This window comes from Cynocephalus volans, chromosome 12, assembly GCF_027409185.1.
Source record: "Cynocephalus volans isolate mCynVol1 chromosome 12, mCynVol1.pri, whole genome shotgun sequence".
NCBI classification, from domain to species: domain Eukaryota; kingdom Metazoa; phylum Chordata; class Mammalia; order Dermoptera; family Cynocephalidae; genus Cynocephalus; species Cynocephalus volans.
This window is the reverse complement of record NC_084471.1, coordinates 63,047,084-63,115,591: the sequence shown is the minus strand read 5'-3', so window position 1 is coordinate 63,115,591 and position 68,508 is coordinate 63,047,084. Positions and strand designations below refer to the sequence as shown.

Here is a 68,508-nt window from a genome sequence, read left to right as displayed (position 1 = left end):
ACTCACTTACCCCAGACAACTGCTGGTCTTACTATCCTTTGGCCCACTGGAGCTAGCATTGTTCATTTAGGGCTAGCCAGTGCAATCAATTTGCAGCTATAATCCCTTAATCCTAAATGATGAAAGCTAATTGCAGCACCCTTATGGTTCTAGGAGATTTCCTGAAACATACTCCCTCCCATCCCTTACACCAAATGATCGAATCCCAATTGGTGAGCTTTTCTTCTGAGATTTAATATCTTGGATCTGGAAGAGACCTGGATTTGAGAGAATAAATGACTTTATTTTCAAGGTAGCAGGTGCTTCTTTCTAATTATTTGAAGTCAAAGTGCTGGCAAAGGCAAGGCTGAATTGATCTTTCTAATCTCTGTCAATATCACTTATTTACCAGGCTCTTATAATAGGAACCAACTTAAAATTAAAAAATTTTAATTTGGTTCCCAGTAAGATTGATAAGGTGTTACATCACTTTATACTCTGTGCTAGAAGGAGGATAAGAAAAGCAATAAACAAGGACAACTTTAGAGGAAGGTCATATATTCAATTTAGGTGATAAGGGTGTCAAAAACTAAGCAAATAAAAAAAGACAATTATTAACTCTAGATAAAATAAACTGTTGCACAGGGAATAAAACATTTTAAATTTACTTATTAACTTTAGAGAAAATAATTATTAACTCTAAAGAAAATAAAATGTTGTGCAGGGAATAAAAATAATCACTTACATAGTCATCATAATGTAATGCTGAATATCTCTCTGGTCAAATTTCAACATAACTAAGTTGGAAGGATGTGGGGTGGAGTGGTAGTGCGACAAGCTGAAGTCTCATCCTCCAGAGTGAGAATCAATGAAAATATTCAAATCAAAACCAAGCAACATAAGCATGTTATTTAGACATGACAGTAAATACCAAAAGAATCAGCTAGAAGGATCCAAAGTGGTGTCCTCCGTGGAGTTAGAAATGGCGGGATAAAAGAGAAGGGGTCTTGTGTGTTTTCTCTGCAGTCCTTACAGAACGACTTGGCTGTCTGTATGCCCATATAATGTTTGTGAAAATAAAAACCACAATTTAAAAAGGAATGAGACAGAAAGAAGAGTTGCCTTATTTCTATAAGCAGTCTTCTGTTACAAACACCTAAAGTTGTGGTTTGGGGGAAATAACAAAAGTAGAAAGAAGAAAATAAAAACCACAAGCATCTCACTACCGAAAGATAATTGCTGTTAAGACTTCAGCTAAGATTCAGTTTATTTCCTCCCAGTTGAATATTTAACCCAGCACATCTCTGTTGCATCTCAAGATTCAATTGAATGGAATAAGCACAGGTTGGACATCTACTATGTGCCAGGTACTGTGTTAGGTGCTAAGAACTTAAAGACAAGACACAGCCCCTGTCCTTGAAATATGTTGTGGGTTAGACTTACTCTAACAGAAGCAAAAGCAACATGGGGTTTTGATTGTCTCAAGAAGTCTCCCACCTTCATTTCTTTCTTATTAACAAACCAGCACTATAGTTAATGAACTTAATCCTTGCAGCCCCAGAAGTTCTAGAAAGAGAAGAAACTTTGCCAAGGCCAGTAATATGCCTTCAAAATGAAACACACTACAGGCTAATCAGGAATTTACCAAATTTAATTCTTATTGTATACTTACTGCAAGAGCTTACAGGCCTTGACTTTGGCTAACATAACTGGGAATGACCTAGTTAGTTGATTTCTACTAGCTTTATAATCCCAATAAGAAAAGTTAAACTCTATATACCTTATGCCCAATTTGGATCAAGAAAACCATAATTTCTTCTCTTATACCAATCTTACGAAGGAAAAAAATTAAACAAGGCAAACAGGTGAAAAAATGTTTTGCACCAGAGTGGTTTGGTGGGCTTGAGTCTGGAATCCACTTAGCTCTGCAGTTGCAATCCTGTGTGAAGGTGGGAGAACAGCAGTACCACACAGTGGTTCAGCACATGTTTCTGGAACCTGACTGCCCAGGTTAGAGCCTCAGCTCTCCTCTCACTTGGTTCCTAATCCATAAAATGGGCATGTTAGTAACAGCAAAGGAATGTTAAGGAGGATCCAGTGTCCAGCACCTAATAGGTGCTATATAAGCATTTCTTGAATAACAAAAATAAATCCTGCCTGAACGGACTCACGTTACTACTCACAAAAGATTACAGACTTAAGAGTTAGCTAACAATTCCTTACATTCTTCAGGTTGGTTAGTTTTCTCTTTCTTATGCAATTCATGAGATATAAATTACTCCACAATTATTATTAGATAGATATTCCATCACATAATAATAATATAATAGCAAACACTTATGTAGCACTTACTATAAATCAGACACAGTATTAATCTAGGTGCATCATCTCATTTAATCTTTATAACAACCCATTTTGCAATTAAGGAAACCAAGGCATGGAGAAATTAAGTTGGTAAGTGGTGAGCAGGGTTCAGTCCTAGGCAAGCTGGCTCCAGATCTGTGTGTTTCTGCATGACCCTGGGCTGCCCCTCAGAGAGTACGCTCTGTCAGAATAACATGCAACTTCCATTGCTACTGGTTTTTATGTCTTTGCTCTGGATAGAAACCGGTTATTCCCCAAGCCTCATCGAGACTCATCACTTCCCTATTTGTTGGCATTTCTGTTGGCCACACAATCACCAACTTCTTCCCTGTCTGAACTTTTCTTTACACTTCTGTCAAAATTTGATTTATTCCACAGAAAGGTCAGAACCTGCCAATTCTGAAATCTATATCTTCCAGAACCATAGTAAAAGTTTATCTAAAGAAAAGTCAGCAGCGAGGTCAGTCGACCAGTTTGGACCTCACTAGTGGGCTCTGCTTGGTGAAGGAGCTCTAAGCCAATGTCAGTATTTCAGCTTTGCAGGTCCTCATATCCAGTTCCAGCTATTACCCCAGAAGATCAAGCTCTGAGAGGAATCTGCTTTACAAACTGAGGACCCAATTTACAGGGAAGCGACTTTTGGGTGTAAAACCTACCTAGAGCATTTTCATAGAACACTAACTTATTCTGAGTGAGACCAAGAACTCCAAGAGTCCTTATCATAGATTAGAAGGTTGTTTGGTGAGGACAGGTTTAGAGCCGAGGAATTACATGTCATAAAAGAACATTTCTGTCTAGTTCCCTGAGTGAACAGTCCTCTCTTCACTCTAGCAGTCCAAGGTTCTGAGGGCCAGAACAGCCTCTCCCCTTGGCAGGGCAGCAGAACACCTGACATGGCCCTTCTCTTTGACTACCTTCTCCTAGGCTCCAGGTAACACATCACCCCTCTGCCAGACTCCACCCTACTCACATTTGCTGCAGTGTCTCAGGCGCATGCATGTAATATGCACACATTACATTCCAGGCCTGCTTTCTTGGGGACCTGCTTTGCCCTGATGAAACTTTGGAGAGTTTTACAACACTTCTGTGTGACACTTGCAAACCACCTCTTTTTTTTTTTTTTTTTTTTTTTGTCGTTTTTTCGTGACCGGCACTCAGCCAGTGAGTGCACGGGTCAGTCCTATATAGGATCCGAACCCGCGGCGGGAGCGTCGCTGCGCTCCCAGCGCAGCACTCTACCAAGTGCGCCACGGGCTCGGCCCGCAAACCACCTCTTAAGGTCACTTCCAAGGTGGACTCACTTCACGTTTGATTGACATTATTTTTAACCTTATTCCCAAATTCTGAGCTCATCTCTCAACTTAGAGGCAACAGCTGCCTTATGTATCAACTAAGGATTAAACATTTGTGAGTGAAGTGATAATATATGATTGTGGTGGTTTGCAGATGAGGGGAGAGAGGAAGGACGGAAGGGAATACCCTATGGTTGTGTTAAACTTAGTTGCCAGTGATTATTTATTCAAGTAACGTTAAAACTTTGCACTTATCTTGCTTTATTTGCCTTGCCCCCCCCGCCCCAAATTTTAAAAATCTGTTGTTGCTAGAATGACCTTAGAATTGTGACCCTAGAATCAGACATAGACTTGACAGAGTCCAAACAGATGCCGTTTGAATATCTATAAGAATTGTGGTACTACAGATAGAAAGAATAGGAAAAGAATTCAGCTTAGAATATGACTGGAAAGGAACTGTTGGATCCAATCAGTTGGTGAAACAACCTGGATAAGTTTCAGGCTTGGATCAGACATGAGAATTATGGGGCTACACACTCGGATGCAGGAGTAGTGGGTTGGGTGAGACCTCCTGTTGGGAAAATAGAATAATCAGAACCCTTCGCCTTAGGCTCAGTTGGGGGTGGTGTGGTGCATTCTTTGTAAATTGTGTGTGTGTGTGTGTGCGTGGGTGGGTGGAGTTAGTGCACATGCATGGTGCCACATCTGGCTTGGGCATCCCCACTCCCCCCACATGGCTATGCTCTCAAACCTATGGATCCAAGGACCTTTTTGCCGGTTACCTATCTCACAGACCTGTGTGTGAAGGGTCTGGTGACCCAGCCTGGCATGTGAGGGGTCTGGTGACCCAGCCTGGTTTGTGAGGGGTTTGTGACCCAGTCTGGACAATGGGCTTGAGGGATCTGTGAGCTCCCGACCCCGCCCTAGCTCAACAATTGGCCCAGTTGGCAGGATTACAGGCAGGTAAAAGAGCTTGACAATTGGCTGTGTCGGCAGGATTCCGACATTAGCCCAGCTCGACACACCCTTATCTAGCATAGAGACATTCAAAGAGGATTCTGGAAGTACTTGTCCCCCCAACATTGTGAGAAAACTTGAAACCAAGGGAGAGACCCCAGATCTCCCCTGGCTGTTGCCCTGACCCTTGTCAGTGTGGGCCTTGGCTTGGGGGGACGGGGAAGATGGCTAAAGAAAAACTGTTTGACTAGGCTGGATGGGCTGGATTCCTAGGAGAAATAAATTTAGTTAATAAGGTTGATTAAAAACACACTTCCTTAGGCTAAGACTTGATCTGGAGTTCAGGATGTTTGTTCTTTAAATAAATGCCTTATGGCATAGGATAACATCTATAATGTCAATCTCGAGTCGTCTTTGTGGAAAACCTGCTTTGAACTGTGTATCCCACAAGACTAGAAGGAGCCCAACAGGACCTTAGCCAGGATGCCAGAAATAATTATGTTGACCTTACCACTACCTATCAGACACTCATATGCTTCCTGAGATCCCTACCTCAATTCTTGCCCTGTTAGTATCTGCGATTTTAAGCTCTCAGGGATTCTGGGGTCTTAAAGCTCCTTTAGCTACCATGGGCTCCTTTGAATGGCCATCCAAATGAGACAGGATAGGGTTAAGCCTGTGAACCAAACTTACTTCATTTTCCTCACAGAGGACACTTTGTTACTTTTCCACACCTCAGTCACAAGACCCCCAGGGTGTATGTTTACACTATGGCCCACCCTGATAAAATAAATTGAAATAAGAGGGGAAAATGATATTCAATGAGTTGCAAAACTCATTCTCCAAGACTTGTTTCCTGTAATTGTAAAAACTAAGTTACATATTAACCTTAAGACCCCTTTAAGAGTTCCCACATGTGCACAAGGCTATGTGACGACTACAGCGATCCTCCTTGGGTGATGATAATGAACACCACAACCACCTTGGACCTACTGAGCAGTTGCAAGGACTAAAGCCCTGACTGAACATGCACCTGTGACACAACCAGGAAGAACAGAATGGACCACCTCCAGAGGTGCAGAATGATGACACTGGCTTGCACCTCTTAACTCTTTTCCCTATAAAATACCCCACACAGCTCCCCTCAGAGGGCTAGTTTTCCTGTAACTACCCACCTTATGCATAAGTCTATCTCCTATATAAGTGTTGCTTGCTTTACTGCTGCGTGCATTGTTCATTTCTGACTTTAGGACCCAAGAGCCTAATTTGGTAACACAAATAAATGCTAATCTTTAACACTGCAAACTTTGGTATAGAGAGAGATTTTGTATAGAGAGATTTTTTTGGTATAGAGAGAGATTTTGGTATAGAGAGATTTTTTTGTCATTTGGGCGGTGGATGATGAACCCTTCTTGGTTTGGTAACAAACTCATCCAAGGTGTCTGCAGCTATAAATATTCTTATCCCAACCAAAATCTCAGGTCTGTACGCTACCACAGCTACTCTAGAGGGCAATGTCAAATTACTTGGAATTGAAGTAATTTCGCCTTAGTGTTAAATGTCTGCGGAGATTTAGAATATAGAGATGGTAAAGTATAGAGATAGTCAAGTAAACCAAATCCAGAATAATTGTTATTTTGAATTAAATTTGGGAATAACTTATAGCTACATAATATTTTATGTACTTAAAACATATAGGGGAAATTTAGCATATTAATAGCAATTTTGCATGATGGACATCTAACAGATTTGCCTTCTGATTCCAAGTTTTAAATGTATAATGAATATTTAATTAGATTTTTAATTTTAAGATAAAAGAAAATTGCGCTATATTTATAAAGTTTAAGATAACTTGGCTTTGCCATATTTATATTATTATTAATTATTTATAATATTTATTTTTATAATATTAATAATTATTAATCAATTTCTATCATTTGATTTATAAGGCTTATTTAAAGTTTATCAGTCATCTAATTGATGTACTTTAAAAGAAAATTAGATATTAAATTTGTGAATACAGTTTAAATTTTTCAAGGGAGTTTAATTAACAACAAAAGTGTTAAAGTCCTCCTTATTAATAAAGTGATAAAATTTCCTAAATTTTATTTTTAAAATCTATGAAATGAACAAATTATTAAAGAAAAATTATGTTTTTAATTACAACTTTAGCAAACCAAACATTAATTTTAAAAAATCAAAATAGCACCAGAAAAGACTTTTCTACTCATCAATGCCTTGCTCAAGGACAGATACATATGTGCATGCACACACACAAAACCTCATTTAACACTTATCATTACCAAATGGGCTTTCAGTCAGAGGGCTCTTGGCCTAACTCCCATTCAAAACAAGGTATTTAAATTACTCAGTAGAGGGCCGGCCTCGTGGCTCTCTCGGGAGAGTGCTGTACTGGTAGTGCCGAGGCCCAGTGTGGCCGTGTGGCCGTGTGGCCGTGTGGCCGCGGGTTCGGATCCTATATAGGGATGGCTGGCGCGCTCACTGGCTGAGCGTGGTGTAGGCAACACTGTGCCAAAGGTTGTGATCCCCTTACCGGTCAGAAAAAAAAAAAAAGATTGAAAAGAAAAAAAATAAATTACTCAACAGAAAAATAAGCAAAAGACTCCAATACTCACTTTACAAAAACATATGAGAAGAAATTTAAACTCCCCCGTGATTAAAGAAATGCCAAGAAAAACAAGAATGATTTTGCAATAACCAAGTGCCTTGTTTTCTTTGTTCTGTTTTTATACAAGTGTCCAGGGCTGGCAAGAACTCAAGGACCTGGCTGAGGGTAATTTGGCAGCTCACAAAAACTTTTAAAAGCCCCATAAAATACACACATTTATTAGACCAGCATTTTTATTTTCAAAAATTTATCCTAAGGTAATAATAAAATAACCACTTAAATATTTAACTACCTTGTGGTGCTGCAGATAATTGCTAAAAATTAGAAACAATTCAGCCAGTGAAGAATAAACAAACTGTGGTACATTTATACAATAAAACAATGTGATCTAATATGACATAAAAGACATTTAGTACTGTGGGACTGTGAGCATAACTGACTTCATCTTAGGCCCTTACTATTTGTTATGTCTTTGTGAGAGTTTTGCTCATAAAGTTATACAGAAACTAAGGGAAAGTTAATTAGAACAATAGATAGCCACAACCTGCTGACTGTAAAGAAGGAATGGTTAAGGACCTGTATGGTGATAAGCCAGCCTGGCCACCTGCATCAACTAGTTACGTTAAGTTTGTTCATGAACTGCATATATAAACCTGAGCTCAGCCTTGAGATAGTGTGGAGAGAAGCTTGGCATATGCCTTTGGGCCACTGTCCGCCCAACCCATTCATTACTCTGTAAGTAAATTACCCTGTAATAAAGTTCTTTGCTTTATCTCATGGAATAGCCTATTTCATTATTGAGCCTTGAGATACCTTTTCATTTAGGTGGACAATCTCCCCTTGGTCCACCTTCAGACAAGAACTTAAATATATATTAAAAGAAAAATGTATCATGTAAACACTATGACCCTTTTAAAAAGCATATACATGTGGAAACACAGAGACCTGTTTAGTGTAGGGAGTGCACAGAAGGCAAAAGCCTTCACAGAGGGCAGCAGCCTTGAGTGCATAGGATCAGAACATTACGTGCTGAAAACAGCACACGCTGAAAACAGCACACGCTGAAAACAGCAAAGATGTTCTGATCTCTTACTAGGGACACTGAGATCACTTTCTGTCCTGTTCACACACTCCTTTCTGTACTTCTTTTGATACTGTACTCAGCTCGTTACATGGCCAAGGTCTTGATGCTGCAATGAAAGACGAGACAAACCTGAGCTCCGGGCTGCACTGACTTTCTCCTTTCTTTTGGGACTTAGCCTGGTGCAGTCCCTCTGGGCCTCTCATTGCTTTGAGTATTTGGGCTTTGAGTAATCCTTGCGTCTCTGTCACTGAGAGGATAGTGACATATACATGCATAAAATCTGCATATACGGTCACAAAAATATTAATAGTGGTTATCTCTGAGTAATAGAGTTATTATACTCATTATTATTTCCTCCTTTTTTGTTATTCAAGTGTTCCAATGTCTTATTATGAGCATGTATTACTTATATAACAAGAGATAACCAAAAGAATCTACTTTGACCAGGTCAGCAAAATATAGTGCCTTGGGAGATCTGGTATAAGTCAGTAATCATGTCCACCTGTTCTGAAAGATGTTGTCATAAGACCATTTTACTTAAAAGCAGCCATAATGGTACCAAAAAAACCATAAAATAGCCTACAGTGCTTATTACCTTTACTTTACATCCCTGCTTGTAGGATGTGACCTAGTAACAATCCCAAATCTATATGTCATGTATAACCAATAGAAAACCTGATCAAGTAATTAGGTGGGGCTGTCTTTCGCTCTTTCTCTTTGATCCTTCCCCCTTCCTGCGATTATAAAATGTTGAGCTCTGATGGCCCTCTTCAGAACACATTTCTCAGGAGGACCTGATCTATGTGTCTCCCTCGTTGCAATTGTCATATTGGCTTAATAAATCCTTGTTATATGTATTTGTCCTCAGTTTCTTTTTAGGTCAGCATAAAGAAAAACAATAAAAAGTCGTGTGTGTGTATGTGTGTGTGTGTGTTTTGCTTGCTTGTTCATTTGTTTTAAGGTAAATGGTAATATGGGAAAAACAGATGGGACTCTAGGATTTGTAACACAGGTCAGGTTTACTAAATGTATAATCAAACACTCCCTTTGATATCTGCTGAGGAACAATACTAACAACATTGCTCCAAGGGGGAAATATGCCTGACAAATACACCTTTCCTTCAGGAAGCAAATAACTATGTGACATTCATTCATCCCACAAACATTATTGGGTACCTAATATGAGAAGAGCATCGCGCTATGGGCTGGAGATACAGAAGTGAAAAACAATGTCCCTGCCCTCAAGGAGCAGAGTCTACCAAGGAAGACTATCAAGCACAATTACAATAAAGGATAATAAGTTCACAGGCCATGGGACCTGAGAGGACAGTCACCTAACATGGGAGGAGTGCAGCTAAGGCTTCCTGGAGAAGATGATGCTTAAAGGAAGCCTTGAAGAACTAGTGGGAATTGCTCGGTGGAGAGGGAGGGGACATTCCAGGACATGCTTTCCCCTTCTAGAAATGTTACCTAGGATAGAGATGGAAAGGTGAGGTTGATTCTAATCCAAGTTGCAGATCCAGCTTATGGAAGTGGTACTCTCTGGTCTCCACATGTTCCCATCTACACTCTTAAAACAAATGGATAGTAGGGCCGAGCCCGTGGTGCACTAGGGAGAGTGTGGCGCTGGGAGCGCAGCGACGCTCCCGCTGTGGGTTCGGATCCTATATAGGACTGGCCGGTGCACTTCACTGGCTGTGTGCCGGTCATGAAAAAGACAAAAAAAAAATTTAAAAAAATAAAAATAAAAATAAAACAAATGGATAGTGATGATCATATCATATCATGTTTGTGGATTTGCAAACTATTTTGGTTTAGCTGGAATGAGAGGAATGCAGTGGTTTGACAATGTACACATGTGATTATACTTGGATTTTTAAAAACCTACTCCAAAGGAAAATTTTAAAAATTATGGGATTATAACTTTGTTGGGGAATTGGCTTAGAGAGAAGAAGTAGAGATAGAAATGTAAACAGTGGAGGATACAAGGAATCAGTAACAGAACTGGTCATGTTTTTCCCAAGTTTATCATGATAGCCTGCTCTGAGGTAAACACTTTTTGGACATTATTTCACTTAACCCCTAAAACAACCCTGAGACGCAAGGTGTAATTATCCCCATTTTACCACCAAGCCCTGCGACATCTGGGAAATGGCAATCTGAGAGGAGGAGGTGCCATGAGCCCTCATGAAAAGGCACAAATGGCTGCTTAGTTGCAGCATGAGTAGCAGGATGTTGCATTGTAGAGGAACTGACCCCTAGGACTGAGAGGGCAGCGACCCCTGAGTATTTGCTCATGATGAAGGCCCGGAATGTCATCCAGAGACAAGTTGGGTTCAGATCAAGGTTATTGGCCGAGCGACCTTGGACAAGTTACGTAACCTCTCTGAGTCTGTTTCCTCTTTTACAAAATAGGGGAAGAAATACTTCATAAATTTAAAGGTGATAATGTATGTAAATGTATGTATGCAAACGCTTAGCCCAGGGCTTAGTGCACAGAAAGGGCTCAAATAAACTGTTGGCTGTTAGTATTATTTTATTTTTTCTCCTATCTTGTTGAAGAAAGCTTATCTTTCAAACCTAGGACAGAGGGAAACTGCCATTGTGAGAGACCTAGTGACCTGACACCTACTTTATAGTATCCTTCTCTTCTACTGTAGAGTGAAAAAGATACCATATTCATAGATTAGAATGGGTCTGTGGTAAACATTCCCCTTGTGCCTGTGTCAGTTATAAAAAGCTCAATCATTCACATTTAATTTTCCCCAAATGAGATGAAAAACAACCTGATATCCCCTGCTCTCCCTTACCATCTCCACCACGCGCACACACAACACACATACACACACACCACACATGCCATAACACCACACACACACACACCACACATACTACAAACACACACACACACCACACACACACCACATACGCCACACACACACACCACACACACGCAAGCCACATACACCATACATGCACACACAGAGACCACACCACACACACTGTATTGGCTGTGTGGATGACTCAGACCCTTGGGCCACCCCTCCCCTGCTCCCTAGATCACATGAGAATCCTGGGCTTGCACTGAATGAAAGGGTTGTCCACCACCTTCTGCTCCCAGCAGGAGTGTTAGAAAAGTCATTTATTCTAAAGCATGGAAATTGGAAACCAGAAACTTTGGGTTGGCTCTTCAAGCATACTCAGGACCTTTGTATTCAGCCAAGACTTCTGAGTCATATTGTGGGATTTGTCAGAATAGGATTTGGCATTAAATTGGAGTTAGTGGCGACCGTGTGTTTGGCTTAAAATTGCATGTAGTGTCTGGACACCTGGAGTGGGCCCTGGAGTGGGTCAACTTCACTTATTGCAGGCTTTTGCCTAGTCCCAGTTAGAAGCAGGTGTTCTTCCAGGAAAGCTAGTTAGTAAGAAAGAGGAATATAACGTAACTTGGCAGAGTAGCAAGTGTTGGGATAGCAAGAATCAGTGCGTGTCCCTTGCTGTCTGTCTCTAGAGACAGATCTAATTTGTTTCAATCAGTAACATTTATAAATAGGTGCAATCTAGAGGGGCACAATGGGAGCCTTCTTCAACCACGTGTAGGAAAGAGACCTATGAGAGAAGAGCAGTGTAAGGCTGGGATTGCTGCTGGGGTGGACCACAAGTCCTGGAGCTCTGTTCCTAAACTCTATCCTGGCACTGTAGGTAGACTCTCTCTCATTTTAGTGAGAACTTCAGCTTGCTTTGTATGGCACTGCCCATTCAAGAATCATTTCTGTTTAGCTTTGTGAAGAAATGTGATTCACTTCATACTAGAGGTGGAAGGTAACTGGGGACTGACTTACCCCTTATTTTTACTAATAAAAAGGGCAACGAGAGAGCCTAAACAGGTTGAGAAACTTGCCCAACATCACACAGTTACTCAATGGTCAACCCAGGACTAGATTTTCAGGGTTATCCTGTCCAACCCTCATCAGGTGCAGGAATCTCTTTTAGAGAAGCCCTGTCAACTGGTTTTACATATTATGCTCCGAAGCTGCCAGGAATTTGGGGGGGGGGGTTGTTTCTCAATCACTGGGTCAAGGATTGTTTTTATTGTGCATATTAGCCTTTCTAAATCTATCTGGCTCAAATAAATGTAAAAGTGAGCTGCTATTCCTGGAAGATCTCATACCAAATTACGTAGGTAGGGTGAGGCAGGGAGTGACCTAGAAGTAAGGCAAGTGGGTGAGAGGTTGAGTTAAACTTGCCTGGGTTTGAGCATTTGTAAATAATGCCCAGCTAGCTGCCTGCCTAGTTCTGACGCATTCCTTAATCTCAGTTGAGACATTACATCTTCCAAGAAGCCTTCTCTGATCCCATGAGTCAAGACTAATTGCCCCTGCCTTATGTGAGTTCCTATAACAGCCTCTTCCTCTCTTGCCATTATGCCTATCATACTTTATTACAAGAACTTATTTTTTTGTGTCTACTCCTTGGCACTCAAAGTTCCTCTAGGGTGAGAACTGTGTCATGTTCACCACCATATCCTCAGCCCCTAGCATAGTACTGGCTCACAGTAGGTACTTCAACACAAATCAGTTGAATCAATGAATAACGTGTGACTCCCAGCTTTTGGCACTTGGAGAATATCTTCAGCAGCTCCATCCAGGGCCTTCACCGGGGCACCACAGATATAGGTTACTGGTCTCACTAAAGCCAGAGTTGGATTGCTGTAGAAAGCAAATTGCCAGTATATCTGTGTGCAGATGCAAGTGTGTAAGATGCAGTGAGGAAGATGGGAGAATGGGAAGCCTAACATGTTAGGGAGAAGCAGCTATCCAAGCATAAGACATTAGGATGCTAGCTCTGTGGGGATAAAATCAGCCAGCTTTGGGGGACTTGTCCACATGGGGCAGAGCCTTGTTAGGCTCAGAATCAATTATTCTGACCTAAAGGTCAAAAATACTTGCTTAGCAGGAGAGGGCCTATGGTTTTTAAAAAACTTCAACATTTGGTTTTCTATGTTTTCCAGATGCTTCCTCAAGGATACTGTTTACCCATTTGGGAATGAGAGTGGCTGTCTTGAAGTTGCCAGGTTTTACGATGAAAACTTTAACTCAGAAGTAGCGGGGGAATTTCCAACTGTTGAGTGAAGAAATTAGCAAATTCTTTTCTTCAAAATCAACTATGAAATTGGACAAAACTCTCAAAAACAGTGGTTTAGGGGCTCTGGAAATCAACCGAAGGCAAACAACAAATCAAGAATCATTCATTCATGAAAAACTGCTAGATCTTCAGGTAAAATCTGCAGGAATATGTGGCCTCCTGGATGGGGGCTGTTCTCCTGTCCCCGCTCCAGCTCACTAGGCAAGAATCCCAGCACTGTTGGTGCAGAGCTGGCTGGAAATCAGCAGCTTAGCTGTCAGAAGGGGCAGGCTCAATTTCAGGCAGAAGGTAAAAACACACCACAGCATTATCATTAAAAGAAGCAAAGTTTGTAGAAAATGAATGGGGGAAACCCACAGCTCCTCTAGCCTGAGCTTACTGCCCTGGTTGGGGCAAGCAGCAGAGCAGTCAGAAATTCAGCAGTGAGATTCTGGAAATGAGAGAGCCATATAGGGCTGGGATAAGCTCTCCACACACAGCCAGCTGCCTGGAAAACTGTTCCCACTCATGGCGGTACCTGTGAGAACTGAGCTGAAAGCAAAAGCCAGGGCTGATCTGAGCACTGGATGTACACTGAATGCCCTCCCAGGCTGTGGCCACCAAAAATGTCTCCAGACATTTCCAAATGTCTTCTGGCAGGAGTGGAGGAAACAATATTGCCCCCCAGTTGAGAAACAATGTTCTAAAGCAGCCATTTAGAAAATAACATTTTTTTTAAAAAGTTTTAAAAAATCAACAGAGGAATTATAATGATGTACTAAAATATTTTTAAACACAAAAGATGGCAGTAAATGAGGAACAGAAGAACAAAAATGACATAAGACCTATAGAAAACAAATAGCAAACTGGAAGATATAGGCAGGGCTGGTGTGGTTAGCTCAGTTGGTTAGAGTGCAGTGTTATAATATCAAGGTAAAAGGTTTGGATCCCCATACCGGCCAGCCACCAAAAAAAAAAAAAAAAAAAAAAGGAAGATATAAAGCCAACCACATAAATAATTGCTGTAAATGGACTAAACATATTAATCAAAAGGTAGAGATTGTGGGAGTGGATACAAAGGCAAGACCAAACTCTATGCAGTCTATAAGAGACATGCTTTAGATCCAAAGACACAAACAGATTGCAAGTAGAAGGATCAAAAAAGGTCTACCATGCAAACAGGAATTGTAAGAGAGCTTCAATGTCTACATTAACTTTAAGAAAAGAAATGTTAATAGACACAAATAGGACATTGTGTAATGATAAAGGTGTCAGTACATCAGGAAGGTATAAAATTATAAGGTATATGCACCTAACAACAGAACCCCAAAATACATGAAGCAAAATGAACAGAATTGCAAGGAAATATAGGTAACTCCAAGATTTCAGTTGGATATTTCAATATTCCTCTCTTTATTAATGATAAAATAATTAGACAGAAAATTAGTAAGAATATAGGAGACTTGAACAATATTTCAACCAATTGACCTAACTGATAGTTATAGAATATTCGATCTAACAACAGCAGAAGACACTTTTTTTCTAGCACACATAGAATATTCTCTAGATTAGATGATATACTAGGCCATAAAAGAAGTCTCAATTAATTTTAGAAGATTGAAATCATAAAAAGATTGTTCTACAACCACAGAGGAATTAAATTAGAATTTAACAACAAGAAGAAATTTTGAAAACTCCCCAAATGTCTGGAAATTAAACAACACATGTCTAAATAATCCTTGGATCAAAGAAAAATCACATGGGAAATTAGAAAATATCTTGAATGAAAATAAAAATATATATCAAAATTTATGGGATGCAGCTAAGGCAGCACTTGGAGGGAATTTTATAGCTTTTCATGTGCTCAATATCATTAGTAATGAGGGAAATACAAATTAAAACCATAATGCGCTATCATTACACATATATTGGCATAGCTATAATCCAGAAGATTGACAGTGCCATGTGTTGGTGAAGATATGGAGAAACTAGAACTTTCATACATTGCTTGTGGGAATGTAAAATGATACAGTCTCTTTGGAAAACAGTTTGGCAGTTTCTTAAAAAGTTAATCAAACCATATGACCCAGTAAATTCCACTCCTGGGTAGCTACCCAAGGTAAATAAAAACTGTGTTCACATGAAGGCTGGTATTTGAATGTTCACAGTAGCATTATTTATAATAGTCAATGCTTAGAAGCAATCCAAATGTTCATCACTGGTGAGTGGGTAAAACAAATGTAGTATATCCATATTATAGACTACAGCTTGGCAATAAAAAACCAAAACAAAACTATTGAGATATGCAATAACATGGACAAACCCCAAAACATTATCCTAAGTAAAAGAAGCCAAACACAAAGGACTACATATTTTTCTATAAAATTTCTATAAAGGTAAATCTATAGAAACAGAAAGCAGGCCAGTGGTTGCCTAGCAGAGTCAAGGGTGTAAGTGGGAATTGACTTCAGACAGGCACAAGAGAACATTTTGGATGAAGGAAATATTTTTTTACTGAATTATGTGATAATTGCACAATTGTATAATGCTGCAGATTGAATGTCCCCCCAAAACTCATTGAAGCTTGATCCCCATTGTAACAGTGTGAAGTGGGTCAGAAATCCAATCACGACATTTGAAAGGGGGCGCATTTAAAAAGTGATCAGATGGTGAGGATTGTGCCCTTGTGAATGGATTGACCCATTCATGGAGTAATGAGCATGGTTCTGATGGCTTTAAAAGGAGAGCGAGTGACAAGGTTAGCTCTCTCTTGTTCAGTCCATTCTCACCATGTGACACCCTGCATTGCCGTGGAGAGCCACGAAGAAATAAACCTTTCTTTTTACATTACCCGGTTTCAGGTATTCTGTTATAAGCAACAGAAATGGACATATACATATAAATTTAGTAAAATTGTCAACCTTACATAAAATTCAGTGAATAAGTTTGAATGGTATGTAAATTACACCTCAACAAAACCATTTTAAAAAACTCAAAACAAGCAGACAGCAAGGATCTCTAGCCTACAAAGGAAGCAACCCAAAGGCCAAAACTGATCATAAGAAATGTCTCCACACTCTCAATTCTCTGCTAAGAGGGGCCCAAGTACATTTAGAAGAATGAAAATCCAATCTACCCCTCCTAGAGGGATTCCAACCATTTGACCCAAAGATTTAGAAATGCAGTTATTAAACCTGTCTAACACCAATGACTATACAGGAAGAAGCTTTTGCTGAAGATCCCCTGAAGAATCAACTTATTCTGTGTGACAGAGACTGCCAGCTGTCCCACAATCTAAAATTCTCCCTTTCTGCTATAAAAATGGAATTTTTAGTTGAATGCATGGCTGCCCAGAATGAGAGCCACAGTTTCAGCCTTTCTTGCAGCTAGGTGTGACAATGTGACTGAGTTCTGGCCACCGTATGTGAGCACAGTGAGGTGTGCCAAATGTCCATGTTATTACGCTCTTCAGTGGTAGAGGCTGGTCCTCCCTTTCTCCATTCCTGCTTGGAGGTTATCTTGGAGCCATCTTGGATGATAGGATGGCAGAGCAAAAAGACAGAAGGAGTCTGGGCCCCTGACAAATTAGTAGAGACGAGATATCATATTATTCTAGGTTTTTCCATGAGGAAAGAAAAACAAAAATTCTGTCATGTATAATCCACTGTTATTTTGTTGACTGTGACACGCAGCCGGAACTATACACTACAATGAGAGTACAATTTGCTGAGACTACTTTATCAATCCAGAGGCTATTGAGTGGGGGCAATTACTTCCACTAACTTGTTCAGAAAGGAAGGAAGAATGGGAGGGAGGCAGGAAGGAAGGGAATGAGGGAGAGAGGAAAGGTGGAAGGAAGGAAGGAACGCAGGAACAATGGAGATAGAGATGGAGAGGCTGACATTTCTATCCAGCCCTGATATCTGGAGCATTCTTCTGCTGAGCAAGAAGGAGTTTAGTATGAACCTAGAAAAAGATGGCTGTGATTGGCAAACCTTTCTTTCTTCATGTTAAGAGCAGAAACCAATGTGAGAAACACCAGGAACTGCTGCAGCTACTCCGCCAGTGGGAAGGGATGCTCTCTTGAGCTGCTGGCTCCGGGTTTGAGCCCACAGCTCATGAAAAGTTCCTGTGAAGAGGCTGTGGGTAATTACAGGACAGGCTACTGGGCAGTCAAAGGATGACCCTAAGAGACTGGCTGGACAAGAGAGGAAGAAAGTTTCTTAGTGAAAGAAAACTGTGAAAGGCCGGAAATTCTTCTGAAATTAGTTTGCTCCGAACTGTGCCCGTGTTGGAGAAGGAAGGGCATAAGCATAGATGGGCAAAACTGAATCAACGGGAGAGCGTGCTTAGTGGCCCCTGGGACTCAGACAAACTGCTTCCCTGTGAAAACCCAGTGGAGGGCTAAAGAAGGGTTTGGAAATTGGAAGATAGGGAGCAGCCATTCCCACAGGTTTATAAGTGAGGGGTACACTAGGACAAACCTCACAATTAGTGGTGGTGCCAATGCATCGCTTGGGGAGAATTTTTCTCCTATAACCCCCATCAGTGCCTTCTAAGCCAGCACAAAAATCATAATAACATAAAATTATTGTATAGCATTTACTGTGGGTTATACACTGTTTTGTGTGCTTTACTTATATTAACTCACTCAATCTTTACAACAGCTCTTTGAAATAGATACTATTATCCTCATTTTGCATATGAGGAAAATGAGGCACAAAGAGGTTAAGTACTTTGCCCAAAGTCACACAGTAAGTGGCACAGGGGGATTTAAACCCAGGAAGTCTGATTCCAGATTTATTTTTAACTACTCTTTGAAAGGAAACTATGGCTTGATATGCATAAGCAACTCTAAGACAAGTGTTTAGCCACCCCACCCCACCCCAATTTCCTCTCATGGGTTCTTCCTATGAAGAAAGTCTGGAGCTACCACCATTGGGGTGTCTGTGACCACCCAATTCAAGAAAAACTGTCACCCTGGAATATGCAGGTGGTTCTTATAAGCTGACATCAAGTGGTTCTCTTCTTTATATTAAAAATTGTTTTCCACCTATTCCCTCCCACTCTGTCCTGCTTTCCTGGATATTTGCTGCTGTAGCTACTTGCCAACAATTTCCTTCCTCTTCGAGCTCTCAGTCAGAATCTGTTGGATGCTGTCAGTGGACAGAGGTCTGAAGTCCCAGAAATTAGGTGGATTCAGGACGGGTAAAAGAAATTTGGGGGAGGTCAGGAAAACAACCCCCTCCCTACCAAAACTGCTATGACTCCCCATTGCACAGAAGACAGAGCACTAAGTCTCTAGCTTGGCCAGTGAGTCCCCAGCTCCAACATCTGGCTCCATCTCTCCATTACAAAGTTTTTTTATATGTGTTAGCTTATGTGTGCTTTACCATAGCCCTTTGGGGGAGGTATTATTATTCCCAGTTTATTGGGAAAGACGCTAAATCACGAGGGATTAGATGACTTGCCCTAGGTCACACAGAGAGGAGACAGAATTTCATCACAGATGTCCGGACTCCAACTCCCATGCCCCATTGCACCAGCACGCATGAAAGTGGTGAGAAAAGACCCTGAATGCGGACGAGCAAGACCCATTCAAAAATGTTCAAATGATATGGATGAAGTCAAATTTCTTCAACAAGACATGGCATAATGTATATAAAATAACTTTGTGAAATAGTGAAGTGTTACACAAAGATTACTTATTATTAAATAGTTTGTACTTATATAAAGAATACACCCATGTCTACGTACCATAGAGTATGACTAGGTAGAATTACCTGCTGTCTTAGATCCAGAGCACTGCTCCTTTCTATCAAAGTATATAAATGAGAGCAAATTTTGTAACTTAGAGTCTTTCACTTATTTGGAAAGCTGGTGTCATCTTGAGGGGCCAGTACTTGGAATAAGAGGAAATCCAGATTAAAAGATATAAATCTAAGTCATACTTCTGTCCCCCACACGCTCCTTCACCCACTAGGAGGCAGCAGCAATGCTCTCTGTCCTGGTGACGTATAGGGTCACCATCTCCAGCCTGTCTGACATCTGGGGCCTCAGCTGCTCAGCCCCCTTCTCCGTCAGACATGCAGCCAGCACTCTCAAGCCTTGCATGTCTGGCTGTCTGGCCAGCAGCTTCCCGAAGCCCAAGTCACAGCCCGTAACTAAGATGAACTTGTCTCAGAAGTGGCTCACCACATGCTCTCACAGCAGAGAAGGTAGCAGAGCTACATGCAGGAGTTTCTCCTTCCTCTTCAGTGGAAGAGAAATTCAGATCTTTCCTTTCTTGGAGAAATTAGACAGGAAAACTGGCATTTCTCTATTTATATACAAAGCCCTTTGAGATGTCTCCTAAATGGAGTCTCAATTCTGCCTTCCAAAATTGTTTATTTGCAGTTCATTTTCATCTCCTGGTTGAAATCTGTCCTTGACTATTAAATAAATATTCACAATTTTTTTTTTCGGTCTTCACCCCTCCTGCTCCATATCAGAAATTCCAAATGGAACATTTTGTTTGTTGTTCCAAGTTTGGCATTAAAATTCTCTGTATCTGTTTGTTTTGGTGCAGAGGCAGCATTTACACTGTTCTTGTATAAGAACGCTTCAAATGGGCTAGCCTGGCAATAGTTCAACGATCCCCGTATTACTCTGGACTCCTCTCTCTCCTTCTACCACCCCTCATTTTTTGGATGAGGTTCACTGGAGATCAGGGAACTTGCTGAGACACATGGCAAAGGCAAGCATGTCTCACAGAAGAGGCAACCACTGGAGGACAGAGGCCCCCTTGTCTTTGGGGGGAAAGACCTGGAAGAAAGGCCCAAGTGAGGCTGACTAGGAGAGATTTCAGAAGGTTCATGGAAACAGAAGCAAGCCATATCACAATTGCTGGCCGTAAAATCCTGTTGTAAATGAGTGTGTACAGAAATGCTCCCCAGGATGAAATCAGCAAATAAAGAATGACATAGTCAGGGAATAGGATCTTAGAACTTGATGGACCTGCTCTGCCATTTGCTTATAGATTATGTAATTACCCTCTCTGGGTCTCAGTTTCCTCCTCGTTAAAACTGAAATAATAATACCTACCTTTCAGAATTAGTGTGAAGATTAAGGTGCTTAGAACAGTGCCTGGCATGTAGTGAGCGCTGTGGAAGTGTGTGCTGTTGTAGTGTGTGGTGAACTACAAGGGTGGAGGCCTGACTCTGCCACTTATTAGCTGTGTAATATTGTACAAATTACTGAGCCTCTCTGAGCCTCAGTTTCCTCTTCTATAAAATAGGAGCAACCTCACAAGACTTTTTGCAGAGATTAAAATTAAACAGATAATGTATGGAAAACACTAAGTACAGTGCTTAGAACTGAGTAAATGTCCAATAAATGCTAATTGTTATTATTTCTATTGTTTTAGTGTTACATTTTCTCTCATCGTGTCGAGACTTACTCCTCTTGTTCCCCTCCAATCCAGTTTATCCCAATTTATTTCCCAATGGCAGCAAAAAAGTAAATAGCCTCAAAATGAACCTATAGTGACAGCAAGCACATCAGTGGTTTTCTGGAGCCAGGGCAGAGGGGAGGGGAAATTAACGACAACTGGGCACAGGGGAACTTCCTAGGATGGGAAAAATGGTCTACATTTTGACTGGTGATGGTGGCACAGGTGTATTCATATGTCAAGACTCATCACACTGTACACTTAAATAAATGTATTTATTTTTATGTAAACTTTACCTCAAAGATGTTAATCAATGTTATAAAAAAAAAGGTAAGCAGCTTCCCCTGTCATCTTCTACATTACTACATTTTCTCTTCTCCATGGCATTTATCAGTATATAAAATTATTTCATTCTTTCTTTATCTATTGCTCAACCCCTCCCTCCAATAGAACATAAACTCTTTGAGGGCAAGGACTCTGTCTTATCCCTGACTGTAACTCCAGAATCTAGAACTATGCCTGACACATAGTAGGAGCATGAATAAATTCTTCTTGACACTCTAACTGATTAAAATCCATCAGTAGTTCTACCTCCAAATTATATACTGATTTGTCCATTTTCATAATTCCTGCTACCACCACTTTAACCTAGGGTACCATCATCTCTTGCCTGGATTATGCATTGGCCTCCTTGTGGGTCTCCTTGCTTCTACCATTGCAGAGATTGACTCATTTAAGTCTCCACAGAGCCCCTATAGTAATCTTTTAAAAATATAAATCAGATTACATTACTCTCCTGCTTTTTTTTAAAAATGTGGTTATATAATGATTAAGAAGCTGAAAAAGTGAACAAGAAAAGGAAAGGCAATTTAAAACTCTAGGAAAATGCAAAAGCTATATAAGAAAGGTCATGATCCTAATATGAGATGAACTAAAATATAATATTGGAACAGATATGAATCTTAGTCCACAAATTCAAAAAATACCTCAACTATTAATGGTGAGGTGGAGGAGTGGCCTTCAGACCAAAAAATAAGTCTTGTATCTGCACAGGTTACCACTTAAATGTCTGCTATCCCAGTCTACACGCCCTTTTTGTGTGGCAAATCTCTACTGCATTCTTGCCATAGTGGGACACATGAGTCTTTTGTGAAGTCATCCAAGGTCTCTTCTACTTAAACACACAATGTGGCTGTGACTCTCTTGAGTCTTGCCACTTCCCGAAGGTGCTTCCAAAAAGTGAGCCCTAGTCCCTCCTGCTTTGGGAACTCCAAACCTCACCCCCTTCTCTCATCAGCCAGAGTAAATCTCCTCATCATAGGGGAAGGGCCCTGCTTCTCTAAGACACTGTGTACAACACAAGTCACATTGCCTTTTGCTTCTTTCCCCAAACTCTGCAATTCTTCTAACGATATTAGGGTTGGGGAAAACTACAGCTGGAGAAAGTGCAGGAAATTTATGTGTTCTGTCCTGCCAAGCATCTCACTCCAGGTAAAGAAGTACCAAATTGGCTACCTACTTGAATGGGGAAAAGGGAAATAGGAAAACAATGAGTGACAAAAAAGTGTAATATCTAATATCTCAAAGTGTAATTTTAATATCTCAAAATATCATCTAGCCATAGCTTCTCCCTAGTAAATCTTTGTGTTTTCAACAAAGAAAATTTATATTTGGCCTTTGTTTAACCCTTTCAATAGCACAGAAGTCTGAGTTTTGAATTTTCTAGGGCAGTAGGTATTGTGACTGACTCCTCAACATCTCCATTCTGTTCCCTGATTAAGCAATTCATGGCACCTTACCCCCTTGTCAGTGATTGCTTCATGGATAGACAAGCTTAAGTCAATTTGGGTCAATGGGATTCTAGGAGAGCCTTGATGAGGGCTATGGGAAAGAAACTTTCTCAGTCTTAAACAACATGGAAAGACAGGCTCTTTCTTCTATAAGTTGTGAATGAGGAAGCATAGAGGTTCCATTGCTGCTGTCAGTCATACCATAATGATAAAGGATAAAGCTAAAACTGTGGTGGCAGAGCAAAGAAGTTGAAAGACCCTACATCCTTGATCCTGTCATTCTGCCACTGGGTCCTGCCCTCATTCATTATTATTTAAGCCCATGTGATTGGGCTTTTCTGTTACTTGTTGCTCAGCGCATTCTACCTGATTCAGAATGTGGTGCCAGGAATGGAAGTGCCACAAATAACAGATTGTAGTGGGTTCATAGCGGCGCCCAAAAAGGTATGTCTATGTGCTAATCCCTGGAACCTGTGTTAACTTATTTGGAAAAAGACTTTTTGTGGATGTAACTGTTACATTGTCTTATTTTTATGTTCAGCCAGATGCTGAAGAGACACAAGTTAAAGACATTTTAATTAAAAAAAAAATTCACATTTGACCTTTATTACATGACCATTCATCAAGATCAAAAGAGTCTTTTCAACAGAACTTCATATGACCTAGAAATTTAAAGCTTTAAAAAAAAAAAAAAAAAGTTCCGTGGCTTATTTCACAATGTTACTAATTTAAGAAAGTGATTGTCCTGTAACTAAAAAAAGAACTCTGGTCTGAGAGTTGGAACATCTGAGTTTTGTCCCTATGGCCACTGAGCTGGGGGGTCTTGGGTTGGTCAATTCCTCCTCTGAGCATTGGTTACCTCTTCTCTGGAACTATCAGTGGCTCCCAAGGGCCCATGTGCATCAGAATCGTCTAGGTCTTTGTTACAAAAACAGATGTCTGGGCCCTATCCCAGGGCTACAGAATCAGATTTTCTAATGTTGGGGCCCATGAATCTATATTTTTAATTAACTGGGTGATAATGGTATGCAGACAAGTTTGGGAACTATTAGATGATGACCTCCAGGGTCCCTCACAGCTCTAAAAATTTGTTTTCTGATTTCTGTTCCTTCTATCACTGTTCGTTCTACCTCTGTTACTAGATATTGTGCTAAAACAAAACACAACACAAAATAAACAATAAAAAACCAAGACCGAGGTTTAATTATCTTTATATCTCCCCAGCACCTACATGGTGCCTGGTGGGTAGTAGTCACTCAATAAATATTTGAAGAATTAATTCAGTGGTGATTAAATAAATGAATATTATTTAATGTGGATCCCAATCCCTGTGGACAGAGAAATCTAAAAAGAGAGAAAATATTTTAAACTTTTATGTGATATAATCTTGCATATCTACTATGTACTTCAATAATGGGTTATGTGAATGAGGTTAGTGCATATTTAAAGACCCAGTAGGAAGGTGGTTGAGAGTCTTCCATGGGTTTGATTATCCTACAGTGTTTCCCAGTGGAAGTGACAACCGAGAGGGGCTCATGATTCAGCATCAGCTGGTTTTCCTCTCCTTGACTTTTCCAGGTCCAGAAAAAGGCATATCCTGCCTGGGTGGCAGATGTCCCTGAGGCCATGCCACAGGTCTCTGGACCTGCAAAGGCCACCTCAGATTTCTGTGGGGCCCTGGTGGGTGGAAAGAGGCACTCATCTTCTGTTAGAGGTTACTGGTAAATTCACCAGCAGTGGAGGTCAGCTGAGCAAAGTGTTCTTTGCAGCCAGAACATCTCTCAGGACGTCTGACACTACCTCTTGTGGCCCCACAGTCCTTTCTCCCTCCCCAGCCCTTCACACTCTACCCAACACCCCTTGAGCTTCCCCAGCTCAGACACTGTCTGCTGGCCTTGGAAGGTACCGGCTCAGGATGAAATCTGTCACAGGGGTGGGCAACTTAGCCAGGGGGATGTAGAGGAGTTTGGCATCCAGGCCAGGGCTGTAGCGGATGCGGGGGCTCCGGGAGACAACAGCGTGTTCCATGCTGTTGATGACATCTCTGATTCTCGGCTCTGCCAGCTGCATCATGTGTTCTAACTTGTCAGTGTCTGTTTGACGGTAGAGAGGGGAAAAAAATGAAAAGCCCTGTTATTTTTCATAAAAGATGGTTTCTTCTGAATTCCATCCAGGCTCCATTTCCATAAGTTCCCTGATCTAACATTTCAGGCAGGTCTACCAGACCCTCCAGGTTGTCCCTTACACAAACACCATTTATAACATTATTATAGATAAAATTATTTCTCTTCCTGAATACAGCAATTGTGCATTGAGTTCCTACCATTGCATTAAACTAGCAATGAGAACAACTGTGCCCAGTTCTTCTTATAACTGTGCTACTTGTTAGTTGTATGGCTTTGAGCTTAAACTTCCATTATCTATAAGACGAGGATATTAATACCTTCCCTGGAAAATAACAAAGATGATTAATAGCAGGGTAGGTGGTGGGGAAGAACAGGATAGGAAATATGTGTATAGAAAAATCGGAAGGAAGGGAGTAAAAATATTGTCTGGCTGGTAATATTCCTAGCTACTGGAGGCTTTTTTTCTTTTGATTGGTAAGGGGATCGCAACCCTCGGCACGGTGTTGTCTGCACCGCGCTCAGCCAGTGAGCGCACTGGCCATCCCTATATAGGATCCGAACCCGCGGCCTCGGCGCTACCAGCCCCGCACTTTCCCGAGTGAGCCACGGGGCCAGCCCTGGAAGCTTTTTTTCTATGTACTTCCTAGTGTTCCCACATTTCTGACAAAAGCATTTAGGAAAAAATGTTATTAAAAATAGTAATATTGTCCCTGCCTTGGTCACAAGGCCATTTTGGACTCAAATGATTTAAGGCACAGACAGGTAGAGCCTTGTAAGGCTCTGACAAATGCATTGTACACACAGGTGTGCAGATGGGTACAGGGCACCCAAGTGACACAAGTCTGCAAAAACTCACAACGTAAATAGGAGACAGGCCACATGGTGCACTCAGCAGGCCCTGATCTGCACTCTCATCCTGGGACTCTGAAACAGGGGCAGGTTGGAGGGATTCATACTTCACTGAGAGCCACGAGAACTGAAGAGAAATAGTGCCTGAGAGTCAGACTTCCCTGATAAGGGATTAAACCTTGAAAACAGAGTGGGAGCAAAAGCTGCCCCAACTTTGGGAATGGTCCAGAAAGGCAGAGAATTCACTCCTCAGGGTCAGCACCCTTGTGGGTGTTTGGTGAGGACAGAGCAGTGTTGCTCCAGTACCCTTCACCCCAGACTCTGAGGAATTCCCATTCTGTGTCCGGGAGAAAAAACTGCTGCAAACTACATTCTGGGGTTCCAGAAAGAGCCACATTGCTATGGTTTAAATGTTTATCCTCTCTGGAACTCATGTTGAAACTTAATCCCCAATGTGGCAATATTGAGAGGTAAGGCCTTTAGGAGGTGAATGGGTCATCAGGGCAGAATAATTAAATCCATTTGTGGATTAATGGATTATCACAGAAGTGGAACTCGTAGCCTTATGAGAAGAGGAAGAGACCTGAGAGAGCATGCCCAGCCGCCTTGCCATGTGGTGCCCTGCCCTGCCTCAGGACTCTGGAGAGAGTCCTCACCAGCAAGAAGGCCCTCACCAGATGCACTCTCTCAACCTTGCACTTCCCAGCTTCTGGAACTGTAAGAAATAAATTTAATTTCTTTCTAAATTACCCAGTTTTAGGTATTCTGTTATAAGCAACAGAAAATGGACTAAGGTACACACTAACTTTAAGCCAGAATGTCTATAGAGCAATAATGTCTCAAGAAGCCAACATCTTGTCCTCCAACCCCAGGCCTGGCATGGAGTCCACCACCAGCAGAGCCAAGGTGGGGAGGTGAGTGTTGAAAGAATTCTTCAGGATGTTCAGAGCTACACTCAGTACCTAAGAGCCACAGAAGCTGGGCAGAGCAGTGGAGGCAAGCTGACATGATGAAGATGGTTTGGGGACTAGGCTCTGAAAGGCAGGGTGGAGGAAGGTACCCAGTCATGAGAAGTGCTGTGAGGCACGTTCTTTCATTGTTCTCTTGAATGTTTATTACCTCCTACCTTGTGCTGGGCACTCTACTAGGCATGGAGAGGGAAGGGAGACAAATGTGCCCAGCTCGCCCCTATTACCGTCCTAGACAGTGAGGAAGGACACGGGCTTTGGATTTGGGCACCACGGAAAATGTTTTTGTTATTGTGAGGATTAAGCAAGATAAAGTCTGTAAAGTACCAGGGACCAGGCTTTGATACTTTATATGGCCCCAATAGCTGAGTTTCTGTTCCCTTCTCCTTTGCCAGAGACAGGTCCTGGGATTCTGCCATAGACCCTCCCCAAGAAGAAAGAGGGACTAGAAGGGGAGTTTTTGATAGCCTCTGCAGCAGAGTTGAGATGAAAAAAGAAGCTTGGCCAGATGGCTGTGCTCTCCTCGGCAACGTTACCCAAGCTGGGCTGTGGTTCATCTTCAGATCTGTTAGGACACGAATACCATTCTCTGTTCGCCTGCCTGTTCTAGTGAGTCTATGTGCCACTTCTGTGGGAATGTGCCCATGTCAATTGCTATTAACTAGCCATTTCCAATATGATTCTATTTTGGGTGTAGTTAAAGATGACTCCAAGAAATCTGGGGCCTGGTCCTGGGGCTCACGAGCTGTTTGGCTGGCCACAGCAACTTGCTGGTTTGTGTCCAGTGGTGCTGTGTGACCACTCCTAAATATTTCTTCAAACTGTCCCACAGTCAGCCCCCTGTCCCCTCGTCTCCCCCCACCACTTCCCATAACCACCATGGTTTTAACTTCATGTCCTTACCATTCCTCCCCTGGGTTTCTGCAGCAGCCTCCCAGCTGGCCTCTATCCTGCCCATAGCAACACAAATCTGACCAGTCATTCAGACCCATTTTAAAGGGTTCCCTTTCCTTCTGGATAAGATCCACACTCTTTAATGCAGCCATCAAAGCCTTTCATGATCTGATCTCTAACTCTCCTGCCTCCATCACCACCACAACCAATTCATGCTTCACTCTTGACAGACTAGTAATAACAACAATAGCTAAGGTTTGTTGAGCTCTTACTACAGCTGAGCCGAGTACTTTACATTCTCCTCACGATCTGTGAGAGAGGAATTATTATACTTTATAAATGGATACACTGAAATTTAGAGAGTTGAGGGACTGGAATCTAAACCCTGAATCCACTGCCTCCAAAAGCACAGGTCTCTAAAACGGTGCTCACGTTCTTCCTTCTGTGGCAAACTCTGCCATCTCTTTCCCTGTGGTGAGCTCCTATTCATCCTTCAAAACTCACTAACGCATTAATTGTCACCTCGGTGAGGCTTTTTTGACAGCAGAGTTATATCTCTGTACTGTGAGTTTGTGTCGTACTCATGTTCACTACTGCCCAGTGCTCCGTGTGGTATAGGATTTGCTTCTAGATCTCCCCTGCTAGATTCCCGGAGACTTCGTCTCATCTCTGTATTCCAATAAACACTCAGTAAATTTTTCTGAAAATTTTTCTCTAAAAGCATGGTGTAGACTACAGATGAATAGGCCCATGGTATTTTACAAACTCAATTTTAGAATAACAATACCAGATTTTTGACAAGTGGTTTTCAGAAGTAGTTTACCTTTATACACATTCTTTCATGAACCACACTGAAGACTTTACAACCTCTGCTGCACTGAGTACTTAGAAAATGGCTTTGTGAAGTTTTCAGACACTGGCTAAATCTGTGTTTCATTCCAGCCTCATAGCAGCCCCGTAAATAATTTGGATCATTCTTTGCTAAGGGAGTTTTAGGATATTATTCCCTCCCATTAACATCTACTTCCCTTGCTCCCAACAGCTGCAGATTTCCCTTTGGGAGTCCGTGCCTCCATGTCCTTTGGTCTGGGCAGAGCACGTGATCCAGCCTGAACCAGTCAGACCATCACATTCCCCAGGGCTTAGTGATTGGCTCAGGGCTGGGCATATCCCACAGTTCTCTCTAATCCAGCCACCACAGGCCTTCCAAGTCAGAGTGAACATTAGGACTTTTAGCAGAGCTACTGGAAAGACGCCCCATTTTCCTCAGTAGACCTCGCCCTGGCAGGAGGTGAGGAGATGCTGCAACCATGTGGCCCCCACAGGGGGAGAGCTTGTGAGACTGGAGTCAATATAAAAGAAGCAGAGCCAATAGATAGGGTGAAATCAGGTCATAACAACATCATTCGTGGGCTGGATCAGGCTGTACTTAAAGCCCATCTTGCTCAACTTTTTAATCACGTGAGTCAAAAAAATTCCTTTTCTGCTCAAATTATTTGGGCTGGATTTTCTGTCACTTGTAACTGAGAAAGTTCCAACTGATGTAAGTCTTTAGGACATTTTTCTCCTCACAGAATTCTAACATGTCCAGAACTAAAAGATTACTTTCTCAGAGGAATACTTCTCCACATATTTTTCCCTGGGTCTTCCCTAAATCAATGAATGACTGATACCTCTATCTGCCACTCATCCTTGATGGTTCCTTCTCCCCCGCCCCCAGTAGTGGCAAGTGTAATCCTCACCTGGCATCCGCCAACTCCTGTCCAACTCCTCTACCTTCTCTCTACTCCAAACCACCGTCATGTCTAGCCTGGAATACTGCAGCAACCAGAGCGGTCTTTTCTTTTCTTTTTTTTTTTTTTTGTCCTTTTCGTGACCAGCACTCAGCCAGTGAGTGCACTGGCCAGTTCTATATAGGATCCGAACCCGCGGTGGGAGCGTCGCAGCGCTCCCAGCGCCGCACTCTACCAAGTGCGCCACGGGCTTGGCCCCCAGAGCGGTCTTTTCTAATCGCAAATCACATCCTTAAGCCCTGGTGTGCTTCGATGCTCTAACTTATCCTGTTCCCCCTCAGCTACCCCTAACCCCCGACTGCTACCCACCTGCTGGTTTCTTTAAAGTTCCTCAAAAGGAGTTTCCTGCCTCAGAGCCTTCCATCAAAAAATGTCCCTGCCCATCCTTCCCTTTCCACTTTCCAGCAACGCCTAACTCTTAATCTTCCTCAAAGACAGCTGAGAGAAACCCTTCCCTATGCCATAATCTGAATTGGTGCTCCAACTCCCAGCCCTGTTCTTCTTTCATAGCCTTGTGATTCTCCTCCGTGGCACTTGTCCACATTTGTCATCAAACGTGTGTGTTTTTATTAACGTCTGTCTCCCCTACTGAACCTTAAGTTTCAGGCCCTGAGCATGCTGCTTTGTCTACTCTGACTCCCCAGCCCCACATGGTGCCGGGCACATAGCAGGATTGTAGCAAAGCAGGTATTAAATGAAGAAATATCCTTCTTAGTTTTGGTGTCTTGGATTTTTACTCAACCTACTATGTCCAGGAGAGCATGTCACTAAAATAACCCCCTCTGGATAGTTAAAGACCTGTCACAGATTTGATTGATCAATTACATTTAGTCCATCCAGAGTTTCTGGATATATTTCAAAAACTTATCACTTTAAATTTTGGATAATTACTATTTAAGGAACTCTCTGCAATACAAGGACTTCTAGCTTGTAGGTACTAGTGTAGTGGAGAAAAGGAGGCCACATGCAGTGTAAGAAAAGATAATAACAACCACCACAAATGTTTAAGTCAAATTGTTCTTAACAGGGACCAAGTGCTATTCTATGCACTTTATATATACTAATCCATTTAATTTTCATCCCTCATGGCAGATGAGAAAACCGAGAGGTTAAGTAACTTTCCCAAGGCAAGCAGGCAAGCTGCAATTTGCACCCAGGCAGCCTTGAGACTCTAAGAGCTTAACCAAAGCAGAACATTGCCTCTCTGGAAGTCAAGGAACCCAAGTAAAAGAGGAAAAAAGAATCTGGGTTAGGGAAATGTGGGACTAGGTAGCTGAGGCCCAGAGTGGGCAGGAACAGCGCTGGGAGCGTGGCTGCTCCTCTCTGGCTTGAGGGAACCCTCCTGAGACAGCAAAGTGCCGGCCTCGCCTTCCAGGCTGATGGCCCTGGCACAGAGATGCAATTGGAGAAGGGAGACAACCATCAAGGGTGCCAGCTGATTGTGCCAAAGGCAGTTTCTCTTGACAGAAGTTGCCCCTTATAAGGGTGGCTACAGGGGAGCTCTTAGGGGCTGCTCTCCCTCCAGGCCCTTGGATCCATGAAATGGAGAGAGCTAGGAAGTCTTGTGGAACATCCCTTCCTGAAACCAACTGGCTCAGCTTTGAGATTAGATGGTCTGAGTGAATGTGGGGCCTTCTAGTCCTCAGAGTGGCCTTCTGTCTTCTACCAGGAGATTCTGCAACAGGACTTTTGACCAATTCCTCCTCCGCTGCACCTCAGGCCATGTCCTATCATGTTCCCCAATGGCTGGGTTCCATTCACCCCCAAACTGGAAGTTACAAGCAGTGAGGGGCGAGCACACTGCTTTGTTTCTTCCAAGTCCCCAGCCCCACACAGTGCCTGGCACATTGCAGCCTCACAATAAAACATGTAGTAAGTGAAGAAATGGTTGTCCTGGTTTTGGTGTCTTGACTTTTTGAGTTGATGTATGAGTTCCGACAGACAACTTTTGCTGCACAAAGTTTTGGGGCAGCACAGCAAACAGCTGTGATGTCCCTCCTCCACCCTTCAAAAATACTTAAGGTTCATAGGAGACCCTTAGCTCAGGGACAGAAAAGGAACTGCCTAAAGATCTTCCCTTTTAAATACCCACGTGCTCATTTTCCTCTATTTAACAAGCACTTAGAGTGCCTAAGATACTTTATACATACTAATCCTGTGAGGTAGGCACTGTCATTATCTGCATTTTATAGATGAGAAAACTGAGGTATAGGGAAACTAGGTAATATGTCCAAAGTCTACTAGCTGGTAAGTGGTGGAGCCAGGATTTGGACCCAGGCAGTCTGGCTATAGCAGCCATTCTCTTAATCACTTCTCTATACTTACCTCAGTGCATTTTCACCTGACCCACCTGCATAATGATGTTCTGGGGGCAGGTGCCAGGAGTGAATGTATCTCTCTTAACTCCCCCATCTCCCTGGCAGCTATGGTTCTGCCACAAGTTCTCTGTTCTCAATCCCCAGCTCTGCCACTAGCTGTGTAGCTTTGGGTCCTGGACCCTTCTCAGTCTCTGTCTTACCATCTGTAAACCGAAAGCTGTGACCCCCAAGACCTCCCTGCCCCTCTCAGAAACCCCTCTCCCGCCCCAAGAACTTGCAGATGTGGAAGTACTCCTCTCCGTAGCTGTCCCGGGTCTCCTGAGGCAGCCGCTCCCACAGCTTTCGCATGCGCGACCCCATGCTTTCCTTGCCCAGAATGGATGTGCGGTAGTTCCCCGGCTCAATGATGCAGACCTTCACCCCGAAGTAGTGGAGCTCGCGCCTGGGAAAGAAGAGTTGCACTCTGTCTGGGCCCCAAGATGACAGTCATCAGGGCATGTCACCTCTGGAGGGGCCTGTCTCCGCAGGAACCTGGAGGCACTTCCTCCACCCCCGCACCTGGCCCAGGCATTACGTTCATGCAAATAAGCCCTTCTTAAGGGCCTTAGCTCTTTCCCAAGCTGGTCTAGGAGTATCTGGGCAATTCTCAGTAGGGAGGAAGTCAATAAGAATCTAGGCCAGGGCCTTGCCTCCCACCAAATCCCTCCCACTCTCAGCCCCATATCCAACACACACAGTAAAGGAGGGAGGGGTCTATGCAAGGCCTGCGTCCTCCTCTGAGTGTCTCCCAGGGGCACCCTTTCCCCCACTCCTCTCCACTTATTGGGGGGCCCTCCCTCCTTCTCCCACAAGCCCAAACAAGGTCTCAGTCATTCTGGGACTGTTCAAAAGGAGGCCCACCTAATGCCTCCTGCCTCCAGCCCACCTCTTCTCATCCCTTCTTCTCTTGTTCCCTGGGGAGGGCGCCTTGACGTATAGTCTTCCTCCTACCACTGATTTGACTTCCTCCTTTCAGATTTCCCTGCCCACCTACTGTCACTCCCAGCCCTTCCTTCCTGAGGTGAAACTGCCAGTATTCCCATCCAGAATGGTTTGGTACCAAGGCTCAGTCACCTGATGCTGTCAGAGAAGGCTTCAACACCAAACTTGGAGACGCAGTAGCCACCGCCAATAACAGCCACACGACCACCAGAGCTGGACATGTTGACGACCCTGCCTCGGGCTTTCTTGACCATGGGCAGCATGTGGAGGGTCACTTCAATCAGTCCAACCAGGTTCACACTGATCACCTTCACGAAGTCCTCCTTGGTCAGCCATTCATTGGGACCACTGGGCAGGCCCACACCAGCATTGTTCACCAGGGCCCAGAGGCCTGGGGGCAAGATGGAGGGAGAAAGAACCAGTGTCTCTGGGAAAGCAGCAGTGTCCACCACCCACCAGCTCAGGGCTGCCAAGGATGGCTGAGCAGGTAGGTGCACAAGGCACAAGACGGCCAGGCTTGGGGCATGGGGTGGGGAGCTATTACAGCCTGAGGAAAGATGTGCCTTTTACTCATTAGTTTTCCCTGAAGGGGCACCTGTTTCTTATTCACATTAAGTCTGCCAGCTAGCTGGGTCTCTGTACCAGCTACAATCCAGGCTTTAGCTAAGAGCACCTAAGCTATTAGCTCTGGGATAAGAAATATGATTATCATATCAATGTATTCATATTTGAATCCCTTTCCCCATCATGCTTCCCCGCTCTATTCACCTAAGTATAACCAACTTCATTTCACATACTACCCAAATCCATTCATTCATCCATTCACACATGCATCATTCATTCATTTATGAATTTACTTTGTGCCAATTAAAGAGTGAAGGAGACGTAAAATGAACAAGACAGGGTCTTATCCCTCAAGGAGCTCAGAAACCAGAGAGGAAATAATAATATTTGTATATAAATATATAAAACATTTAAATAAAACAATTATACAAAAATGTGAAAGGGCTCTTATATTTAAATTGTGTTGGTATAAATGGAGAGAAATAATGCTAAACGTTGTCATTCAACTCTGCAGGGGCCCAGGGTTGAAGAGCCTCAAGTTCTAGTTCTGGTTCTACCTCCTGCCTTGTATAAATCACTCTCTGTGCCTTAGGTTCTTCATGAGATTGGACAAAAACAGTTTTGTCCAGTGTTTTGCAAACCTGCCAGGGGAGAAAGATGCAGGAGAAGCACTCCTTTTGTTTTACATATTGAGCTTCCATATAAAATTCCACTCGGGGGAGGGTGATACTCAAAACACACTGGAAAAGCCTCTAAATCATCCTTAAGGACCCCTTTTAGCTCTTTCATTCAAGGATTCCATGAGCCCCACTGCACTGGCTCCTTCCCTTCCTCTCCCCCCATCCCATCCTGCACCCCCACCTTGGCCTCCGCAGCCTCACGATACTCTGCCAGGCATGTTCCACTCTCCCTTGAGGGCACGTCTAGAGGCAAACATCAATCTTGGTCCACCCCTCCCTCTAGATCTGAGGTCTCCATCCAAGCCATGCCCCTTCCTTATCTTCCTACCTTCCTCTAATTACAGAGACTCCAGTAGACCAACTGGCTGGCAGGACTCAGAACCTTCCCAGCTGGAGGGGACTATCTTGTCTTACAGAAGAGAAAATAAGCCTCCTGAGACCCAAAGTCTAAAAAACGCAAGTTGTCTCTGACTGTGGAGAAGGGACACACACTCACCACTACCTCTGGTCATCCAGCAGGGGATGCACTATTCTGCTGGGGAATCAGGACAACCTTATTATTGTTATTATTTTTATCTGCAAAGAACAACCAGAGAACAGTCAGAGCACTGCTAACAGCTTTAGGGCTGTGCCAACCTCTCATGTCCAGGAGCTCTCAGGGGCAACAAGAAAGCATGCAAGAACTGCCCATTTCCCAGTGCTTCTTAGACCAAGGATGTTGCCCAGTGGCATAGCTAGAATAATGGGCCCCCAAAGATGTCCCCATCCTAATCCCTGGAACCTGTGAATATGTTGGGTTACATGGGAAAGGGGAATTGAGGTTGCTAACCAAATGATTTAAAAGTTGGAAGATTATCCTGGTGAGCCCCATATAATCACAAGGGTGGTACTCCTAAGTGGAAGAAGGAGGCAGAAGCCAGAGAACCAGAGGGACAGTAAAAGATGTGTTCTATATGTCCAGGCCTGAAAAGGACTCTGCCCAACCTTGCTAGCCTTGAAGGTGAAGGAAGTGGGCCATGAGCCAAAGAATGCAGGTGGCCTCTAGAAACTGGAAAAGACAACGAAATGGATTCTCCCCTAGAGCCTCCAGAAGGAACACAGCTCTCTCGCCACCTTGATTTTAGCCCAGTGAGATCCACTTTAGACTTCTCTCCTCCAGAATTACGAGATATGGATTTGTGTTGCCTTAAGCCACCACGTTTGTGTTCATTTGTTAGAGCAGCAATAGGAAACTAACATACCCCATGAGCTTAACAGCCACAAGTGGCTCCAGGCTGGGCGTAGGGAGCTGGCTGAGGCAGGCTGTTGAAGAAAGAGGCTCACCCTTGCTGAATTATTCATTAATAAGTTCATTCAACAAATATACCTTGAGCCTCTTATAAGGTGCCAGACACTATCCTAAGTACTAAGGATAGTAAATAAAAGAGACCAAAAGCTCTGCCCCCAGGAAGCTTTATTCTATCAGAGGAAACAGACAGTAAATAAGAAAGATACATTGTGTATTGAATAGTGATAAATGCTAAGGAGAAAAATGAAGCAGGGCTTCATTTACTATCTGGCTCCTCCCAGGCCCCAGGGCTCTGTTGTCACCACCTGTGCATGTACCCCAGACTAGTTCCTTCAGGACTGAGGACTTCCCCCAGGCTGCTGCTTCTGCATTGAGCCACCCTGTTCATCCTGTTCCTGCGCTCATGGCCTGCATGCTGGAAGTTCTCTGGGCAGATTCCCACGCAGTCCTGGTTCTGTCCCAGTCCACAGCCTCGTTTCCCAATAGGAGCAGCCAGTCTGACGTAGGCACTTGCCCTGAAGTCAAACCATCGTGACATGAGGAGAGATCTGTCTCCCCTGCCTGACACAGTCAAGGAGAGCAAACGCCCCCACTCCTGGAATGCAACCCTCTAGCCCCTTCCCCCTCTCCCTAGCCTGATGCCAACAATAGGTGTGCTTGTATTTATAGGATCTGACGGTTAGGACTGCTGAAGTCTCAGAGAAGCACCTCCATCTTTAGAGGTTTGGACATAAGAAATACATCTTCCCTCTCTCACCTCCTATTGCAACCTCCCTCTGTCCCTCTGAGTTGCTGGGAGAGAAAACTCCCTCAGAAAATCACCCCTTCATGTGAACAGGCCAAACCATGCAGTGGGTTCCAAACAGACTTAGCCAGAGTCCCAGCCCCTTTCCCTACATCACTTCTTCCATCCCATTTTGACATTAGGGTCCCTGATACTGTGACATGCTGTGGGAGAGAGGGAAAGAAGGGTAAACCGAGAAAACTAAAGAACTTCACCCCACCTTGTTCGCCCACTTGATCCCTCACCCACTGGGCCGCCGCCTGGATGCTCTCAGTCTTGGTGACATCCAGTAGGATGGTCTGTAGCCGGAAGGAGGTATCCTGCTGAAGTTTCTGGGCCCCCTCCTCAGTGAAGCAAGCAGCCAGCACCCTCATGCCCCGATCGACCAGCTGTCTGGCCAGCTTGTTGCCAAATCCCGAGTCACAGCCGGTGATGAAGACGTACTTTTCCGAGAGGTTGCGGACCAGATTGCAGTTCTTGAACCAGCGGTACATGAAGGAGAGGTCCGTGATAGCCGCCATAGGGCAGAAGGGAGGTGATAGCCACGAAGGACCGAAGGATCGGGCTCAGGAGACAGCCAGAGAGGCTGGTGCTCCTTGGCTCAGCAGGCAGCCTGCTGGAACCCGCTGGGAAGAAGAGCTCTCCTCCCTTCACTGCTTGCAACAGATGCAGGGCCCCTGGGTGAGCCACTGTATAATTTTATAGGTGGATGCATCACCACACCAATTAGTCCAGATGCAAGAAATTCAAGTCCAACCTGCAGCCTTGTCACCTCTGACAGCCCTGGTGGCTGCCTCCCTCTCTCCCTCTGCTTTGATGGGTGAAGGTACCAAGGATGCAAAAGACCCCAACAACAATGCTGGTGCTGAGTGGTGGCTAACCCGGTGGGTTAGGGGGCAAGTGAAAAAGGAGGACTCAGCCCAGAGAACTCCCCCTGGGAATCCCCCACCCCAGCCCTACTCCCAGCCCAGGGATCAAAATCATTTGTCACAAATGCAGGCATATAAATAAATTTAATTTTTATTTTCAGGGGAAAAATTTAGGACAAATTCATGAATGCAAACAAACAAAAATTGGTTCTGTGCCCTCCAAACCCCAAGAGAAATGAATTCCAGGTCATCAGCTCTGTGAGATTCTCAGGTGAGTCTTCCTCATGAAAGGTTATGAAAAACAAGGGTTTTCCCTAGCGGGGTTGTGCCTCCATTGTCTTGAGGCCCCAGGCAGCAGGGCCCCCCTATAGGGAGGCTGGTGATTGAGGCCCCAACTCCCAGAAAGGGAAAGACTGGAGGGACTCAGGCCTGACTCCTCATGGGGTGATGTACAGGTCACCAGTGAGGAGCCCCTGCAGTACTCCAAGCAGGCTCAGCAGCCCATCCATGCCTAGCCTCAGTGACCAAGCTAATGGGGGAAGCCAAGGACTGAGGACACACCACCTTCCCAACAGGGGCCCCCAGGGGCATCTTCCTTCCACTCCCAGGACCAAGCACATTTTAGATGGTCTGATGAGCTGAGAAGCCTGAAGAGGGGTGGTGATGGTGGGAGGAAGGGATTAAGAAGCCAGTGGCTAATTGGATGTGCAGAGGGAAGGGAGGCCAGGATTCAAAGTGATTCAAAGGTATGGGGCCAAAGATAAGTAGAACCACAGGTGGCAAGAGAAGTCAGGGGGCAAGACACTTTGCATGTCGGGAGGGAAAGCAGGAGAGTAGAAGTTCTGACCTGAGCTCATTGAGACTGAGGTAGAGCTGGATGATGCGGATGGATCATGAGTTCACTGGCAGCTGAGGGAGGACCTGGCAGAGTCCTTGGCACTGAGAGGGGATGAGAAATAGGAGGAGCAGAGGACTGGGTCAGAGACATGGAAAATTCTCAGGGTCAGGAATTGGAGGGGAAGGAGATTCCAGGCCATGGGGCAATGAACTCATAGAAAGGTAGGAGGGAAGCTGGTAAAGGAAAGGAAATGAGGAAACCATACAGAGGTGTGAGTATGAGTGGTCACACCCAGGATTGCACAAGAGGCAGGAACAGAATGTGGCTGGAGACCAGGGTGGTTCATTGGATCACCCTCCAGGGTCACCATTCTTTAGAATGAGCTTGGTCATCAGCTCATACCTTCCTGTTCAGAGGATGACATAGAAATGGGGCCACAAAGTTACCTCGAGTGATAGGACAAAGGATGCATCTTTATACTCCACTATTTACCAAGTCTGGCAGCCCCAGAATTAGACAAAGCAGGTCTCCTTGGGAAAGCACAGCAGGGCTTGGCCATTGTGTACCAAGGGTGGTGGTGAGGGGGTGAGACCATGGACCCATCCCTAAAGAGCAGATCCAAAGCCAATGGGGGGTGGGGGTGGCGAGTCATGGAAGGCAAACCTCACAAACTTCGCACCAGCCCGAGGCTGAGCCCTTCCTATAATAGATCTGGGAAGCATCTCCCAGTATTGTCTGCCTCCTGTGTGAGTGAATGGGGACTCTTGGCTGTTAGAAGTCAGATGATGTCACTCAAGGGCTGAGCAGGCCCAGGACATGGGTGAGATACAGGGGTTGGCTCTGTGCCTGGAGAAGGATGACTCAGAACTGCCCCAGTGCAGGCCTGTGCCTGACTCAGCTACTTCCTAGGCTTCTCCACTGACTGCTGTCTAAGGTGTTCCCCTGGGCTTAAACTGAAAATTCAGGATGGGGGGTGCATGAGGGTTATGGTGCCTTGTAGAAGGCTCCTCCTCCCAGGTTTGGGAGTGCCTCCCACTCTCAGATAACAGGTCTCTCTGCTGAGCTGGCAACCAAGGCCTGAGGTGTCAGGGCTGGTGGTCACCCTCCCACCCCCAATCTCCAACCCCATGGGCACGGGTACCTTTGGAGGGTGCCCTCACCTCCTCCAGTCCATTTCCATCCTGTGGAAGGGTGTGGACTGGCCAGACCAAGGCACACCATAAGGAGGTGGGCAGGAGTCAGAGCAGGTGTGGGCTGAGCCTCCTTCCACTCACACCCTCCCCAGTTGTGTGCAGTCCTTGAGCCATGAAGCTCATAGCCCTGAGTGGCTGCCCAAGAGACCAGAGGCCCAATATATGCAATTGGGTCTCTGGTCCTCAGCTGTAAAATGTGGTTCTTTCCTCCTAATATCCCCAGAGTCCTGACTAATATTCCAGGAAAAACCTGAGGTAGAGGTGAGGAGGGGATGAGCTACATGACCCTGGAGACTTGAGAGCTCCCCTGCCTCTCACCACTCTATTTCCTACGCACTGATACATCACCCAATACAGCACCCCAAACAGACCCTACCATGCACCACAGTCTTGGCTTCATAAGGCCTTGGCTGGCCTTGGGGAGCCCAGTACAGCAAGGTGTCCACCAGGAAAGTAGGCATGTAGTTCATGGGAAGGCAGATAAGTCTGGCATCTGTTAGAGGGTGCACAAAATCCATGTCATTTTGTGCCTTGTTTGCCATGTTGACTCCTGCTTATTTAACCTCGCTGACCAATTACACTTTAACCTTAAGGCAAAAGGAAAGGAAACATAGGTTTCAGGGAGTGAGTTATTATAGCAGGTGGCATCAGTGGCCTAAGCACAGACATCACAAGACACCCCCAGCCCCTGCACCCCCATCTCCCACCCTCCCCCATGCATCACAAGGTATCTGGTGAGTGATATTATTACCTTATTTTTCTTAAGCTGTTTCCTTGAAGTTATTCTTAGTAACAGGAACTTTCGCTGTATAATCATGGTCTAACCTGAAGAGAGAGAAGGCTCTCATCTGCTGATATTCCTATCTGTAAGTCACCCTGATTAATAAATATCTCTGATTACCAAATGGACCTGCCCACTTCCTTCTTCAGTCTTAAAGGACCTTCTCAGTTTGGAGGGCATTATAATTTAACCCTCTCCTTGAACAGCATCCCATCCAGATGAGTAGCTGGTGCAGGGATTGCAGGCAGTTAGTACATGCTTCATGCAGTCCATCACCAAGGGCAGATTCAACTCACATTTTGTCAAAATGCTTTCAATGTTTTGAATCTGTTCAGGATGAGAAAAAAAAAATCCTTTTTTAAAAATTTTATTTTGTCGATATACATTGTGGTTGATTATTGTTGCCCCTTACCAAAACCTCCCTCCCTCCTCCCTCTCCTCCCTCCCCCCCAACAATGTCCTTTCTGTTTGCTTGTCGTATCAACTTCAAGTAATTGTGGTTGTTATATCTTCTTCCCTTCCCCCCCTGGTTTTTTTTTTGTGTATGTGTGTGTGTATGAATTTATATATTAATTTTTAGCTCCCACCAATAAGTGAGAACATGTGGTATTTCTCTTTCTGTGCCTGACTTGTTTCACTTAATATAATTCTCTCAAGGTCCATCCATGCTGTTGCAAATGGCAGTATTTCATTCGTTTTTATAGCTGAGTAGTATTCCATTGTGTAGATGTACCACATTTTCCATATCCACTCATCCGATGATGGACATTTGGGCTGGTTCCAACTCTTGGCTATTGTAAAGAGTGCTGCAATGAACATTGGGGAACAGGTATACCTTCGACTTGATGATTTCCATTCCTCTGGGTATATTCCCAGCAGTGGGATAGCTGGGTCATATGGTAGATCTATCTGCAATTGTTTGAGGAACCTCCATACCATTTTCCATAGAGGCTGCACCATTTTGCAGTCCCACCAACAATGTATGAGAGTTCCTTTTTCTCCGCCAGCATTTATCGTTTAGAGTCTTTTGGCTTTTAGCCATTCTAACTGGGGTTAGATGGTATCTCCATGTGGTTTTAATTTGCATTTCCCGGATGCTGAGTGATGTAGAGCATTTTTTCATATGTCTGTTGGCCATTTCTATATCTTCCTTAGAGAAATGCCCACTTAACTCTTTTGCCCATTTTTTAATTGGGTTGCTTCTTTTTTTCTTGTAAAGTTGTTTGAGTTCCTTATATATTCTGGATATTAATCCTTTGTCAGATGTATATTTTGCAAATATTTTCTCCCACTCTGTTGGTTGTCTTTTAACTGTTAATTGTTTCTTTTGCTGTGCAGAGCTCTTTAGTGTGATATAATCCCATTTGTTTATTTTTCCTTTGGTTGCCCGGGCTTTTTGACATGAGGACACTTTTGTAACCCACCTTCTCCTGCTACACTATCTCCTCACTCATCCCCTCCACTGCAATCCACCCCCCTCCCCACACACACACTGGAGCCCTCCCTACCTAAGTGTCATGGTTCAGAGCTGTCTTACTTCCCTTTTTCCTACTGAAGTCCTGGACCCTGGTCTCCCTGACCAGCAGGAGATTCTTACCAGAAGATACACTTTGAGTCAAGACGCACGTGGGTTCAACGCCAGCTCGGCTTCCACCCAGCTGAGTGACTTGGGCAGCTCTGACCTCTCTGAGCCTGAGTTTCCTCATCCTGCTCAGCTCCCAGCATCACTCCTCAGAAAACTAAGTCACTGTCAGTCTCTCCAGGAGTAGAGGGAGAAGGCAAAAGAGTATAAAGGAAAGGATATAGTAGCCTCTGGAAAGAAGGAGTACAGGATCCCAAAGCGGGAGTCTCACCTCCCTCTGAGAAAGGGGAAGAGGGCATGGGTCTGGGAACCCTCACAAATGAAAGCCCCGGGGTTGCCAGGAGGCAGGAATGGAATGACTTACATGAAGCAGATGTAACAGTTTTTCCTTTCTCCTCCTGCTGTGCCCTTTCCCCAGCCCTCGTGGCCAGTGACACTGCCCTCTGCCCTCCAGATCTGGGCCCTCCTCTGCCTGGTCACACATCCAGAATCTGGACCCCTCAGACACTCAGAGTCTAAAAGCAGAAGAGACTCAGTCCAACAAGGACATGGGGGGTGGTGGTGGGGTCCTAAACCATACTCCAGCGTGGAAGGCTTGAACCCCAATACCTGGAAATGATTATGGAATGTGATGCACGTGTTCAGCATGGACCAGGGTGCTGATGGACAGGAGGGAGAAGCAGCTCCATGCAGGGCCTTTCAGGGTGAGGTGGAGACAGCATTTCCTAACAGAGGTGAAGGAAGATGGGCAGGAGCTGGGGATGGGGGAGGGACAGAAGAAGCCTGGGCTTCACTGCTCTGGGTGGCCCCCACTGTCCACACTTCCCAAAGGTCTGTCCTTTAACTAAGGGAAGGCAAGGAAATTGAATGGGAAGGGATGGAGAGATTTCCCTAAGAAACCAGAGGGTCAAATGCAATCCTGACCCACCCGAGAAGACAGGAAGAATGGACAGGTGCACACCTTCCAGCTCTGCCTAAAGGAGTAGATGTTATCAGCAGGCAGCTGATGCAGTCCTGGAACCGTTTGTCTCTCAGAATGGAGCCTCTCTCTGCTTCTGGGGTGGCTGCCAGGACCCACTTTATGGGCAGTGATGGGCGACGAAGAAGGCTGAGGAGGAAGAAAGGAGTGCAAGAAATTCTCAGCAGCAGAGGGAACATGCGAATCCTAGTCCTGGCACCAAACCCGGTTAAGGGAGGGAAACTCCCTTGTCTGGAGCTGCACAGCAGAAGGACAAGGCCTTCAGAGGCGACTCCCCCGTGAAGACTCGCTCTCCCCCCCAGTTCCTCCACTGTGACTGCTGCACAGGACAACCAGACGTGTTGACCCCATGTGCGTCCTGGGGGGGGCAGACATTGGCCAGGCTGGAGGGCGGTGCGTCTCAGCTCCTGCACTCTCCAGCATACATGTGTCCCCTGGTGGTGCTTTGCAGAGTCTCAGCAGGCCCAGTCCAGCTTAGCCCCGTGGTGACCACTCTCTCCAGCTCAGGTTGATGCCACCTATAGCCCCTTCTCTAGCCAGCTTGGGTCTTGCGAAGATGAGGAGGTGTAGGAAATGAAAAGCAGAGCTGGAAATGGCAGGAACTGGAGGTTCATTGTGCAAAGCGGTTTCCAGTCCCACAGACAGGCAGCCTCTACTAAGCCTGGGGTAGGGACCCAGAAATGATGAGACACCCATGTCCTTCAGGTGCCCAAGATCTGTGATTGGAGGGGATGAGAGGTGTAGGTGTGACTCAAGGATGCTGTGTTCTTCTAAGAGGGCCAGGACAGCCAAGGGAAGGAGTGAGAGCAGCTTCTTGTGGCACCACAGGGACTGTGGTGGGATTGGGCTCCAGAGCATCCGACTGGACGTGACTCTATTTTAGGAAAGAATCCTGGAAGGAGGAGGAAGGGATCCAGAGTAAGGACTTGGACTGGTTTACACTGGAGTACTGTTTGTGGGGGTTTTTTGGCGACTGGCCAGTAAGTACATTGCACTTCTTTATGCGGCCATTGTTGCTCTGGCATGACTACACAGACTTTTTAATTCACAGTTTATGCTTTTGGCCAAAGATCTGGCCTTGGAACAGCTCCACCCTCCAGTGGATCCAGCACGGGGGGCCAGGGGTTTGTGCACTCACAGCTCTCTGACACTCTGGAGCAGACTTCTGGGTATGAGTCCACACCTCCTGAACCACCTACCCCTCAAGGCTATAAAGTGAATGAGTAAATTTTTATGTCGATTTAGTTTGGTGTGTGTGTGTGTGTGTGTGTGTGTGTGTGTGTGTGTGTGTGTGTGTGTGTGTGTGTGTGTGTGTGTGTGTGTGTGTGTGTGTGTGTGTGTGTGTGTGTGTGTGTGTGTGTGTGTGTGTGTCTGTGTCGTCTTATAAAAGTCTGGAGGCTTCAGATTGAATATGAAGCTCTTCCTGTACTTTGGGGTGGGGCAACATGATTGCTGCTGCTCAGTGGATTGACACTAGACCTTTGAAGGATCCAAGCTTCTTGAGGACACTTCCTGCAATCCTTGTATCTTCAGCACTGACATGCCCAACACCAAACACTTACCTCATCTTTTCCAATGAATCTGATCTCACTCTCTGTTACCATAACAATTGCTCATTTGTTTAACAACACAAGTTTCCTGAAAAGCTCTATATCCTCGATTTTTTTACTAAGGGGAAAAAAACTAAGATACCTAAGTATTAGTCTGTTATTGTTGCTTATAACTGAATACTTGAAACTGGGTAACTTATAAAGAAATAGAATTTATTTCTTACAGTCTTGGCAACAGGAAAGTCAATGGTCCATGGGGTGCGTCTGGTGAGGGCCTTCTTCCTGGAGGAGCAACTCTCTACAGCAACCCAGGGGGATCATGTGGCAACAATGGGCTGAGCAAGAGAAGTAATCTTGCTCACTCTCTTTATAAAGTCATCAGACCCATGTCCATGATAACTCTTTATCATAAATGAATTAATCCTTTCATGAGGGCACAGTCTTCATGATCCAATCACCTCTCAAAGACCCTACCTTTAAAATATCCTAATTGGATTTCCCTACCTCTTAACACTGTTACAATGGAAATCATTTCTCCAGTACATCTTTTGGGGGGTCACATGTGACCCATAGCACCTGGGGAGGTAGCTCCTGGCTCCAATTTGTACATAGCCTCAAAATCTATACCAATTTGTGCAAATGCTTTCTCTTGAGTCCACATTTGAGAACATCATCAGAATACTGATGACATTCATAGCTAGGTCTCAGGAAGCACTGGGCAATTCCAAGGGATTCTTCCCCAGCAAACAGTAGGTACTCAGTACAGGTTAGCAGAAAATGGAAGACTGGGGTCCAGAAGGGACTCTCACTCCATGCCACTGGAAGGTTGTTGCAGGGAGGGGATCTGGCTCTGGAGTCCTGAGGGATGGCAGGGCTTGCAAGTGCAATGACTAAAAGAGGAGACAGTGGCTGAGGGCCACAGAGAGATTGCTGGTGAGGGAAGAAAGACTTGATGTCCACCAGGGCAGGCATGTGGGACTCTATCTCTCCCTCATCAACTTCTGTTTGTCCATCCTTGTGTCTAAGCCTGTGACCCCAGGCTCCCTGATATATCCTGGAAAGGAAACAATTCCCCTCACTTCTGTGGCAGGAATGGCTGTGAGAGGGCAGGGAAAATCCAACTTCCCTTTTCAAATCCTTTCTCAAGTCATCCCTCTCATCCCGTGACCTCCATGAAAACACCTGACTCTTCCTCCATGGGCTGAATGCCGCCACTCCCCAAGGACATAGTTGAAATCACTGTGCATGCGTGAATTTTTCAACTTTTATTCCAAAACAAAAACAAGCCCCCCCTCCTACCAAAAGCATGGTTTAAAGTGAAATCACAAAGGGTTTATGTGTCCTCTGCCAGGATCCCTACTGAGGACACCACCTCCTAGCCAATGCCTGCTGAGCTGGTGCCTGGGGCCTGAGGGGTCACACCAGTGGTCTCCCTTCCCACTTCATCCCATGGGCAGAGGTACCTTCAGAGGAGGGTGCCCTCACCTCCTCCAGTCCATTTCCATTCAGACAGAGGGTGTGGACTGGCCAGGCCAAGGCACACCCTGGGGAGATGGGCAGGAGGCAGAGCAAGTGAGGGCTGAGCCTCCTTCTACTCACACCCTCCCCAACTGCGTGCATTCCTTGGGGTGAGAGGTAGGCCAGGAGGAACAGGGCCATGACTGGCCGCCCAAGTCAACAGAGCACCAAAGAGTGCTGTTGGGTTTTGTTCCTCAGCGGAGTTCCTTGGCTCTTTCCTCCTAATATCTTCAGAGTGTTTATCTCAGGAGAATCCTTTGGAGGAAAAAAGGAACAAGATAGGATAGGTGCCCCGGTGATACGAAGCTCACCCGCACTCTTCTTCCCTTCCCGGGATGATTCCCCTCCCTCACACGACACTCCAACTCCACCCACCATGCTCTCCAGTCTTGGCTTCACAGGGCCTTGGCTGGCCTTGGGGAATTCCAGTAGACTATGGCATCCATCAGGAAGGTGGGCAGGTAGCTCATGGGGAGGTAGAGAAGCTTTGCATCCCAGCCTGCTGAGTATCGGGTGCGGGGGTGGCAGGCGGTCAGTGCATGCTCCATGCAGTTCGTCACCCAGGACAGATCCTGTGAGCACTTTTGCTCCTTTAATTTAATTGATTCCATGTCTATACAGAAGGAGAAACAACCCAGGTATGCCTCCACCACACACCACTCCTGCTTTAAGATCGACGTAGGGAGAAAAGACTCACTAAGAAGGCATGTCCCCTATCCCAAAAGCCATGCCCCAAATACAATCCATCCATTTCTAGGGAGTGCCTTACCTTACCCAAGGAAAAACTGTTCTACACTAAGCCACCTCTGCCTCTCTTCCTCGGATTATCTGGGCTGCGTTAATTGGGGGTCTCTGCCAACACTAGAAATCTTAACACAGAATACCAGCTGTCTCTAATGCCAGCTTGACATGAGTCCACCAGTGTCTTCACCCTCTGGCTTCACTCTGTTCTTCAAAATATAAGGGGCTGGGATGAAACAGTGGCACATGTCCTCATAAGCCTGCACCCTTGTTGTAGGTGACCAGTTGACCACACAGCACCATGGGAATGGGGCTGAACCTCCCTACTATGTGGGGTAGGCAGAGCCTGGAGGATGGACTCTAATATTACTGGAGGCACTAAGGATACCAAACAAGTATTTGCTTCTCTCCCAAGGGTCCAAAGCTTACTCACAGGATGCCAGAAACTTCTCGCCATAGACCTGCTTGACCTCTGAGCTGGCCCGGTCCCACAGCTCCTTAAGGTTCTCTACGAATATTTCACTAGTGATCAGAGTAGTCTTGAAGAAACCAGGCTCAATCATAGCCACCTTCACCCCAAAATAGGAAAGCTCCCTCCTGCAATACAGACAGGCAGAGGGCAAAGAGTTCAGAGGTCTTGGGAGGCAAAACACAAACAATAAACCAATAACACCCCAACATGAGATTGGGGTGGGATAAGGTCAAAATTGACACTGGTAATGTGTAGCAGACAAAGGATAAAAAGTATGATAATGGCATCACCTCACTATAATGTTTCAATATTGTTCCAAATATTTTATGTACACTAGCTCACTAGCTCTAAATCTTACCTATTCTTCCGTAAGGAACCACTTAAGGGCCATCTGCTCCTATATTCCTCATATCCAGTGAAAACCAGGGTTTTCTGATTAATCTCTTACATAGTCCTCAATCCTCTCCCACCCTCTCCCACCCTAGAACCCCCCCTGGCCATCCCTCTGCTGGGCTATTGCAAGTGTCTTCTAAGGTGCAACCCCTGCCTCCAGACTCAGCTCCCCCACATTCAGAGACATCCTCCGCCCTGAAGCCAGCGGGGTCTCTAGATGCTGATTAGACCAAGCAGCTCCCTGATTAAGTCCCTGCCATGGGGTTCCACCATCAACACTGTGAAGCACCTGTGCAGGGCCCACCAGCCCTCCACCAGCCAACCCATGCCCACCCGCCCAGCCACTTTCCTGCCAGGCCTGGCCTGGTCCTCTCACGACTGCAGGACACTGCTGCATAGGCAGTTGGCTAATGCTCACCCTGGGCCTAGGCTGATGACATTCCCTAATCCAGGGGCCCTTCCTGCCCTTCCGTCCAGGCTGCCAGGTTCAGGTCTTCAGTGCTCAGCTCACACCCCAAATCCACGGCACTCCCCTAGATCTGGTGGCTGCCATGGACACCAGGGCTGACTTGGTCACAACCGCTGTAAGGGATGGCACCTACCATTCTGGCTCTTGTTTCTTACTCTCTCTCTCAGCTGTCAGAGTCCTTAGGTCAGGGACAAACCTTGCTGTTGTCCTAGGTCAATCCACTATGCATGCATGCAGGTGCCCACTAGTACCTGCTGAATGGACTCAGATGCTCTCACCCCACCACACGCCTCCCTGAAGCTAATGTCATAGCGGTGTGCAAGTGGGCGCTGAAGCCGGATTATCCCAGTTCCATTCTGCCTCTGACACTTTCTGGCTGTGGGACCTTCTCCAGGGCAGGGTAAGCTTAATTAATCTCTTAGGCCTGAGCCCTTCCCTCTACCCAGGTCACAGAAAGCTGGTTCCCAGTGAATGACACCTAAATTCAGGAAGAGGGTCACAAAGCAGCAGAGAGAGGAATCTCAAAGTTGGGGGCTCTAAATCTGTGATTAAATGAACCATCTGGAAAAGGCTCCCCCAGAACGAGAGGAGCAGGAGGACTGAGGGAGGGGCCCATCCCAGTCCAATACCTGAGGGAGTCCGAGAAGGCCTCTGTGCCATACTTGGAGATGCAGTAGCCCCCACCAAAAAGTGTCACACGGCCCATGATGCTGGAGACATTGACCACGCGACCCCTGGCCTTCCTCACTAAGGGCAGCAGGCTCAGAGTCACCTCGATCATCCCCAAGAGGTTCACATTGAGTATGTCCACAAAGTCCTGCTTGGTCAGCCACTCATTGGGCGCCGAAGGCATGGCGATGCCAGCGTTGTTCACCAGGCCCCAGAGTCCTGGGGACAGTGGGGAGAGGAGAGAGCAACACTCTTGCACCTGTGCAGCGTGGACACAGTTATGGTTCAAATTCATGTTCCAATAGAGTGAGAGCATCATGACAGGTGTTGGCTGGGGGAGCGGGTTCAACCAGTGACACCATGGCATCTGCTGGGTTTGTGGGGTGCAGATCCTGTAACTTGTTGCAGGACAGGGACCATGCCTTCCTCCTCCTTTACGCTTCATGGCCCAGCCTACTGCCTGTCACCCCACATGTGATGATGGTAGGAAGTGATGATGACAAAGTATTGTATATCCATTTGTCAGGAAACAGGGAAACTAACGTCTGGTTTTTTACACATTAATGTTTTTCTTGCACATATTATATACATTCACCTGCATTTTCAGATTTTCTGGACAGTTTATACAGTGGGTGCTCCTCAACTATCTGTTGAAGGAAAAGAAAGAGATAGGGAAGAGAGAAAAATAGGAACAAACTGAACAGAAGAAGAAAAAAAGGCAGAAGTGAAAAGAAAAAAAAAGGCAAGGCTAATATCTGGGTAGAGTTTAGTTGGGAAAGACAGACCTGAAATCTTAGTTTTGGGAGAACTTGGAGAACATTCTTATATTTGACCTCAATAGGCTACCATGAAATATCCTACATCAATATTGAACAACATTCCTCCAGGAACGGCCTAGGAATTCCACTGAGCAGGCTTTGGGAGGAGGCAAGGCTACCTCAACCTATGCCCCAGTACACCAGCTCACAAGGAGGGAGAGGACAGGGAGGAACTCTGCAGGGCAAACTCTTATCAGGGCAACCTCTCACCAGGACTAGAGAGCTCTGAGGATGGGAGGTGTTGGGACTGGAAAGACAAGGGGCTCAGGCTGGCATGAGGGCTGAGGAATATAGACAGTATTATTACTTCAAGTCCCCCAAAACACTTAGGAATCTGCCTAGGGAGCAGACAGAAGGTGTCCCCTTCACACGGAAGGAAGAAACAAACAGATATGAGGAGTCTCAGTACTACCTCTGTCCCCCACACGCTCCTTCACCCACTGGGCAGCAGCAGTGATGCTCTCGGTCTTGGTGACATCCAGGGTCACTGTCTGCAGCCTGTCCGACGTCTGGGCCCTGAGCTCCTTGGCCCCCTTCTCCGTCAGACATGCAGCCAGCACCCTCAAGCCTCGCATGTCCAGCTGTCTGGCCAGCAGGTTCCCGAAGCCCGAGTCACAGCCCGTGATGAAGACGAACTTGTCTGGGAGGTGGCTCACCACCTGCCTCTCCCGGTACCAGCGCAGAAGGTAGCACAGGCCCACCAGGGCCGCCAGGTACAGCCACATGGCTTTGCAGAGGACAGACACAGCAGGCTGGGGTGAAACAAGAGTCTGGCCCCTGTTCAGACAGGAGGACTTAAGAGCACAGAGGGCTGTGGGAGGCGGGCCAGCCTCCAGGCACCCTGGCATGCAGTCCTCACTTTCCTTCCTGATCACTCTCTTTCTGGAACATTTTCATTCTGGCCCCACCCCTTTGCTCTTTGGACTGCTTTTGCATGTGCTGATGATATATGCCTTTCATAATCCCATGTCTGGTTGGAGTAAGAAAACCACTACTTAGAAACACTTCCTTTGTGAACAAATTCCTCTCTACTCTTCTGTGCTCACACAGGTGTGCACGCACAGGGCCACACAGATGCCCACACAGCTGTCTACTCAGGTGCATGCACACACACACAACATAAGGCTACTCTGACCTACGTTCAAGGGCCAGAACTGTCTACATACCTTCTATGCCAACACTCCTGGACCATGGTTTTCCTATACACAGGAAGATCTTACTGGGAAGCTACACTTGGATTCAAGACACATTAGCGTGAACTCCCTCTCTTAGCCTAGGTTTCTCATCCTGCTCAGCACTCGGAATCACTCCTTAGGAAACAAAGTCACTGTCAGTCTCTCCAGGAGTAAAAGTAGAAGGCAAAAGAGTGGACAAAGATAGGTTCCCGCCCCCGCCCCAGTAGGTCTCCGGAATGAAGAAACAGGATTCCAAAGCGGGAGTCTGACCTCAGAGGCAAAGAAATGGCAAGGAAAGAAGATGAGGGTTAGGAACCCGCAGGAACGAAACTCAGGGGTGCTGGGAGGGAGGGAGAGAACGGGTAGAGCAGCGCAAAGCAGGCGGAACCCTTTTACCTCCTGAAGGGTCCTTTCCTCAGCTTTGGAGGCCGGTTACACTGGCCTCTGCACCTTGCTGGGTTGCCAGGAACGTCCCAGTCCCCTCCAGTCAGGAGCAATCCCAGGAAGTTCCAGAGACGGCAGGGAGAAGAGGAGCCTGGGTGAGACTCCCTCACCTGGAGCCGCGGGCCAGAACGAGGTCTCCACAGGGGCCTCCCGCGTGGAGACTCAACCCCCGCCTCCCCCACCAGCTCCCACTGCGACTGCAGCACGGGACGCCCGGTGACGACCCCACGCACGTCCTGGGGAGGGAGCCAGGCCCCAGGGCGGCGCGGCTCGGCCCCTGGGCGCTCCAGCGGACGCGCGCCCCCTGGAGGCGCCCTGCAGAGTCTCTGCGGGGCCGCCTGCTGGGATCAGTCCTGTTCCTCCCGCCCTGCCCCCGGAAGCCCAGTTCAGCCGTGGTGACCACTCCCTCCCGCTCAAGATGACACCACCCATAACCTCTTCTCCAGCTAGGTTGGGTCTTGTGAAGACGGGGAGGTGTAGGAAACGAAAAGCAGAGCTGGAAAGGGCAGGAACTGGGGGTTCATTGTGCAAAGCTGTTTCCAGCCCCACAGACAGGCAGCCCCTACTAAGCCTGGGGTGGGGAACCCAGAAATGAGGAGACACCCGTGCCCTGCAGGTGCCCAAGTTCTGCGGTTGGAGGGGATGAGAGGTGCAGGTGGGACTCAAGGACCCTGTGCTCCTCTAAGAGGGCCAGGACAGCCAAGGGAAGGAGTGAGGGCAGCTTCTTGTGGCACCACAGGGACTGTGGTGGGATTGGGCTCCAGTGCATCCGATTGGACCTGGCTCCCTTGCTGGCTGTATTTGTCCGTTTCTGTTGCTTATAACAAAATGCCTAAAAGTGGGTGATCCGAAAGAAAATAAAATTTATTGCTTACGGTTTTGAAGCCTGGGAAGTCCACAGTCCAGGAAACACAGCTGGCGAAGGTCTTGGTGGTGGCAACAATGACCCAGGGGTCTCATGTTGCAAGGTGGTGGAAGCAGAGAGAACAAAGACAGACTCTCCTCTCTCTTACCCACAGAAACACATCTCTGACCACCATTTTTAATCCATTCACTAAGGCATGGTCTTACAATCCAATCACCTCTTCAAGGCCCCACCTTTCAATTACCGTAATAGGATTTCCCACCCTCTTAACAGTCTCAGTGGGGACCAAGTTTCTAATACATAAAACTTGGAAGACAGAATTCAAGCTTCAGTGGGCTTTAGGGAGACATAATTCAATCTACTACACTGGGAATTAACACACCTGGAAGGAGGAAGGAGGCTCTGCCAAGGGTCTAGTCTGAGAACATGAAGTGGCTGACACTGGATGTCTTTATGAGGCCGTTGTTGCTGCTTCTTGGCAACATAGGCTTGTTGCCTCACAATCCATGCTTGGGGACATAGGTCCAGCCTTGGCAAAGCTCCACCCTCTAGTGCAACCAGCATGGTGGCCAGGGGTTTGTGCACTCACAGCTCTCTCACGTGCTAGAGAGGATTCTTTGGGGGAGTCCAAACCTCCTGGACACTAGGTACCCCAGAAGTTTAGAAGGTGAATGGGTAGTATGTTATTTCATTTTAGTTTGGTTTGTATGTGTTTGTGTAAATTGTGTGTGTGTGTGTGTGAGCGGTGAGCTGTGTGCATGTAGAGAGTATAATAAAACCCAGGAGGCTTTGGATTAAATAGAGCTCCCATTTTGCTTTTGAGGGCACAGCATGGAGGGACCCTCAGTGGGCTGACACTAGAGCATTAAGGGACTCACACCTCCTCAAAGACCCATCTTGATCACCTTTGTATCTGCAACATTCATATGCCTGACCCAGAACGGCCCTGCAACTTCTGACTTCACTTTGTGTTTTCACCAGGAACACTGATAATAGTTCAACATCACAGGGTTCCCTAAAGCTCCATAGTCTTGATTTTTATGCTGACAGAAGAAAACTAAGATACCTGGGGTGCTACTTCCAAACTGTAATTAGCCCAGAAATCTGTATCATTTTTGGCTAATGCTTTCTCTGTTGAGTCCACACTTAGAACATCAGAATACTGACAACGTATAAGTCAGGTCTCAGGAAACGCTAGGAAATTCCGGGGAATTCTTGCCTGGCATTCCATAGGTGCTCAACACCAGTTGGCAGAAAATGAAAGCCTGGGGTCCACAAGGGACTCTCACACCAAGGCACTGGAGGGGCGTCGCAGGGAGGGGATCTGGCCCTGGAGTCCCGAGGGATGGCAGGGCTTCCAAGTGCAATGACGAAAGGAGGGGACGGTGGCTGAAGGCCACAGGGAGGTTGCTGGTGAGGGGAGAAAGACTCCACGTCCACCAGGGAGGGCATGTGGGACTCTGTCTCTCCCTCATCAACCTCTGTTTGTCCATCCTTGTATCTAAGCCTGTGACCCCAGGCTCCCTGATAAATCCTGGAGAGGAAACACTTGCTCCTTGCCTCTAGGGCAGGAAGGGCTGAGAGACGACAGGGAAAATCCAGCTTCCCTCTTTCAATCCCTCCTCAGGTCATCCCTCACATTCCCTGTCCTCCAAGAAAGCACCTGACCCTTCCTCCCACAGGTCCACATGCCACCACTCCCCAAGCTCTCCGTTCAAATCAGTGGGCACAGGTGAATGTCTCAATTTTTATTTTAAGGAAAATAATCAAAGGACATCTATAGTCCAGACAAATCCAGAATTGGTTTCTGTCCCTACTGAGGACAGCACCTCCCAGCCAATGCCTGCTGAGCTGGTGCCTGAGGCCTGAGCGGTCACACTGGTGGTCTCCCTCCCCACCTCAACCCATGGGCACAGGTACCTTCAGAGGAGGGTGCCCTCAGCTCCTCCAGGCCATTTCCATCCTGTGGGAAGGTGTGGACTGGCCAGCGCGAGCACAATGTGAGGAGGATGGCAGCAGACAGAACAGGTGTGGACTGAGTGTCCTTTCACCTGCCACACCCTCCCCAGGTGTGTGGACTTCTCAGGGTGGCAGGTGGGCCATGAGGCTCAGGGCCTTGAGTGGAGACCAGGAAAACAGGGCACTAATGAGTGCTGTTGGGTCTCTGTTCCTCAGCAGAATTCCTTGGCTCTTTTCCCTAAATTTCCAGAGTGCTAAGTAATCTCTGAGCAGAATCCTTTGCAGGAAATGAAGAAGAAGGTGGGATAGGAGCCCTGGTGATGGGACAGCTCCCTCCCTCCACGCTACTTCCCTCTCCCTAATGATTCCCCTCCTCCTCATGCCATGCACTACAGTCTTGGCTTCACAGAGCCTTGGCTGGCCCTAAAGAGCGCCAGTACATCCAGGCATCCACCAGGAAGGTGGGCAGGTAGCTCATGGGGAGGTAGAGAAGCTTTGCATCCCAGCCTGCTGAGTATCGGGTGCGGGGGTGGCAGGCGGTCAGTGCATGCTCCATGCAGTTCGTCACCAAGGACAGATCCTGTGAGAACAGTGGCTTCCGAACTACAAGTCTTTCCATGTCTGCAAAGAACAAGAAATGACCCAGGTGTACCTCAACCTCACACTAGTCCTGCTTTGGGATCAATTGTGAGAGGAAACTTTCTCTAAGAATTGATGTTTCCCATGCCCAAAGCCACGCCCCAAATCTAATCCTTCCAAACTCCCTGGGGAATGCCTTAAACTTGCACATGGAACAACTGTTCTACACTAAGCCATCTCTGCCTCTCTTCCTGGGATTATCTGGGCTGCCTTACTTGGGGTCTCTGCCAACACTAGAAATCTTAGCACAAAAACCCAGCTGTCTCTAAAGCCATCGTGTCACGAGTCCACACCTATGTTATCTCTCTGGCTTCATTTGCTCCTTAAAATATGAGAGGTTCAGAGGAAGCAGTGGTCCATGTCCTAATAAGTCTACACTTTTCCTTTAGGTGATCGGTTGACCACATGGCAACAAGGGAATAGGCTGAACATTTCCACTTTCGGGGGTAGGCAGAACCTAGAGGATGGGCCCTCATACCGTAGAAGGCACTAATGGTAAACCAAGGATTCCACAGAAGGGTTTGCTTCTCTCCCCACTGTCCAAAGCTTACTCACAGGATGCCAGAAACTTCTCGCCATAGATCTGCTTGACTTCCAGGCTAAGCCGGTCCCATTTCTCCTGGAAGGACCGCACAAGCCTCTCACTGTTGGTTATGCTAGTGTTGAAGAAACCAGGCTCAATCACAGCCACCTTCACCCCAAAATAGGAAAGCTCCCTCCTGCAACACAGACAGGCAGAGGGCAAAGAGTTCAGAGGTCTTGGGAGGCAAAACACAAACAATAAAAAAAAACCCAGTAACACCCCAACATGAGATTGGGGTGGGATAAGGTCAAAATTGACATTGGGGGCTGACCCCGTGGCTCACTAGGGAGAGTGCGGCGCTGGGAACGCCGAGGCGGCAGGTTCGGATCCTATATAGGGATGGCCGGTGCGCTCACTGGCTGAGCACGGTGTGGACGACACCAAGCCAGGGGTGGCGATCCCCTTACTGGTCACACACACACACAAAAAATTGACATTGGTAATGTGTAACAGACAAGGGATAAAAAGTATGATAATGGCATCACCTCACTATAATGTTTCAATATTGTTTCAAATGTTTTATGTACACGAGCTCACTAGCTCTAAATCTTACCTATTCGGCAAGGAACCACTTAAGGGCTATCTGCTCCTATATTCCTCATATCCAGTGAAAACCAGGGTTTTTTGATTAATCTCCTTACATAGTCCTCAATCCTCTCCCACCCTCTCCCACCCTAGAAACCCCGCTGGCCATCCCTCTGCTGGGCTATTGCAAGTGTCTTCTAAGGTGCACCCTCTGCCTCCAGACTCAGCTCCCCCACGCTCAGAGACATCCTCCGCTCTGCAGCCAGCGGGGTCTCTAGATGCTGATTAGACCAAGCAGCTCCCTGATTAAGTCCCTTCGATGAAGTTCCACCATCAACGCTGTGAAGCACCTGTGCAGGGCCCACCAGCCCTCCACCAGCCCACCCGTGCCCACCCGCCCAGCCTTCCTCCTGCCAGGCCTGGTCTGGTCCTCTTACGACTGCAGGACCCTGCTGCACAGGCAGTTGGCTAATGCTCACCCTGGGCCTAGGCTGATGACATTCCCTAATCCAGGGGCCCTTCCTGCCCTTCCGTCCAGGCTGCCAGGTTCAGGTCTTCAATGCTCAGCTCACACCCCATCTCCACGGCATTCTCCTAGATCTGGTGGCTACCATGGCCACCATGGCTGACTTGGTCACAACCGCTGTAAAGGATGGCAACTACCATTCTTTCTCATGTTTCTTACTCTCTCTCAGCTGTCAGAGTCCTTAGGTCAGGGACAAACCTTGCTGTTGTCCTAGGTCAATCCACTATGCATGCATGCAGGTGCCCACTAGTACCTGCTGAATGGACTCAGATGCTCTCACCCCACCACAGGCCTCCCTGAAGCTAATGTCATAGTGGTGTGCACGTGGGCACTGGAGCCGGATTATCCCAGTTCCATTCTGCCTCAGACACTTTCTGGCTGTATGACCTTCTCCAGGGCAGGGTAAGCTTAATTAATCTCTTAGGCCTGGAGCCCTTCCCTCTACCCAGGACACAGAAAGCTGGTTCCCAGTGAATGACACCTAAATTCAGGAAGAGTGTCACAAAGCAGGAGAGAGAGAGAGATCTCGAAGTTGGGGGCTCTAAATCTGTGATTAAATGAGCCATCTGGAAAAGGCTCCCCCAGAATGAGAGGAGCAGGAGGACTGAGGGAGGGGACCATCCCAGTCCAATACCTGAGGGAGTCCGAGAAGGCCTCTACGCCATACTTGGAGATGCAGTAGCCCCCACCAAAAAGTGACACCCGGCCCATGACGCTGGAGACATTGACCACGCGACCCCTGGCCTTCCTCACTAAGGGCAGCAGGCTCAGAGTCACCTCGATCACCCCCAACAAGTTCACATTGAGTATGTCCACAAAGTCCTGCTTGGTCAGCCACTCATTGGGTGTCGAGGCCTGGGCGATGCCGGCGTTGTTCACCAGGCCCCAGAGTCCTGGGGACAGTGGGAAATTAGAAAGAGACAGTGTGAGGGGTTGTCCTGTGTGACACAGTTATGGTTCAAATTCACGTTCCAATAGAGTGAGAGCATCATGACAGGTGTTGGCTGGAAGAACAAGTAGAACCAGTGACAACATGGCATCTGCTGGGTTGTAGAGAGCAGATCCTGTAACCTGTTGCCGGACAGGGACCATGCCTTCCTTCTTCTTTATTCTTCATGGCCCATCCCACTGCTTGGTAGAGAACAAAAAGTCACCCCATATGTGACGATGGCAGGAATTGATAATGAAGAAATATTGTGCACCCTTTATTCTGGAAACACAGAGACTAATGTTTGGTTCTTACAAGTTAATGCTGTCCTTCCAGTCGTTAGATACATTCACCTACGTTTTTAGAATTTTGGACAGCTTCTATAGTGAGTTCTCACCAACTATCTGCTAAGGGAAAAAGAGAGACAGGAGAAATAAAGAGGCAGAGGAGAGAGAGGAAGAAAAAGAGGCAAAAATTTAAAAAATCCACTCAAAGCTGACTTCTGGGTAGAGTTTGATTGGAAAGACAGGTCTGAAATCCTAGTTTGGGGAGAACTTGGACAGCATTTGATCGAATAAGACTGGCCTTAAAACATCATGCATCAATATTGAGCAATATTTCTGCCTCAGGCACCAGGGAATTCCAGTGGGCAGGTTTTGGGAAAAAGCAAGGCTTCCTCACCCCGTGTCCTAGTACACCTACCATCTGCCTCTGGAAAATTCTCTTCCCACCAACCCAGAAGGCCACTCTCACCTCATCTCTACCTGTCCCCAGTTCACTGGGCTTTCAGGTAACCTCTCTGGAAGACCTAAAAACACAATTCTAGAAATTAAAGTAAATAGAGTTTCCAAACTATAGACTTCAGGGCAGCAGGAGCAGAGAATCCACTGAGTTAGGGCAAGGGGTGGCAGTCGTTGATCTGAAAGAGTTGCACCAGGGAGACGACTCCCTCCCATGCCGAGAAGCGTGTCCTGCCCTCATGGGAAGGCACATTCTTTCACCAAGATATTTTACTTCTAATAATCCAATCGATATCTATGTTTATAGAAATTCAGGTAAATAGAAGTTTTCCAAGACATCATTTACAACAATAAGATGTAAAAAATAATTTCAGTATCCAAGCATTAGGTATGTTTAAATAAGTAGTGCTGTTTCAAAGGACAGAATATTCTAAATCATTAAATATTATCTTTTTGAATAAATTTTCATTATATTGTAAAACTGCTCATCTTTGTTTAAGTGAAAAAAACACGATACAAGTGATGCACAAAATATAATCCCATTTACATCAAAATGTTCACAGTAAAGTCATGCACCCTATAAAGAAGTTTCTGTCGTCCACAAACCACATATACCTCAGTCATCCCAAAAGATCGTAATGGTTATACCATATGGCCTAGGTGCGTAGTAGGCTATACCTACACCTAGGTTTGTGTGAGCATATTCTATGATGTTTGCACTAGGACTAAATTGCCTAACATTTCTTAGAATGTATCTCCACCATTAGGTGATGCATGAATGTGATTATCTCTGGCTGGCAGGATTAAGAATGATTTTGATCTTATCTTTACGCATTTCAGTATTTTCCACAATGATCCTGTTCTACATTTCAGTTTAGATAAAAGAAGTCCGTGCTCTTTTCTTCTCAATCGTAACACACACGAAATAGTGCAATTAAAAAAAGAGAGAAAACACGACTCCTTCCTTCTCTTTCCTTCCTAAAACAGTCCTTAACCTCACGTCCTGCTCTGAAAATGAGGACGAACTTAACTGTCCCATGAATAGTGATAGGTCCCTGGTAAGAAGGAGTGAACATGCTGAGAACATGAGCCCAGCTCCTGGAGGGACACCAGCCACCCAGGCAAACCCGCAGCCCAGGGCCCAGTCCCTACCCACCTCCAGAAGGCTGGCCCCATCTCTAACCCAACACTCAGCATCAAGCAAACCAGAACTTCTGCTCAGAAAGGAGGGAGAGGACAGGGAGGAACTCTACAGGGCAAACTCTCTTCAGGGCAACCTCTCACCAGGACTAGAGAGCTCCGGGGACAAGAGGTGGACGGATTGGAAAGATAAGGGGCTCAGGCTAGCATGAGGGCTGAGAGGTAGAGATAATACTATTGCATCAAGCCCCCCAAAACACTCTAGGAATCTTCCCAGGGAGCAGACAGGAGGTGTCCCCTTCACAGGGAGTAAAGAAACAAACAGACATGAGGAGTTCTGGTGGTACCTCTGTCCCCCACACGCTCCTTCACCCACTCGGCGGCAGCAGTGATGCTCTCGGTCTTGGTGACATCCAGGGTCACTGTCTCCAGCCTGTCTGACGTTTGCGCCCTCAGCTCCTTGGCCTGTTCCTCTGTCAGACACGCAGCCAGCACCCTCAAGCCTCGCATGTCTAGCTGTCTGGCCAGCAGGCTCCCGAAGCCCGAGTCACAGCCCGTGATGAAGACGAACTTGTCTGGGAGGTGGCTCACCACCTGCCTCTCGCAGTACCAGCGCAGAAGGTAGCACAGGCCCACCAGGGCCACCAGGTATAGCCACATGGCTTTGCAGAGGACAGACACAGCAGGCTGGGGTGAAACAAGAGTCTGGCCCCTGTTCAGACAGGAGGACTTAAGAGCACAGAGGGCTGTGGGAGGCGGGCCAGCCTCCAGGCACCCTGGCATGCAGTCCTCAAGTGTCGTCTTCTTGTCTACTCACAGCATTTCTAATAGATGCCATTAGATTGCCAAAGAACACCTTGATATGAGGACACTTTTGTCACCCACCTTCTCCTGCTACACTATCTCCTCACTCATCCCCTCCACTGCAGTCCACCCCCCCCACACACACACTGGAGCCCTCCCTACCTAAGTGTCATGGTTCAGAGCTGTCTTACTTCCCTTTTTCCTACTGAAGTCCTGGACCCTGGTCTCCCTGACCAGCAGGAGATTCTTACCAGAAGATACACTTTGAGTCAAGACGCACGTGGGTTCAACGCCCAGCTCGGCTTCCACCCAGCTGAGTGACTTGGGCAGCTCTGACCTCTCTGAACCTGAGTTTCCTCATCCTGCTCAGCTCCCAGCATCACTCCTCAGAAAACTAAGTCACTGTCAGTCTCTCCAGGAGTAGAGGGAGAAGGCAAAAGAGTATAAAGGAAAGGATATAGTAGCCTCTGGAAAGAAGGAGTACAGGATCCCAAAGCGGGAGTCTCACCTCCCTCTGAGAAAGGGGAAGAGGGCATGGGTCTGGGAACCCTCACAAATGAAAGCCCCGGGGTTGCCAGGAGGCAGGAATGGAATGACTTACATGAAGCAGATGTAACAGTTTTTCCTTTCTCCTCCTGCTGTGCCCTTTTCTCAGCCCTGGTGCCCGGTGACACTACCCTCTGCCCTCCAGTTCTGGGCCCTCCCCTGCCTGGTCACACATCCAGAATCTGGACCCCTCAGACACTCAGAGTCTAGAAGCAGGAGATTCAGTCCAACAAGGACATAGGTGGTGGTGGTGGGGTCCTAAACCACACTCCAGCGTGGAAGGCTTGAACCCCAATACCTGGAAATGATTATGGAATGTGATGCACGTGTTCAGCATGGACCAGGGTGCTGATGGACAGGAGGGAGAAGCAGCTCCATGCAGGGCCTTTCAGGGTGAGGTGGAGACAGCATTTCCTAACAGAGGTGAAGGAAGATGGGCAGGAGCTGGGGATGGGGGAGGGACAGAAGAAGCCTGGGCTTCACTGCTCTGGGTGGCCCCCACTGTCCACACTTCCCAAAGGTCTGTCCTTTAACTAAGGGAAGGCAAGGAAATTGAATGGGAAGGGATGGAGAGATTTCCCTAAGAAACCAGAGGGTCAAATGCAATCCTGACTCACCCGAGAAGACAGGAAGAACGGACAGGTGCACACCTTCCAGCTCTGCCTAAAGGAGTAGATGTTATCAGCAGGGAGCTGATGCAGTCCTGGAACCGTTTGTCTCTCAGAATGGAGCCTCTCTCTGCTTCTGGGGTGGCTGCCAGGACCCACTTTATGGGCAGTGATGGGCGACGAAGAAGGCTGAGGAGGAAGAAAGGAGTGCAAGAAATTCTCAGCAGCAGAGGGAACATGCGAATCCTAGTCCTGGCACCAAACCCGGTTAAGGGAGGGAAACTCCCTTGTCTGGAGCTGCACAGCAGAAGGACAAGGCCTTCAGAGGCGACTCCCATGTGAAGACTCGCTCTCCCCCCCAGTTCCTCCACTGTGACTGCTGCACAGGACAACCAGACGTGTTGACCCCATGTGCGTCCTGGGGGGGGGCAGACATTGGCCAGGCTGGAGGGCGGTGCATCTCAGCTCCTGCACTCTCCAGCATACATGTGTCCCCTGGTGGTACTTTGCAGAGTCTCAGCAGGCCCAGTCCAGCTTAGCCCCATGGTGACCACTCTCTCCAGCTCAGGTTGACACCACCTATAGCCACTTCTCTAGCCAGCTTGGGTCTTGCGAAGACGAGGAGGTGTAGGAAATGAAAAGCAGAGCTGGAAATGGCAGGAACTGGAGGTTCATTGTGCAAAGCGGTTTCCAGCCCCACCGACAGGCAGTCCCTACTAAGCCTGGGGTGGGGACCCAGAAATGACGAGACACCCGTGCCCTGCAGGTGCCCAAGATCTGTGATTGGAGGGGATGAGGGGTGCAGGTGGGACTCAAGGATGCTGTGTTTCTCTAAGAGGGCCAGGACAGCCAAGGGAAAGAGTCAGGGCAGCTTCTTGTGCACCACAAGGACTATGGTAGAATTGGGCTCCAGTGCATCCGAGTGGACCTGACTCCCTTGCTGGGGAAACACACCTGGAAGGAGGAGGAAGGGGGCTCTGCTGAGGGTCTAGTCTGAGAACACGAAGTGGCTGACATTGAACGTCTTTATGTATCTGTTGTTGCTGCTTTGTGGCAACATAGGCTTGTTGCCTCATAGTCCATGCTTCGGGACATAGGTCCAGCTTTGGTGAAGCTCTACCCTCTAGTGCACCCAGCATGGCGGCCAGGGGTTTGCATACTCACAGCTCTCTGACATGCTGGAGAGGGCTCTTTGAGGGAGTCCAAACCTCCTGGACACCTAGGTACCCCAGGAGGTTAGAAGGTGAATGGGTAGTATGTTATTTCATTTTAGTTTGGTGTGTGTGTGTTTCTGTAAATTGTTTGTGTGTGTGAGCAGTAGGCTGTGTTTATGTAGAGAGTATAATAAAACTCAGGAGGCTTTGGATTAAATAGAGTTCCGATTTTGCTTTTGATGGCACAGCATGGAGTGACCCTTAGTAGGCTGACACAAGAGCATTAAGGGACTCACCTCCTTGCGGACCCATCTTGATTATCTTTGTATCTGCAACATTCACATGCCTGACCCAAACACTCATTACATGTTTTAAAATGAATGGCCCTGCAACTTCTGACTTCACTTTGTGTTTTCACCAGGAACACTGATAACAGTTCAACATCACAGTGTTCCCTAAAGCGCCATAGTCTTGATTTTTATGCTGACAGAAGAAAACTAAGATACCTTGGGTGCTACCTCCAAACTGTAATTTTGTAATTCTGTAATACCTCCAGAAATCTGTATCATTTTTGGCTAATGCTTTCTCTGTTGAGTCCACACTTAGAACATCAGAATACTGACAACGAATAAGTCAGGTCTCAGGAAACACTAGGAAATTCTGGGGAATTCTTGCCTGGCATTCCATAGGTGCTCAACACCAGTTGGCAGAAAATGAAAGCCTGGGGTCCACAAGGGACTCTCACTACATGGCACTGGAGGGGTGTCGCAGGGAGGGGATCTGGCCCTGGAGTCCTGAGGGATGGCAGGGCTTCCAAGTGCAATGACGAAAGGATGAGACGGTGGCTGAAGGCCACAGGGAGGTTGCTGGTGAGGGGAGAAAGACTCCACGTCCACCAGGGAGGGCATGTGGGACTCTGTCTCTCCCTCATCAACCTCTGTTTGTTCATCCTTGTATCTAAGCCTGTGACCCCAGGCTCCCTGATAAATCCTGGAGAGGAAACACTTGCTCCTTGCCTCTGGGGCAGGAAGGGCTGAGAGACGACAGGGAAAATCCAACTTCCCTCTTTCAATCCCTCCTCAGGTCATCCCTCACATTCCCTGTCCTCCATGAAAGCACCTGACCCTTCCTCCCACAGGTCCACATGCCACCACTCCCCAAGCTCTCCGTTCAAATCAGTGGGCACAGGTGAATGTCTCAATTTTTATTTTAAGGAAAATAATCAAAGGACATCTATAGTCCAGACAAATCCAGAATTGGTTTCTGTCCCTACTGAGGACAGCACCTCCCAGCCAATGCCTGCTGAGCTGGTGCCTGAGGCCTGAGCGGTCACACTGGTGGTCTCCCTCCCCACCTCAACCCATGGGCACAGGTACCTTCAGAGGAGGGTGCCCTCAGCTCCTCCAGGCCATTTCCATCCTGTGGGAAGGTGTGGACTGGCCAGCGCGAGCACAATGTGAGGAGGATGGCAGCAGACAGAACAGGTGTGGACTGAGTGTCCTTTCACCTGCCACACCCTCCCCAGGTGTGTGGATTCCTGGGTGATTCATAAGGGCCAGAGTCTGAGTTGCTGCCCAAGTCGACCGGGCACCAAATGAGTACTGTTGAGTTCCTCTTCCTCAGCAGAATTCCTTGCCTTTTTCCTTCTAATATTCCCAGAATTCTGAGGAATATCCTAGGAAACTCCAGGGGAGAGATGAGCAGGCAGTGAGCTAGATGTTCCCAGAGACTTGAGAGCTCCCTCCCTCCTCCTAATATCCCTCCTTGTGACCAAACTCAGTTCACACATCACCCCAACTCTACCCCACCATCCACTCCAGCCTTGGCCTTGGTAGGACTTCAGGAGCCATAGTCAACCGAGGTATCCACCAGGAAGGTGGGCATGGAGCTCATGGGAAGGTAGAGAAGCTTGTCCCAGCCAGATGAGTAGCAGCTGTGGGGGTGGCAGGTGGTCAGCACATGCTCCACGCAGTCCATCACCAAGGACAGATTTGGCGTGCACCTGTCCACCATTCTTTTAGTCAGCTTCATGTCTGTCAGAGATGGAAACAGACCCAGATTTATTTCTAACACATCTTTCCTTGCCTGAGCAGTAAATTAAGAATGATTTTAACTATTTTCCAGGTCCCCAATGACATAGCCCCACCTATTCATTTCTGCTTGTCCAGACGGATTCCCAAAAACCCTACACCTCTGCATATCTTCCCATTAATAATTGTGACCCACAATGCACGCTGAGCCAGACCAATCACAGGACAATCTTTAGACTGCATAACTTGAAGCAGCCTTTTGACCTTGAAAATCTAGGGAAGCTGCCTCTCGAAAGCTAGCTGTGTGTCTAGATGTGAGGGGCTTCTCCTCTCTGGGTTTCTATTTTCTCCTCAACACAAGTAGAGATTCAGTCAGTCACTCTCTAGATTTAATCAGCCTAGACCTTTCTTTAGCCTCTTTGTCCTTTCATTACCTACAGAACACATAGGGCCATAACCATGAGTCTAATTCCCAAATCTGTAAGGCAAGAAAAGCCTGGAGGAGGGACCCAGTGTGAAGAGCTAATTGCAGGCTTGGGCCCTCCCAGACTTGGTTTCCTTCTCTTCAGGAATAATACCCGGAAACCAGAGGCAGCAGCTGGGAAGCTAAATGCCGAAGAAAAATTTCAACATTGTCCTGATATTGGGTAGGTAGAAGGAGGAATTCAGGGAACAAAGATTGAAGGGCCCAGAACACTGGCCAGGAAGTCAATCTAGACTAATAAAAGCTGTGCCCTGAGGGAAATGGCAACCCAGAAAAACCAGTCCTAAGAACACTTAAATCTGTCCTCTACTGGATCGACATGATCTGCCAGTATTTTATTGACCTGACAGAAGAACATTAAATATTGTCTTAAGGAAGATAACATCATCTAGAACCCTTACAATTTTTCATGCACAATATCTGGCATTCAAGCAAAATTACTGGACGTGCCAAAAAACTGTTTGACTTCAAACAGCAAAGCAAAGAAAAAAGAGGTTAAAAAGAAAAGTAAAGAGACAATTTGAACATACTCCCAGGTAAAACCAGTACTACAGTTATCAGTGAGAGAAAAAGATGTAGAACTTCACCACAGAACTAGAAGCTACATGTGTTGTTATGATATTTATATATTGGTTTTTGTCCACAGTTCCTGGCTCATGCTACTCTCTGACCTTCTTCCATATTTTTACCAGCTCCTTTTTCTCCCCAAATCAGGACATTCTCTGACCTAACTTAGTTGATTGTAAGTCATAAGACCGCCATTTCAGAGGGGCCCTATCCCATACCCAGGAGAAAGACTGCTGCACAGAGAGGCCAAAAAGAATGTGAACAAGTGGGCCTTGCTGGGTTTCCCCAGCCAGTCCATCAGTGTTAGATCATACCAATTTTTCCCTATCACATTTCTACACAGTTGTCCATGACTCAATCAGGCCTACGTAATGAAGCCCCACCAGAACCCAAGAGCACACATTCAACGAACTTCCAGATAGCTGAACATGTGGAGGTTCCCGGATGGCTGTGCACCTGGAGAGGGCATGGAAACTCCATGCCCCTTCCCTTAAACCTCACCCTATGTGTCTCTTTGACTGTATCCTTGGTAATATCTTTTATAATAAACCAATAAACATGAATACATGTTTTCCTGAGTTCTGTGAGCTACTCAAGCAAACTAATAAAACCCAAGGAGAGGGTTCTGGGTGCCCTGATTTTTAGCTAAGTGGTCAGAAGTTCCAGAGGCCTGGGCTTGCAACTAGCATCTAAAGCAGGGGATGGTGGGGTGGGTGGGGTGGGGAGGTGGCAATCTTGGGGACTGAGTCCTTGATCTGTGGGATCTGATGCTATTTCCAGGTACATAGTGTTGGAGTTAAATTGGAGGGCACCCAGCTGGTGTCCGCTGAAGAACTGCTGACTTGCTTGCTACTGGAGAAACCCCCACACATTTGGAACCAGAAGTTAGTGTTCTCTCATTGTGATGGTTGCTGAATAAGAGTAGAGAAAAAAATAGTGTGTTTTATTTTTCCATACCCTGTAAAAGAAAAAAAAAGTTAAATAAAAAATCTAGAACTGAACAATGCGATAATGTAAATTAAGAACAATACATGGTATTACGTTTAATTAGGCCCAGAAAAAAGAAAAATTAGGGAAGTAGAATGGAATATGAATCAGTAGAGAATATTATAATGGAAGCACACTGATAAATAAATACTGTAACAGAAAATTACAGAATAGTCCTTAAGAAACATCTGGGCCATGGTAAAAATGTCTAACATATGTGAGACATTTTATGGGACTCTAATTAGAGTCCCATAAAAATGGAACAAAAAATTGGGATAGAATCCATGTCTGAAAAAATACTTAACAAGAAAATTTCCAACACTGACAAAACATAAAGCCAGTTATTCAAGAAGTTCTACATACCTCAAGCAAGATAAATACATTTTGGTGCTTTGTAGTAAAGCTGCTAAGAACCAGAGACATACAGAAAATTGCAAGAGAGGCCAGATGAAAAAGACATAATACCTTCAACACAGCAACAATAAGATGATATCTGACTTCTCAGAATAAACAATAGAATCCAGAGGACAATATAATGAATTTTTTAAAATGCTCAAATAAAACAATATCCAACTTAGGGTTTTATACCAAGCAAAAATATTCCTTGAAAATAAAAGAAAAATAAAGTCTTGTCAGAGAAGTGAAAGTTAAGAGTTTCACAAGTAGTGGTAAAACTAAAAAAAAAAAAAATACAAAAAGTTGTTCTTCAAGCAGAGCATATGTGTTCAACAATAATGATCTTTAACAGAAAGGAATGAGTACAGGAGGCCTAAATACAAACAAATATCAAAAATTTCAAACAACTGTTATAGTTTGTGGGTGGAGGTTGTATGATAAATGAAGACTTAAAATGCATACTAGCTATAGCACAAAAAAGCTGGGTGGGGGGGCGAGTAAATAAACTGAAAATGTATAAGGTTTTTATATTATCTGGAAAGTGATAATAAAAAAACTAATTTCAGCTAGAGTATAATAAGTCAAGCATGCATACTGTAATCTCTTATGCTGGGTGATAAGGTATCTAAAAGAAAAATTTTTTAAAATTTTAATCAATAACATAACAGAGGGAGAATTGAAATAACAACAACAACAACAACAACAACAACAACAAAAAATGGAGAGAACAGAATAAATGATGGGAAAAGATCCAAAAAGTGATGGGGAAATAGAATACAAAAATTAAGATGGTAGATTCTAATAAAAACATATAATTAATTTCATTAATTGTAAATGGGTTAATTTTTTCAATTGGAAGACAAAGATCTTTAAAGTGTGGCTCACTCGGGAGAGTGTGGCGCTGGGAGCACAGCAGTGCTCCCGCCGTGGGTTTGGATCCTACATAGGGATTGCCGGTGTGCTCACTGGCTGAGCATGGTGCGGGCGACACCAAGCCAAGGGTTATGATCCCCTTACTAGTCACAAAAAAAAAAAAAAAGTGTATTTTTAATATATATATATATATACTGCTTATAAGAAACACACCTTAAATATATGAAAAAGAACCCTTAAAAGTTTTTATAATAACAGAAAAAGATATACCAGGCAAACACTCAGCAAACAAAAGATAATATAACTATACTAATATCACACAAAAATAGACCTTGGAGCAAGAAGTATGATGACAGAAAATGAGACATTTCATAATGATAAAAGAGTCAATTTGACAAGAAAATATAACAATCACAAATCTTCAGGAGGTATCAACTTAGCCAGAGACCATAGCTTAAAAATATGCATATCAAAAACTGACAGATCCAAAATGAAAAATAGAGAAATCCACAATCACGGTTAGACATTTTAAAACATTTCACTCAATAACAGAGCAAGTAAACAAAAAATCAGTAGGAATATATTATATTTAAATAACATAATGGAAATGTTTGACCTAATTTGTATGTATAAAGAAAATTACACCTAAAAATTGCAGAATATATACTGTTTGTAACTGAAAATGGAACATTTGCAAATACTGATCACATACTGGCCCATACAGCAATTCTCAATAAATTATGATGGAAGTGTTCTGTGAAACAGCAGGATGAAACTAACCATCAGAAACAGAAAGATAACTAGAAAAGCCCCTCAAATATTTGAAAATTAAGGATTATACTTCCATATAATCTAAGGGTCAAAAGTAAATCACATTACAAATGAGAAAAGATTTTGAAGTGAATGATAATGAAGCTACAATCTAACAAAACAGTGAAATACATCTAAAGCCATGCTTAGAGAGAAATGGATAGCTTTAAACAATCTAAGTTTTCACTCTAAGTGAAAGATGCAAAAACATACTGAACAAAAAAAGAAAAGAGAAAAAACCCAAACAAACCAAAAACACACTGAACAAAATATTAACAAATCAAAGTTAGTGACTTATAAAAGATTAAGCCATCAGGACCAAGTAGTACTTATTGTAGAAATGCAAAGTTGGGGTGACCTTCCAAAAATGAAGTGACTATAAATCACCAAGTGAACTGAGTAAGAGAGTAAAGCAATACGGTTATCTGAACGGGAGAAAAGGCACTTGATAAAATGTAAAATAAAGACATGACTTAGAAAACAGAAACACAGCAGGTGAGGAATAGAAGACAACCTTTTAAGCTTGGCACAAGATATCTATTTAAAAATTTACAACAAATATCACATGTAAGAGTAAGATGTTAAATGCATGCCCTTGGAAATTGGAACTGAGATTAAATCGCTACCACTATTTCTATTCAACATTATACTAGAATTTCTAGCCTGTGCAACAAGAAATATAAATTTAAAAATTAGGCTTAGAAAAAAAAGAAATAAAATGTCACAATTAGCAAAGAATTCTTAAATAAACATCTTTAAAACCAGAACACAAACTCTTAGCAGCAAAATCTCCCCTAAAGAAACTTGAGGCTATTTATAATCCTGACTTACTCAAAGATCACAGTGAATATGCGTACCTTTTAAAAGCAAAGGGCTGCAACTTGTGCCCCTGGGGATGTTATGTAATTCAAGGCTTAGAAACCACTGAATGCTGTAGTCCTGCTGGTCTGACAGATTTTG

The 68,508-nt window shown here is 45.6% G+C and overlaps 3 protein-coding genes across 7 annotated transcripts; all 3 read right to left on the bottom strand.

Annotated features, from left to right (window-relative positions):
- Positions 1 to 24,523: 24,523 nt before the first annotated feature.
- On the bottom strand, positions 24,524 to 36,414 carry SDR9C7 (short chain dehydrogenase/reductase family 9C member 7). The gene is made up of 4 exons (XM_063075825.1): positions 36,114 to 36,414; positions 32,710 to 32,968; positions 31,875 to 32,038; positions 24,524 to 24,741 (listed from the first exon to the last, which is right to left on the bottom strand). Exons 1-4 carry the CDS (start codon positions 36,412 to 36,414, stop codon positions 24,524 to 24,526), a joined length of 942 nt encoding a protein of 313 aa, XP_062931895.1.
- An 8,451-nt stretch (positions 36,415 to 44,865) lies between these two features.
- Positions 44,866 to 50,651, bottom strand: LOC134360460 (retinol dehydrogenase 16-like). Of its 5 annotated transcripts, none has more exons than XM_063074877.1 (7): positions 50,337 to 50,650; positions 49,932 to 50,075; positions 49,178 to 49,542; positions 47,908 to 48,166; positions 46,378 to 46,541; positions 45,579 to 45,816; positions 44,866 to 45,458 (listed from the first exon to the last, which is right to left on the bottom strand). In XM_063074877.1, the coding sequence occupies exons 2-6, from the start codon at positions 49,955 to 49,957 to the stop codon at positions 45,599 to 45,601; spliced, it is 1,032 nt and encodes a 343-aa protein (XP_062930947.1). In that variant the 5' UTR covers positions 49,958 to 50,075; positions 50,337 to 50,650; the 3' UTR covers positions 44,866 to 45,458; positions 45,579 to 45,598. The 5 variants fall into 5 exon arrangements, with proteins under 5 accessions (XP_062930947.1, XP_062930951.1, XP_062930952.1 ...); XM_063074881.1 differs by having other exon boundaries at positions 49,178 to 49,517; XM_063074882.1 differs by lacking the exon at positions 49,932 to 50,075 and having other exon boundaries at positions 49,178 to 49,492; positions 50,337 to 50,651.
- A 2,960-nt stretch (positions 50,652 to 53,611) lies between these two features.
- Positions 53,612 to 58,969, bottom strand: LOC134360771 (retinol dehydrogenase 16-like). Its single transcript, XM_063075542.1, has 4 exons — positions 58,637 to 58,969; positions 56,116 to 56,374; positions 54,403 to 54,566; positions 53,612 to 53,829 (listed from the first exon to the last, which is right to left on the bottom strand). Exons 1-4 carry the CDS (start codon positions 58,947 to 58,949, stop codon positions 53,612 to 53,614), a joined length of 954 nt encoding a protein of 317 aa, XP_062931612.1. The 5' UTR covers positions 58,950 to 58,969.
- Positions 58,970 to 68,508: the final 9,539 nt, after the last annotated feature.

What these genes read in the sequence shown, in the direction of transcription:
- SDR9C7 (XM_063075825.1), bottom strand. Translation starts at nt 36,414, where the DNA reads ATGGCGGCTATCACGGACCTCTCCTTCATGTACCGCTGGTTCAAGAAC. An exon ending in GGATCAAGTGGGCGAACAAG is followed by an intron (nt 32,969 to 36,113) that starts GTGGGGTGAAGT and finishes TCTTGCCCCCAG; the next exon opens with GCCTCTGGGCCCTGGTGAAC. An exon ending in GCCTTCTCTGACAGCATCAG is followed by an intron (nt 32,039 to 32,709) that starts GTGACTGAGCCT and finishes CTTCTTTCCCAG; the next exon opens with GCGCGAGCTCCACTACTTCG.
- LOC134360460 (XM_063074877.1), bottom strand. Translation starts at nt 49,957, where the DNA reads ATGGTCCAGGAGTGTTGGCATAGAAG. An exon ending in CAGGAGTGTTGGCATAGAAG is followed by an intron (nt 49,543 to 49,931) that starts GTATGTAGACAG and finishes CTGTCTGAACAG; the next exon opens with GGGCCAGACTCTTGTTTCAC. An exon ending in CGAGAAGTTTCTGGCATCCT is followed by an intron (nt 45,817 to 46,377) that starts GTGAGTAAGCTT and finishes CCTTCTGTATAG; the next exon opens with ACATGGAATCAATTAAATTA.
- LOC134360771 (XM_063075542.1), bottom strand. Translation starts at nt 58,949, where the DNA reads ATGTGGCTATACCTGGTGGCCCTGGTGGGCCTGTGCTACCTTCTGCGC. An exon ending in GGAGCGTGTGGGGGACAGAG is followed by an intron (nt 56,375 to 58,636) that starts GTACCACCAGAA and finishes CACTGTCCCCAG; the next exon opens with GACTCTGGGGCCTGGTGAAC. An exon ending in GCCTTCTCGGACTCCCTCAG is followed by an intron (nt 54,567 to 56,115) that starts GTATTGGACTGG and finishes TCTGTGTTGCAG; the next exon opens with GAGGGAGCTTTCCTATTTTG.